Source organism: Lactuca virosa, chromosome 4 (genome assembly GCF_052849685.1).
Source record: "Lactuca virosa cultivar CGN04683 chromosome 4, Lactuca_virosa_CGN04683_v6, whole genome shotgun sequence".
Taxonomy (NCBI): Eukaryota; Viridiplantae; Streptophyta; class Magnoliopsida; order Asterales; family Asteraceae; genus Lactuca; species Lactuca virosa.
This window is the reverse complement of record NC_136429.1, coordinates 416,578,807-416,639,754: the sequence shown is the minus strand read 5'-3', so window position 1 is coordinate 416,639,754 and position 60,948 is coordinate 416,578,807. Positions and strand designations below refer to the sequence as shown.

At 35.3% G+C, this 60,948-nt stretch overlaps 3 protein-coding genes and 1 long non-coding RNA gene across 7 annotated transcripts; 3 read left to right on the top strand and 1 right to left on the bottom strand.

Moving 5' to 3' along the window:
* The first annotated feature begins 4,033 nt into the window (after positions 1-4,033).
* Positions 4,034-8,110, top strand: LOC145108945 (TMV resistance protein N-like). The gene is made up of 5 exons (XM_079046035.1): positions 4,034-4,515; positions 4,779-5,886; positions 5,979-6,275; positions 6,371-7,948; positions 8,071-8,110. Exons 1-4 carry the CDS (start codon positions 4,037-4,039, stop codon positions 7,925-7,927), a joined length of 3,441 nt encoding a protein of 1,146 aa, XP_078902161.1. The 5' UTR covers positions 4,034-4,036; the 3' UTR covers positions 7,928-7,948; positions 8,071-8,110.
* A 12,663-nt stretch (positions 8,111-20,773) lies between these two features.
* Positions 20,774-25,973, top strand: LOC145108940 (TMV resistance protein N-like). 2 transcript variants are annotated; one of them, XM_079046027.1, is made up of 6 exons: positions 20,774-21,362; positions 21,569-22,682; positions 22,777-23,073; positions 23,182-25,025; positions 25,254-25,271; positions 25,363-25,973. In XM_079046027.1, exons 1-4 carry the CDS (start codon positions 20,884-20,886, stop codon positions 24,967-24,969), a joined length of 3,678 nt encoding a protein of 1,225 aa, XP_078902153.1. In that variant the 5' UTR covers positions 20,774-20,883; the 3' UTR covers positions 24,970-25,025; positions 25,254-25,271; positions 25,363-25,973. The 2 variants fall into 2 exon arrangements, with proteins under 2 accessions (XP_078902153.1, XP_078902152.1); XM_079046026.1 differs by lacking the exon at positions 25,254-25,271.
* On the bottom strand, positions 24,671-26,437 carry LOC145108946 (uncharacterized). The gene is made up of 2 exons (XR_013708667.1): positions 26,176-26,437; positions 24,671-24,989 (listed from the first exon to the last, which is right to left on the bottom strand). It is a non-coding gene; the product is annotated as an uncharacterized LOC145108946 (long non-coding RNA).
* Positions 26,438-26,803: 366 nt separating this feature from the next.
* On the top strand, positions 26,804-32,129 carry LOC145108942 (TMV resistance protein N-like). 3 transcript variants are annotated; one of them, XM_079046030.1, is made up of 6 exons: positions 26,804-27,639; positions 28,002-29,112; positions 29,196-29,489; positions 29,579-31,006; positions 31,550-31,622; positions 31,711-32,129. In XM_079046030.1, exons 1-4 carry the CDS (start codon positions 27,158-27,160, stop codon positions 30,947-30,949), a joined length of 3,258 nt encoding a protein of 1,085 aa, XP_078902156.1. In that variant the 5' UTR covers positions 26,804-27,157; the 3' UTR covers positions 30,950-31,006; positions 31,550-31,622; positions 31,711-32,129. The 3 variants fall into 3 exon arrangements, with proteins under 3 accessions (XP_078902156.1, XP_078902155.1, XP_078902157.1); XM_079046029.1 differs by having other exon boundaries at positions 31,707-32,129; XM_079046031.1 differs by lacking the exon at positions 31,550-31,622 and having other exon boundaries at positions 31,707-32,129.
* The last annotated feature ends 28,819 nt before the right edge of the window (positions 32,130-60,948 follow it).

Sequence of the window (60,948 nt, the reverse complement as noted above, 5' to 3'; positions counted from 1 at the left end):
GGCTGCTGGAGAAGCACCATGTGCCACCGTTCATGATACCAATCGGCACTGTTTCCAAATGGTTTCTATTGAATCAACTGACATTCTAATTTAGGTTGCAAATCACTTCAAAACATGATTACATGAGGATTTGTGACTAAATTATGATGATCCAATCATTTGAACAACCAAACATTCAATTAAGTTCCATAAAAACATCTTATCAATGCTCTGTTAAACTTAGATCATCCACATTTGAACATCATTTTGACTTAGTGAATCACTCATGATATTTCAAAGAGTTTTTTAGGATTCAAAGCTAGATTAATCATGAGTGAAGCTTAGTTCACCATGAAAACAATAAGTCAAAATGAGATTCCCAAACAAATCTATAGATGCAATCCCCAAACAATTTATGGATTTCATGACTTAAGAATAACTTAGAATCAGTATAACTTTCAAGAAAACAAGTCACAAATGGAATCCACAATTGTTATAGTTTTGAAGCGCTGCAAAAACCACATCACATTTTTCAAGTATGACAGGTTTTGGGACAGGGAAATCACATCACATTTTTCATTGTCGAGACCAATTCCTATTTCCTAATTTCTTATTTCCAAACAATATAAATAGATTCCAAACAATTTAGATTTAATTATTTCAAATTTTCTATTTCTATAACATTTAAAATATAGCATATTCCAAACAATAATTCAAAAGAAAAAAAAATCCTACTTCCATGAAAATATCACTCATTTAGGATGAAGTTATACTTAATAGACTGAAGATTGAAGACAAATTACAATGAACTTGGGAATCTATTAATTAAAAATTAGTGATGCAAAATAAACAAAAATCACAAAACTGAATTCATACTCATTCCTGATTATGACAGTTATGTGAAAACTTTGATTAGAGATTCAACCTTTTTAATACAGAAGTCATTGATGTCTAACGGTGATGACATAAATCGTAATGGACCGCTGCATCCATAAGTGATAGAGTAGAGTAGACGAACCGATTTCCCCTTTTTGGTCGCTCACGCCCTCTTTTTGTTTTTCATTTTCGAGTTTGTATTCAACAAAATTTGATTCCTGAAACGATGATTCTGCCTATCTCCATGGGCCCCTAATCATACACCATTAACATTTTTGGGCTTCTTTATGGGCCAGAGGTTGCACGCCATGACCTAGGTTAGGCCCTGTCAACTCTTAAGCTCTTGTACCTGGTGGTAAGATGCCCAGAAAAGGCCGCAAACTCATGGAAAAATGCCAGTAATGTCAACATAATCAAGAATATAGAAGAGGGAAATTTGGAGTTGAAAAGGATAGGAAAGTATGGTGATTGGATAATTACCACTTCGTTCCATCATTTAGTAACATTAAACTCAAGCTTGTACAAAATTTTCCAAGCAATAAATTTGACAAATCGACACCCTACTGTACAAAACTTTCAGAAAACAACACTGAACACTATTGGCAACTCACTGTGGTTCATAAAGACAATCAATGTGCAAAGACAAGGTCCGAGACCACAAATAATCCTAATCCATCAATAAAAAGTAGCACAGAATTCATCTAATACAAATCAAAGTCTGTAATCAACGGATGATAATGCCTATTTGATCTGCCTACAACTTTGCACAAAATAATGAAATGCATAGGGGACCATCCTTTTCTTACGGCATGCGCCTCAGATTTAAGGATTCATAGGGAGCCTCAGGATTAATCAGAAATCAATCTATTAAACTAAGGGATAATGTCATAAAAAAAACTTTAAGTTTGGCAGAAAATATCGGTTTTACCCTTCAACAAATTTTTGGTTCGTTTATGCCGCAAACTTGTCATTTTTTTGTCGGTTTTGCCCTTTTTACCTGTAATAGTAGGTTTCCAGGTTACCGTGAATTATTTTTTGCGGAAAAACCCTTAAGTTTCTAAAATTTTGCAAAAAAACCCTTAAAATTATAAACATATAAAATATAAATATATATTCAATATTTGATAAAACTAAATAGTTTTTAAAAATTTAAATGTCAAAAGTTTATATCAAACTAATATAAGTTTTACTGGACTTATATTATAAAATCAAAACTGAAACATATTTTTAGCTTTACATACGATAAATTTTATATTGGTTCAATATAAACTTTTTATATTTAAAATTTAAAAAAGTTATCTAGTTTTATCAAAATTTGAATATATTCCTTAATTAATACTTAAACTTTTCAAAGTAATATTAAAAAACGTCTGTTAGCTAATAATTAACTACGCTAAAATAGTTAAACATATGAATAATGATAATTAAATTCAATTAATTTTTTTAAAGGAAAATAAAAATATTTATATGTTTAAAAGGTTTGTATTGCAGAAATAATAATATATCATATTTTTTGGATTCGTTGTATATATCCATCATTCGTAAAGCAATTTTGGAGGTGATCATAGTCACTATATGGTGACATTATTTCCATGCAATTTTTTTTAAAGAAGAATGAAAATATTTTATATGTTTAAAAGTTTTGTATTTTAGAAATAATAATATTATCATATTTTTTTTAAATAAATATAGTTGTATAAGTTATTATTTCTAAAACACAAACATAAACATTTTAAACATATAAAATATAAATGTATTTGTCTAATTTATTATATAAATATATTAAATTTTATGAAAAATATGATATATTATTATTTCTGAAATACAAACTTTTTAAACATATAAAATATTGTTATTTTCCTTTTAAAAAAATTAATTGAATTTAATTAATTTCATATTATTCATATGTTTACCTATTTTAGCATAGTTAATTATTAGCTAACAGACGTTTTTTAATTTTGTTTTGAAAAGTTTAAGTATTAATTAATGAATATATTCAAATTTTGATAAAACTAAGTAATTTTTTTAAAATTTAAATATAAAAGTTTATATCGAACCAATATAAAATTTACCGTACGTAAAGCTAAAAATATGTTTTAGTTTGGTTTCATAATATAAATACTGTAAAACTTATATTAGTTTGATATAAACTTTTGACAATTAAATTTTTAAAAACCATTTTGTTTGATGAAATTTTGAATATATATTTATATTTTATACTTTTATAATCTTAAGGGTTTTTTTTGCAAAATATTTATAAACTTAAGGAGTTTGCGGTATAAACGAATAAAAAATCTATCGAACGGTAAAACCGACATTTTCTGTCAAATTTAAGGTTTATTTATGACATTATCCTATTAAACTAACTAACAAACGACTATGGGAAATCAGACTTTAGAAATAACAAAAATCAATAAATTACTAAACAATCAATAATTACAAAATAATAGAAAGACATAAATAATAATTTACCTCAGGTCTCAAGAGATTGTTGTTTGTCGACATGTGGTATGTGGAAAGAGTAAAAAACACAGTCAGACAAAGAGTCAAAGTCTCAAAGAATCATAATAATACTAGAGTCTAGATAAGAATCATAACTCATAAGCTAAGAAATTAAGAAATTAGATTAGATCAATAGAAAGATAACAAAGGAGAGTAGAATGGTGTGATTTCTCATATTCCTAATCCTGGTTTATATTGACATTTGAGAATCGAAGGCAAAGACTGAGAAACTGAGACTCTTTGTTACCAAATCTCCAACCGTCTGATTAGGGAGAAGAATGACATGATCATCAGCGCAACGGACGTCCTCCCCCGTTTTCTTAATATCTGAATTCACCGCCTTTTTGGTAGAACAGTAGCAGGTTAGAGACGACTATATTATATGCATCAAAATTTGGGCCTAACTTGGACTATCCATTTTGCTGCCCTAGGCCGTGACCCACTTCTCCTGGGCCGGCCCGGAAACTATTCTCCACTTTTTTTAATCTGTTCAACTAAACCTACCGTCTTTTTTGACCAAACGAGTGCCTATTCTTCTCCATCCATTCCAAAGGTCTTCCAAACAAACCCAACACGTTGACTTTACAAGTAATATACAGAGAGTTACAGTTACTCAATTCATCTCATTCAAGTTTCCCAACAGCCAACAGAGATTTGATCTTTTAGGATCATTCTATAAATGGCGTCTTCTTCAACTACATCCGTTCACAAGAGCTTTAAGTATGATGTATTTTTGAGTTTCAGGGGCGAAGATACTCGTACCAACTTCGTTGATCATCTTTATCATGCTCTACAGAACAAAAACATTCATACTTATAAGGACGATGAGAAAATCAAAAAAGGGAAAAACATCAGTGATGAGCTCATTGGATCCATAGAAAACTCTAAATTCTACATTATTGTTTTCTCCAAGAGCTATGCTTCTTCATCTTGGTGCTTGGATGAACTTCTTAAGATAATGGAGTGTCAAAGGACGAACGATCATACCGCGTACCCAGTCTTCTACGACGTGGAACCTTCGGAAGTCCGCAAACAAAGCGGGGCAGTGGCAGAAGCCTTTGCAGAACATGAAAAGAAAGAGCCTGCTGGGAAATGGAGACAGGCTCTGAAAGAAGTAGCGGATCTGGCTGGATGGGAGTTGAAGAAGACTTCTGATGGGTAATTTTTTCATTATGTCTCTGTAATATTCTTGTATTTTGAATCTTTTTGACCTAGCGTATAACCTGGATGTAAAGGGGTCGTATGTGGCATCTTGTCTAATTTTAACTGGAGTTTTTAGTCTTCTCCAAAGAATAATGAAATATGATTATGCATCTACTTTATTTTTCATATGGGGTTGTAAACTTGTATATCATAGATCTTAAAGTAACCGGTTACGTGGGATTTTAAGTAGGCTAATTGAATCTTGTTTTTAAATACAGGCATGAAGCTAAATTCATCAAAAAAATAGTTGAAGAGCTTTCACTAGAGTTACGTGCCATCAGTTTCAACATTGATGAAAAGTTAGTAGGAATGGAGTCCCGGGTCAAGGATGTAGTATCATGTTTAGGAACGGGTGTTGATGATGTCCGCATGATTGGGATAAAGGGAATGGGAGGTGGTGGGAAGACAACTTTGGCAAGAGCTCTTTTTGATCGCATATCCTTTCAGTTCGAAGGTAAAAGCTTTGTCGAGAATGTAAGGGAAGTTTCAAATGCCTCTTTGTTCGGTTTGAAGTCATTGCAAAAGCAAGTCCTTTCAGACGTCTTAAATGATAAAGGCATCAGCATAAGTAGTGTTCATGATGGGAAACAGATGATGAAGAGGATGATGCCTAGTAGGAAGGTTCTTGTTGTTCTAGATGATGTGGATCATATAGACCAGCTTGAGGCGTTAGCAGGTGAGCCTAATTTGTTTAAGCCTGGAAGTAGAATTATCATTACAACAAGAGATGAGCAGGTTTTGGTAGCACACCGAGTGAAGTTCATTTGTGATATCACTTTGTTATCGGATACAGAAGCAATTTGTCTCTTCAGTAGGTATGCATTTGGGAGAGATAGTCCAATTCAAGGGTACAAAGAGCTATCCATACAAGTTTTACATTATGCCAATGGTCTTCCCTTAACGATCAGAGTTTTGGGTTCGTTTCTTTGTGGTAAAAATGATCTTGAATGGATTGATGCTCTAGAAAGATTAAAGACAATTCCGTTATCGGAAACTCTGAAAAAGTTGGAATTAAGCTATATTGGCCTCGAGGAGGACTATAAGGAAATATTCCTAGATATTGCATGCATGCTAAAAGGCTGGAAGAAAGACATAGCAATCAAAGCGCTTGAAAGTTGTGGATTTCATGCTAGAAATGGCTTAAGAGTTCTTGAGCAAAAATCTCTCATAACTATTTCTGATTCTTATTATAATCGTGTGGGAATGCACGACCATATTGAAGAAATGGGCAGGAATATTGTTCGTCGTTTGCACCCTGATAAGCCTCACAAACATAGCCGGTTGTGGATTAATAACGAAATTGAAGAGATATTGGCTAATGATTTGGTAAGAATGAAGTTACATGCAAGTTTTTTTAAAACTAACACATCTATAGTTATTATGACACAAGTTTCATGGTGACTTCTTTTGGATTGCAGGGTACTAAAGCAACAAGATGTTTACGATTCCATACTGAGAAATTCAATCAGCATGTTTTTATCAAAGGTCTAAGAAAGATGAAGGAACTTAGATTTATTTCTATGGTTCTTGGAGATTGTTTTAGTAATTTGGAATTTAATATAGTCAGTCCAGAATTTCCAAATACTTTACGGTATCTGCATTTGGCCCATTACCCTTTTAGGTATTTACCAATAACATTTCAAGCAAATAATCTTGTTACACTTGAGTTGGTTGGCAGCAGAATCGTACAACTCTGGGAAGGAGGAGAAAGAAAGGTACAATTATGGTTTATTGATCTTTTGCTATACAAACATTACTTTGTTATTACACCAATATTCATCTAATCATCTTGCTCTTTTTATTATGTTAGGTTCTTAACAAGCTCAGATACCTGGACCTCAGTTGTTCAAAGTTGAGTACTTTTGACCTTCAGCATACTCCAAATCTAGAGACATTAAATCTTGGAGGATGTTCTGATTTAGTAGAACTTCACATGCCCATTAGATGTTTAAAGCTCATATCTGTTGATCTCAGACGGTCAAGGTTGAGGACCCTTGACCTTCGATTGGCTCCGAATCTTGAGATGTTGAATCTTGTTGACTCTTGTGATTTGATAGAACTTCGCATGCCTGGTACATGTCTAAACCTACGATCCTTAATACTCAGTAATTCAAAGTTGAGGACCCTTGACCTTGGGCTGACTCCGAATCTCAAGAATTTGGATCTTGAACATTGTTATTGTATGGAAGAACTTCACATGGCTGATGGATGCCCAAGCCTCACAAACCTTTACATTAGTAATTCAAAGTTGAGGAACCTTTACCTTGGGATGACTCCAAATCTCAGGAACTTAGATATCAAAGAGTGTTGTAAATTGGTAGAACTTCGCACTCCCATTGGATGTCTAGAAAACCTTCACCATTTGGACTTGAGTGGTTGTTTGAGGTTTAGATCTTTTTTGTTCAAGGCGTATTATTTTACTAGTGTGGATGAATCACTTCAGGATTTTCCTTTTGACGTGGTACATCTGTTTGTAGAGTCCCTACAAAGATGCCAACTTCACCCTGAAAGTAACCTGCCAAAGTTTCGGTTTGACTGTTTTTATAACAAAGAAGATAAACCCTCAGTGACTAGAAATCTTGAGATGCTTATTTCCCTAGGTACGTGTGCTTGCACTAACCTTGAGATGTTTTCACAAAGCATTTGTGGTCTACGATGTTTAAGAAAGCTTGAACTGGAAGGCAGTGTTCTACAGGCGGTCAGGGATCTTGACCGGTTAGAATGTCTGGAGGAGCTAATTTTGTCGTCTACAGAGATAAACCATTTTCCAGATAGCATTTGTATGTTGAAGCATCTGAAATCTCTTAAACTTATAGATTGTTGGCTTCTTGAGAGGTTACCAGAGGATCTTGGCAGATTAGAATGTTTAGAGAAGCTAACTTTATCATCTACAACAATTAAACATCTTCCAGATAGCATTCGTTTGTTGAAACGTCTGCAATCTCTCGAACTTATATTTTGTTGGCTTCTTGAGAAGTTACCCGAGGGTCTTGGCGAATTAGAAAGTTTAAGGAAGCTCACTTTATCATCTGCAACAATTAAGCATCTACCGGATAGCATTTGTATGTTGAATCTTTTAGCTTCTCTCAAACTTGATCATTGTTTGTTGCTTGAAAAGTTACCCGAGGAAATTGGACGTTTAGAACATCTACAAGAGTTACATGTACGAGGTACAAGCATAAATCATCTTCCACAGAGCATTCTTTTGCTGAAAGGTCTGCGTATTATTGGGTCGAGGGGGCTGCTTGAGTCGTGTGGGTTTACATCTGAGATACAAGCCTTACCATCTGAAGCGTTCTGCTACGTACAGGTGCCTATAATGCAGCCATCCACAGCAGGGGTCTCCTCTACCATGCTCCAGGGATAAATTTTGGAAGCTTTGTAACAGGTACTTTATGTGTTCTTTATTGAAAGAGAGTAAAAGTACTATACATGCAGACTATGTTGGTCTTAATTTGTTCTCTTCTCTTGATTTTTCTCTTAGAAAGCTAAATTCAATAAATTTTGCAGAAAAGAGATGCTGAAAAAATGGATGAAACCCACACTCAGGTAAATTTCTATCTGCCTCTGTTATATACAAGCACATATGTAATATATATGTATGGTGTTAAATGCATGAAAATGCAACATACTTTTGTTGTTTGTTTGTTTATCATAGCATCCTACATCTAATTTCTTCCTATTACAACATTATGCTACAAAACATCTACCCAATAGCAACGACATTAAAATACAAAGCAATTTTACTGCCCTAACTGGGTAGATTTATTGAAGTATATGTTTAATTAAGAAAAAAAATTGAAACTTGAAAGTACAATGCTATAATTGGGTAGACCTTTCAAAGTATAATGTTCTAATATGAAATAGTTGAAAGTACAATGATAGAATCTGAATAATTTAGCAGGCAAATAACACTTGAATTAAAAAAGATAGGGCCCGATTCGAGAGGGGCTTAGTCTCCAATTACAGAACTAAGTCTGAAGATAATCTAAAACAGAATGAATGAAAAACTAATTACGAGGCCTGCTAAGTAACATAACTAAACAAGTTAACTAACTGATCCTAAAAACTTGCTAAAAAACTGCTTATCCACTACTTCTGTTTTCCCGCCGGAGAATGGGTCAAATAAATAAGCTAAGAGTGAACTAAATTGGTTCTTTTCAGCTGAAGCTTTGACGCGGTTCTTCCTTCGTGATTAGACCTGTAACGGGGTTGTATCATTACTTCCCTCCCGGTAAAACGCCTTGTCCTCAAGGCAGAAATCTGGAAATTGGGCAGCAAGAAGATCATAGTTTTCCCAAGTAGCTTCTTCGAAGGGTCGGTGGCACCATAAAATTAAGAGCTCTAAAACCGGTTGACCAACTTCAATGACCCAACGGTGGGCAAGGACCGAACTTGGTTGTAAATCGACCTCCCAATCCTTAGTGATAGGTAAAGGAGGAACTGGAGTAGATGGAAAAGAACCATGAGCTGGTTTAAGCATGGAGACATGAAACACTGGATGGATGCGAGCTTTTGGAGGAAGTTCCAACTGGTAAGCAATGTTGGGTTAATCTTGATGGTTCGGATAGAGTACGGGTCAAGTTGGGTATGGGTCATGTGCATGGGTTATCAATATTCTGCATGTTAATGACTTGGTCTAGAGTTGACCGAATTTGTTGAACTTGAAAGTGAAGGGTGGAGTTTGTTGCTACTTAGAAGGAATACGTGGGATGTTTATGAGAATGTGTTTTTATTGTTTTGTTTATTATAAATAGGTAGCACTAGTATATGTATTAAGCAAAGGGTAATTAGTTTTCTTGAAAGTAATATAAACAATTGCTGTTTTGATCGGTGTTCAAAGAGTGATCGAGGGCCTGATTTCCAACATTTGGTATCAGAGCCTAGGGCTCGTTTAGAAGAAGAGAGAGGCGATTTCATGTGAATCGCAGGAAGAGTGAAGACCGGCTGCTAAAGCAGCAAAGACCGTCGTCGGAAAATCAGAATACCGGCATGAAGAAGGAAGACTGGCGAGAAGTCTGACCGGAACTCGCCTGCAACATAGAAACGGAAAGTGACCGCTGCCAGGAAGATCTCTGACAGAAGACCGACAAAGCAGCAAGGGACCAGCTGCTTGAAATCTAGACCGAAGACCGCAGAGGGGCAAAAGAGATCCGAGATTTGCCTGAGAAATAGAGATCGAGTACCAATTTTGTGACAGAAAGGTACAATTTTTGACCGTATTATTGCACAAAATGTGTGATCAAGAAAGAGAATGCCGATTGCAACCATATGCAATCAGATTGAGAGAAGGAAGAAAGGAGAGACTATCGCTCTCCATATATGTGCGTGGATGTTTTTTTTGGTGCTGGGTCTTTGTGATCAGAAGGAAGAAAGAAAGAAGCAACAACATGTTTGTTGCATGTTAGCAAGCAAGAAAGCAAGTAGCAAGTTTGTCACAAGTACAAAGCATGAAGAAAGGTTGCACAACAGGAAATTAGAAAGAAGAAAGAAAGAAAGAAAGAAAGAAAGAAAGAAAGAATGAATGAATGAAGAAAGAAGAATGAAAGAAAGGAAGAAAAAAGAAAGATGAAAGATGAAAGAATGAAAACAGAAAGAAGAAAAAATGAAAGCAAACCATACTTTTGGTGATCAGAAGAAGGAAGTAGCAAATCCTTGTCATATGCTAGCAGATTAGAAACAAAACATCAAGTAGCAAGAAAAGAAAGCAGGTAGCAAGAAACAAGAAGAAAAGTAGCAAGATCAAGATCAAGATCAAGATCATCAAGATTAAGGGGGTGAATGTTGGGTTAATCTTGATGGTTCGGATAGAGTACGAGTCAAGTTGGGTATGGGTCATGTGCATGGGTTATCAATATTTTGCATGTTAATGACTTGGTCTAGAGTTGACCGAATTTGTTGGACTTGAAAGTGAAGGGTGGAGTTTGTTGCTTACTTAGAAGGAATACGTGGGATGTTTATGAGAATGTGTTTTTATTGTTTTGTTTATTATAAATATGTAGCACTAGTATATGTATTAAGCAGAGGGTAATTAGTTTTCTTGAAAGTAATATAAACAATTGCTGTTTTGATCGGTGTTCAAAGAGTGATTGAGGGCCTGATTTCCAACAAGCGACCGGTCCGACCTTATGAGAGATACGATACAGACCATAGAATCTGGGAGAAAGCTTTTCATAACGTCGTTTTGCTAAACTCTTCTGTCGATACGGCTGGATTTTTAGGAAAACATAATCATCTTCTTGAAACGAAAGTTCACGACGCTTGGTGTTAGCTTGGTTGCGCATCCGGTCTTGGGCCTTGAGTAAATTAGTTCGGAGAAGCTTAAGCATATAATCCTGTCAATAAGTTGGTGCTCCAGATCTGCATTATTAGTCTCTCCAGCTACATAAGGGGGAAGCGGTGGAGGTTCCTGGCCATAAACGACAGAAAAGGGAGTTGTACCCGACGTGTGAAAACCCGTGTTGTAGGAATATTCAGCCCATGGTAAATAAGAGCACCACTTGATCGGTTGTTCATGAATAAAGCATCTCAAATATGCCTCTAGGCATCGATTAAGCACTTCCGTCTGACCGTCCGTTTGAGGATGGTAACTTGTACTCATTTGCAACTTTGTTTGGCATAATCGAAACAGTTCCTGTCAAAAGTTGCTAAGAAAAACGACATCCCGGTCAGAGATAATAGAACGGGGAAAACCATGAAGACAAACAATCTCTCTACAGAAGAGCGATACAACTCCCTTGGCAGTATATGGGTGTGATAAGCCAAGAAAATGAGCATATTTGCTTAACCGATCAACCACAACTAAAATGGTATCAACCCGATTAGAAATAGGCAAACCCACAATAAAATCCATTGAAATGTCTTCCCAAACACGCGTAGGAACAGGTAAGGGTTGGAGCGACCCCGCAAGAGATAAAGTTTCATACTTTTGCTGTTGGCAGGTCAAACATTGCTAAACAAAAAGACGAACATCCTGCTTCATTTTGGGCCAAAAATATTGAGCTGAGAGACGTTTTAAGGTCTTCAAAAACCCACCATGACCACCCATTGCCATTGGAGTTGCATGAGCCTCATGTAATAATTTGTGTCTGAGATCGAAAACATCAGGGATCACCAAGCGCTTTTTGTAAAATAGGAGTTGACCGGTGAAAGAAAATCCAGGAACCGAAGTTGGACCAGATGCCAGTTGGCTGATTATGTTACTGGTGTAATCGTCAGAATGTAAGCCAGTCTTGATACCGACCATTTCAGAACAATAGGGCACTGATAGTGTAAAGAAATCACCTGAGTGGGGTCGACGTGATAAAGCATCGGCTCCTCTGTTCTCCTTTCCAGCACGGTGAGTAATGGAAAAGTCATATGGCATTAGTTTAAGTAACAGTCGTTGTTGCTCGGTTGTTGTAATCCGTTGTTCTAACAAAAACTTTAGAGTGTAATGATCCGTGCGAATGAAGAAATGGCGACCTAGCAAGTAGTCGTTCCATTTCTGAACGACCAACACCAAAGCGAGTAATTCGCGATCGTAAGCGGATTTAAAACGGTTCGCAGGTGAGAAACCCTTACTGAAATATGCTACCGGGTGATCTTCTTGAGAAAGTATAGCCCCCACCCCGTCTGAGGAGGCGTCACATTCCACCATGAAGGCTTTTGAGAAGTCAGGTAAACGGAGAACCAGAGTAGACATGAGAGCTTGTTTTAAATTCTGGAAGGCTGTCAAGGCATCTGGGGACCAAAAAAAACCGTCTTTCTTAGTTAGAGCTGTAAGTGGACGAGCTATCAACCCATAGTTACGAACGAAGCGTCGATAGTATCCTGTGAGCCCCAAAAATCCCCGGACTTCCTTTACAGAAGTTAGGATAGGCCATGATTGAATCGTTGAGATATTTTCTTGTTCCACATGTACACCTGCTGAAGTAATGACATGACCCAGAAACACCACTTGGGATTGACCGAAGCAACATTTGGACAGCTTGGCAAAGAATTTATGGTTATGAAGCAGTGTAAGAGCTTGTTCAAAATGACCAATGTGTTGCTCCATGTCATGACTATAAATTAGTATGTCATAAAAAAAAACCAATATAAAACGCCTCAAATATGGTCTCAAATATAAAGCGCCTCAAATAGATCATTCATTACCGAATAAAAAGTCGAGGGAGCATTTGTAAGCCCAAAGGGCATAACGTTGAACTCATAGTGCCCCGAATGAGTTCTAAATGCTGTCTTTGCCACATCGGGTGGATTTACCCTTATTTGGTAATACCCAGCTCTCAAATCAAGTTTGGAAAAAACTTTTGCCCCATACAATTCATCCAATAATTTGTCAATATTGGGTATCGGGTAATTTTGTTTAGGGCACGGTAATCTACGCACATACGCCATGTATTGTCTTTTTTCTTAACCAACAAAACAGGACTTGAAAATGGGCTTGTGCTAGGTTGTATGAATCCGGATGCTGAGAGTTGTTCAACTTGCTTCTCAATTTCACTTTTTTGAGAATAAGGTTAACGATATGGTCTGATATTAGGTGGGGTGGAATTAGGTAATAATGGAATAGAATGAACATTGGAACGGAATGGAGGAAGGACAGTAGGTTCATGGAAAACCTCTTGATATTTATCGATCAATGGTTTTAATTGATTCGGTATGACAGGAGTGGTGTCTGTATCGATAGCTAAGGGGGTGTTTGACTTAGCTTTTCACAGCCAAAAGTCCTTTTTGGAAAAGAAAAAAAGCAAAAGATGTTTGGCAAAACTAGTTTTAAAAGCTACTTTTGGAGTTTTGATACAAGGAAAATGAACTTTTTGGAAAAGTCAAGGAAAATGAACTTTTTGTAACTTTTCCAAAAATGACTTTTGGGTTGTGAAAAGCTAAGCCAAACACCCCCTAAATGTTGAAAAGAGGCAGATTTTTGAGGACCAGAAGAAATACCTTGTAACTTGTATTGTTTACCATCTACAGTAAAAATCATGAACATCTCATTCCAGTTCGTTTGAACCGTATTGAGAGTTGCTAACCATTGACCCCCCCCCCCCCCCTAGAGAATGGGTAAAAATCTTGAGTAATCTTTAGATCAGGCTTGGTTTAAAAAAGCGCGCATGTTGCGACTGTTGCGAGGTTGCGTTGCGTTGCGATGGCCTAAGCGCAACAGAGGTGTGGGGCGAAGCGACCTACATGATGCGAGGTGATGCGTTCGCATCTAAGCGCATCTAGCGCATTGCGCTTTGTCGCATCCTGTGTTTGGCCCATTTTACTTAAAAATACTTAAAATCTAATAAAGCCCATGCAAATGCAACTGTTTAATTGTTGGCCGGCCCTACTTCTACCCTAGAGACATACGAATAAGAATACTAACCGGCACAACGCCATGATCACATGACAAACTTTTTCTTCTCTCTGTTATTATCGACCAGTAAGTTCTTCATCTTCCCTCCTCTTTCTTGATCCACCCTCTTATTTATTGATCCAACGGTTAACAGTTAGCACTAAGTCACTAACAGTGCTCAACATTATTTTCTTCTCTTAAAATTCTCCTCTTAAATCTTAACAATCATGGCTGCTAACAATGAGTCATTGGACCACAACATAGATCCTGCCAACAATGAGTCATTGTTTTCACTTTGCATATGGCATGGATATTAGATTTTGGTTTCATTTTATATGTTTAATGTTTATGGTGTTTTAGTTAGTTATTGGTAAATATGAATTTTTCTTTCTGCTTTAAGTAAACACATATATATTTAGTAATTACTACTTGTGCGCCACACCTACATGATGCGCTCGCAATCGCATCTCGCAACGTGCATCGGTCTCCGGGACCTAATCGCAACGGAGCGCAACACGCTTTTTTAAACCAAGAGATCAGGTAATTGCACCGTAACATCCTTGCATAGTTGATTACATCTGATGATATCTCCATTCCCAATTTGGACGCCAAAAGGGTTAATGAATTTGGTGGTCATCTTCAATTCACGAACCAGAGTATCGGATATAAAATTATGGGTGGACCCACCATCTATCAAAATCAGTACTTCAGTTGTCCCAATAGTACCATAAAGTTTCATTGTGGATACCTGTGATTTGCCAAAGATGGCGTGTAAGCTTATTTCAGCAAAGCCCTCTTGATCACCTGATTCCTCCTCTGTAGTGGTATTGACTGTGGTATTGACTGGTTCCTCTTGTTCTTCTGAAGCTTCCAATAGTTTCAATGTGTCGGCTTTACAGCGATGACCTGGTTCATATTTTTCCCCACACCGAAAACACTCTCCTTTAAGGAATCGGTTTTGTTTTTCAGTATCAGAGATTCGAAGGGGTGTTTGTTGGGATATAGGATTTTGTGTGTTAGGGTCAACGGTACTTTTGGTATCATTTGAAAAAGGTTTTGGGCTTGGGCTCCATGTAGTTCCTCTAGTGGGTTTGGAAACACCCACTTTAGATTCATACTCTAGGGCTAAACTCGTTGCGTTATATACAGTACGTGGTTTCTGAATGCGCACGTCTGCTTTGAGCTCTTCTTTGAGACCGTTTAGGAGAACTCCCAACAAACAATTTTCTGGCCATTTAGAAACCCTAGCTGATTGTTTAGCAAATTCCTGTCTGTGTTCTTGAACGGATCCCGTTTGTTTGATGCTACAAAGATATTCATCTGGATTTTGGAACTCAGCTGGCCCAAAGTTTTTCTGGAATGCGAGAACTAATTCTTCCCATAGAGTGATGGTTTGATCCGCTGAGAGCCATGAGAAGAGATTTAAAGCATCACCATCCAAATGCATAGAAGCTACATCAACTTTCTCGGCATTTGGAATTTGGTAATAACGAAAATATTTTTCTGCTTTTAAGACCCAACCACGTGGATCTCCCCCATCATAAGTTGGAAAATCAATTTTTGTAAAAGGCCTGTTATATTGAAATCTCCATGAACTATCTCCTTCATCATTTTTCCCAGAACTGTTGTATGATTTCCCTCGTGGTGTGTGGACTTGATTTTTGAGGGCTGCAACGTCTTCTTTGAGTGTCTCTATGGATTCCAACCGAGCAGAGATCTCAGCCAATTGAGCTGCAATTGGGTCGACATCTCCTTGATTTGTCGAACCCTGGGTGTTAGGTGCCATTCGAGTTTCCCGGCAATGGAACCAATGATAGAATTTGAATAATTTAGCAGGCAAATAACACTTGAATTAAACAGATAGGGCCCGATTCGAGAGGGGCTTAGTCTCCAATTACAGAACTAAGTCTGAAGATAATCTAAAACAGAATGAATGAAAAACTAATTACGAGGCCTGCCAAGTAACATAACTAAACAAGTTAATTAACTGATCCTAAAAACTTGCTAAAAAACTGCTTATCCACTACTTCTGTTTTCCTGCCAGAGAATGGGTCAAATAAATAAGCTAAGAGTGAATTAAATTAGTTCTTTTCAGCTGAAGCTTTGATCCGGTTCTTCCTTCGTGAGTAGACCTGTAACGGGGTTGTATCATACAACGCTCTTGTTTTGTAGAATTTCAAAGTATAATGTTCTACTAAAAAATTAAAAGTACAATCCCTTGGTTCAGTAGATTATCTAAGTATAATGTTGTAATATAAAAAAAAATGAAAGTACAATGCTATAATTGGGAAGCTTTTTCAAAGTGTGATGTTTTAATAAGAAAAAAGTACAATGCTATATCTCGGTAGATTTTTCAATGCATGTTTTAATAAGAAAAAAATAGTACAATGCTATATTTGGGTATATCATTCAAAGTATAGTGTTCTTATAAGAAAAGGTTTTGAAAGCACAATGCTAAGTTGAGTAGATTTTTCAAAGTACAATGCGTTAGTAAGAAAAACAAAGGAACATTGTTGTAATCAAATGAAATGAATGAAGGATGCTATCTACATAAATAAATGAAAGTACATTGCTATATCTAAGATTAGTCCGATGTTTATGTATGAATATACATGTGTATAAATCCAACAATGAGAATGAGTTGGAAGTGATCTTCATTAGAACCATGGTTCAAGAGACATTACGTGAATTGGGTGGAACCATATAGCCACTTTGACCTATGTGAACTTGGGGTACACATCCATGATTGCCTATGCTTTAAAATCCAACAAAATTCTTTACCATCTGATCAAGATTCAAAATCACTTTCTGGGATACCTTTGATGACGAGGTCGAGATTTTCCAAAAGTCATTTGAACTGCAAAATTTTAATAATAAATTCATTCCATTCTTCATTTGATGGAACAATCAAAAAGTCATTGTAGGTCTTGTTTGTAATTTCGTTTTTAGACTTAGAGCTTAATGCTTTTGTATTTTGAAATATAATTTTAGCTTACCACTCTGATTTTTCATGATCAACCCAAAGCGTCTCCTGACTGACAATAAGATTGTAGTTTTGAGAGTTAAGAATCATCTCATATGTGTTGTGTGTTAATTGCAACCTTAAATGCTTTAATAAGAAAAAAAAGTACAACGCTATATCTGGAAAGTATAATGTTCTAATAAGAATAACATTGCATGTACAATGTTATAAATTAGGTAGATTTTTCAAAGCATAATGTTTTAATAAGAAAAAACTGAATGCACAATGCTATATTTGGGTAGATCATTCAAAGTATAGTATTCTTATAAGAAAAGGTTTTGAAAGTACAATGCTAAGTTGAGTAGATTTTTCAAAGTACAACGCTTTAACAAGAAAAAGAAAGGAATATTGTTGTAATCAAATGAAAAGAATGTAGGATGCTGTACCACATAAATAAATGGAAGTACAATGCTATATCTAAGAATAATCCGATATTTATGTATGAATGAATAAAACATGTGTATAAATGTATGTATGTATCAACATTATTTTCCTCATTATATTACAATTTAGAAACGGTTTATGTTTTATCATCTAGAATATGATCTATGTGTTCACCTTAAAATGTTCAGATTCTGGGAGATTCTAGGAGAACAGGGGTTAATTCCAAGTTCAGTATCTTCGACTTTATGTTGGGGGAATCCTGTTGATTGAAGCATTGTTAGTAGTTGAAGTCAATGTGGGACTTCTTAAAAAGGACAAAAACATAGTGGACAATGAGAATCAGTTGGGAGTAATCTCCATTAGAACCATGGTTCAAGAGACATTAGGTGAATTGGGTGGAACCATAGCCACTTTGACCTATGTGTTCTTGGGGTACACATCCACGATTGCCTATGCTTCAAAATCTGGCGAAATTATTTACCATCTGATCAAGATTCCTGAATACCTTTGATGAAGAGGCCGAGTCTGCAAAATTTTGATAATAAATTCGTTCCATTCTTCATTTGATGGAACGATAAAAAAGTCATTGTAGGTCTTGTTTGTAACTTTGTTTTTAGACTTAGAGCTTAATGCATTGCATTGTGAAATATAATTTTATCTTACTGCTCTGATTTTTCATGGATCAACGCAAAGCGTATCTCGATTAACAATAAGATTGTAGTTTTCAAAGTTAAGAATCTTCTTATATGTGTTGTGTTTTGATTGCAACCTTAAATGTATTGTGGAAACAATTTTGATAATAGTTACAACTTATAGGTTTCAGGTTAAAAGTTGCCATACAATCTGTAGAAAGTTGTTATTATGGGAAAAACGTTTGGCTATATAAGGTGCACATAATGCAGGCACCCACAACAGGATGATTGTGACAAGATCTAGAGGCCCAGAAAAGTCATTTCACAAATAATTACAGCTTTCTCTGGTTTCTATTGATCATTGTATTCTGGATTGATATGGTGGTCTTTTTGGTGTTGTTGATGGTAATAATCATTTTATTAGCTAAGAAATAAATAATTATGTTTGGTGGTCACATTCTTGACTTTGGCAAAGGTTGATATGATGACTTACATAGCACACATTTTTTTGTGGAATATTTTTCTTTACATCGAATCATGGGCAGTGATGGTAATGTTAACTTTGTATTTTCCTTGATTCCATATGGTTTATGTATATATTTCAAAAAGTGATTTGATCATATAAGTGATTTCTACCAGGCAGCTGCCTAGGTGTTATTGCACTTAACATGGAGGATGTAAAACTACATAGATTTCGTTCTTCAACATTCTTGACAGCTAAGGTGAATAATATTGTTAATTGACCTTCATTTGATGCATACTGTTCCAATAAGAAACAATTAAAAGTGCAATGCTATTATGGGAGGATTTTCAAAGTATAATGTTCTGATAACTAAAACTTAGAAGTACAATGCTATAGTTGGGTATACTATCAAAGTACAATTTTGTAATAAGAAAAAAAATGAAAGTTCGATGTTATAATTGGATATATTTTTCAAAGTATAATGTTCTAATAAGAAAAGTGTTGAAATTACAAAGGTAGATATTTCAAAATGTAGTGTTCTAATAAGGAAAAACTGAAAGTACAATGCTATGATAGAGTAGACCTTCCAAAGTAATGTTCTAATAAGAAAAAAAAACTGAAAGTACAATTCTAGACTTGAGCAGATTTTTTAAACTACAACGCCTTAATAAGAAAATAAAAATAAAAAAGTACATTGTTGTGATCAAAAGAAATGAAATGAGGATACTCTACTACATAAATAAATGAGAGTACATTGGTATTCTTCCTTTTAGTCTAATATAGATGCATGTATTTATATATAGGTATGAAAGTATGTATGTATATCAGTATGAATGCTTGTGCATTATTTTCCAGGTATTATTACAACTTGGAAATGGTTGACCTTCTATCATCCAGAATATAATCTCTGTCTTCATCTTAAAATCTACAGATACCAGAAGAACTGATGATGAGGTCGAGACTTTCCCATTATCAAGAATAATATGAACTGCAAAATTTCAAACAACCCTAAAATCTATGCCAAGATATCTTATTTGTCAGCATTCATGTCTCAAGTATGAGAGGTTTTAGGAAAGAAAAATCACATCACATTTTTCATTTTCACTCTGTTGTGTTGTGAGTGTGAGAGTCAAGACCTATTCATATTTCGTAATTTCTTATTTCCAAAATAATATTGAAGGATGATTCTAGACAGATTCCAAACAATTAAGATTATATTATTAATTTCAGATTTTCTATTTTTATAACATTTGACATACAACATATTCCAAACAATAATTCAAAAGAAAAAAAAAAAAAAAATCCCACATCCATGACAACATCACTCAGATTCCAAATTCGGAATGAAGTATACTTAATAGAATAGACTTGAGGATTGAAGACAAATTACAATGAACTATATAATCTATTAATTAAAAATAGAGATGCAAAATAAACAAAAATCACAAAATTGAATTCATACTCATACCTGATTATGACAGTGATGTGAAAACTTTGAGCGTGATTCAACCTTTGTAGACGAACGATTTCCCCTTTTTGGTCGCTCCTGCCCTCTTTTTGATTTTTAAATCCTAATGGACCACAGCAAAATGTGATTCCTGAAACGATGCCTCCTGCCACTCTTCGTGGGCCCCTGGCTGTAGACGCAGTTGTATCCATTTCTTAAGAAGGAACCAAATAATCATATGCCATGTGGTCATGCAGACCCAGAGGTTGCACCATGACCTAGGCGGGGCCTATCAAGCTCTGGTGCCTGGTGGTAAGGTGCCCAGAAACACCGGAAACTCATGGAACAATGCCATTAATTTCAACATAATCAAGATATTTAAAAAGAAAAAAAGGTAAGTCATCTCTTTAAACTCGCACATCCAAAGTCAAAACACGCCTTATAGTTTAGATCTAGCAAAATAAACAAAATAAAATTCACTCTTTACTATTATTAATGGATTCCAAGAGTTGAAATTTTATCAAAACAATAAAATTCTCTCATCCCTAAAAAAACAATTTAATTTTACCAAGTCAACCTGCATCTTAATTTGTAGTCGATTCTATAGTCCCCAATGGTTTGACACCCACCCTAAGACACCAAGGGGAAATACAGGGAAGTGGAAATGGAAACAATATTCTTGAAACCCATCTTCTTCTGCATTTCCCTTTGTCTTCCTGTCAGAAATGGTAAATATGGTAAATATTTTCACAGCTGTTATGCCTTATATATATCTTGAAATAAAACTATTCAGATAACTAAGTGAAAGACACATGTAATTGTTCAGATAAATAAATTTACAGTTCCTTGACTAAACAAGTGGTTTGGCTTCTCCACAAAATTCCAAAAGTTTTCCAACCACACCCATCACCTTCACCTTCACATTATCCATTATCTTCTTAATATAAACTCTTACCATGATCATCCCCATTCATCTCATCCAAATTTCTTTGCAATCGTTTTCACAAGAGCTTTGCCCAACAAAATATTGATCTTATACGATTCTTCATTTCAATGGCCTCTTCTTCAACTTCATCCATTCATAAGTGCTTTAAGTATGACGTGTTTTTGAGTTTTAGGGGTGAAGACACTCGTACGAATTTCGTTGATCATCTTTATCAGGCTCTTAACCAAAAAAGCATTCATACATACAAGGACGACCAGAGAATCAAAAAAGGTAAAAACATCAATGATGAACTCATCAGATCCATTGAAGACTCAAAACTCTACATCATTGTTTTCTCCAAAAACTATGCCTCGTCATCTTGGTGCTTGGAGGAACTTGTTAAGATAATGGAGTGCCAAAAGAAAAATGAGCATACCGCTTACCCCTTGTTCTATGATGTGGAACCTTCAGAAGTCCGCAAACAAAAAGGGGCAGTGGCAGAAGCCTTTGCAGAACATGAAAAGGAAGAAGCTGCTGGGAAATGGAGAGAGGCTCTGAAAGAAGCAGCGAATCTCTCTGGATGGGAGTTAAAGAAGACTGCTGATGGGTAATTTCTACAATATTCTTGTATATTGAATCTTTCTGATATAGCATATAACGTGGATGTAAAACGGCTTGTACATGGCATCTTAGATTGTCAAAATTTTACTCAAGTTTTGTTATCTTTTCATATAGGGTTGTGTGTTATATATCCGAAAGTAACTGCTCATGTGGGATTTCGAGTGTGCTAACTGAATCTTCTTGAAAATACAGGCATGAAGCTATATTCATCAAACAGATAGTTGAAGAGCTTTCACTAGATTTACGATCCATCAGATTCAATTTTGATGAAAAATTAGTTGGAATGGAGTCCCGGATCAAGGAAGTTGCATCATCTTTAGGAGAGGGATTTGATGATGTTCGGATGATTGGAATCAAGGGGATTGGAGGTGGTGGGAAGACAACTTTGGCCAGAGCTATTTTTGATCAAATAGCTATTCAATTCGAAGGTAAAAGCTTCATTGAGAATGTCAGAGAAGTTTCAAATGCTTCTTTGTTTGGTTTAAAGACATTGCAAAATCAAGTCCTTTCAGATGTCTTAAATGATAAAGATTTTAGAGTTAGTAGTGTTTATGATGGGAAACACATGGTGAAGAGAATGCTGCGTGATAAAAAAGTTCTTGTTGTTCTAGATGATGTTGATCATATAGACCAGCTTGAGGCGCTAGCCAGTGAGCCTAATTGGTTTAAGCCGGGAAGTAGGATTATCATTACAACAAGAGATGAACAAGTGTTGGTAGCACACCGAGTGAAGTTCATTCATGATGTCAATCTTTTATCAGATAAGGAAGCAAGTTTCCTCTTCAATGGGTATGCATTTGGGGGAGAGATTCCAATTCAAGGGTATGAAGATCTATCAAGACAAGTTGTACGTTATGCAGCTGGTCTTCCCTTAACAATCAAAGTTCTGGGTTCGTTTCTTTGTGGTAAAAATGAGCCTGAATGGATAGATGCTTTAGACAGACTAAAAACGATTCCATTAGCAGAAACTCTGAAAAAGTTAGAATTAAGCTATATCGGTCTAGAGGAGGATCACAAGGAAATATTCCTAGATGTTGCATGCATGTTTAAAGGTTGGCAGAAAGACTTAGCAATAGCAACTCTTGAAATATGTGGATTTCATGCTAGAACTGCTTTAAAAGTTCTTGAGCAAAAATCTCTCATAACTACCTATGATAATTCTGATTCTCATAAGTGTCTGGGCATGCACGACCATATTGAAGAAATGGGCAAGAATATTGTTCGTTGTGCACACCCGGATAAGCCACAAAAACATAGTCGATTGTGGGTTCGTGATGAAATTGAAGATATTTTTGCTAATGACTTGGTAAGGATCAAGTTTCTTTGTAAGTTGGGAAAAACTAACATTTTCATTTGCTGCAACATATATAAATTTCATGGTGATTGCTTTTGGATTACAGGGTACTAAAGCAATAAAATGTATACGGTTCTACACCAATAAACTCAATCCGTATACTGTTGTAAAAGGTCTTGGAAAGATGAAGGAACTTAGATTTCTCTCTGTGGTTTTCGGTGGTCATTTCTGTAATACAGAATCTGATATAGTCAGCCCAGATTTTCCAAATGCTTTAAGATATCTGGATTTTAATCAGTACCCTTTTAGGTCTTTACCCAAAACATTTCTGGCAAATAATCTTGTTGCACTTAAGATGGCTCACAGCAAAATTGTACAACTTTGGGAAGGAGGAGAAAGAAAGGTAAAATTATGGTTGATTGATTGTTTTGCATGATTCATTATAGTGTTATACATCCTTGTTTTGTTATTACATCAATATTCATCGTGTTTTTTTTTGGGCTTATATTAGGTTTTTAGGAAACTCAGATTCCTTGACCTCAGTTGTTCGATGCTTAGTATCCTTGACCTCGGGCTTACTCCAAATCTTGAGACCTTGAATCTTCGACGATGTACTGATTTGGTAGAACTTCACATGCACATTGGATGTTTAAAGCTCATATCGGTCGACCTCACTCATTCAAGGTTGAGGACCCTTGACCTTGGTCTGGTAACGAATCTTGAGATTTTAATTCTTGCTGGATGCCATAATTTGGTAGAACTTCACATGCCCCGTAGATGTATAAATCTAATATCCCTACAACTCAGTAATTCAAAGTTGAGGACTCTTAACATTGGGTTGACTCCAAATGTCGAGTCTTTAGATCTTAATAATTGTTACTGTTTAGAAGAATTTTACATGGCCGGTGAATGTCAAAAGCTCACCAAACTCGACATTAGTCATTCAAAGTTGAGGACCCTTGACATCGGGCTGACTCCAAATCTTGAGTATCTAAATCTTGAAAATTGTTACTATTTAGAAGAAATTCACATGGCTGGTGAATGTCCAAAGCTTACCAACCTCAACATAAGCCATTCAAAGTTGAGGACCCTTGACCTTGGTCTGACTCCAAAGCTAGAGACGCTAGATCTTAAAGAATGTTATAATCTGGTAGAAGTTCACACTTCTATTGGATGTCTAAAAAAACTTGTCCACTTAGACTTAAATGGCTGTTTGAGGTTTAAATCTTTTGTGTTTAACATAAAGATTTATACTTCTTGTGCTCTGGATGAATCACTTGAGGTTGGTCCTTTAGCTGACTTACATCTGATTGCAGAGTCCCTAAAAAAATGCCCATTTCACCCCAACAGTAATCTGCCCAAGTTCCGGTTTAGTTGTTTATATAAACAAGACCGACATTCGTTGACTAGGAATGCTGAGATGCTTATTTCTATAGGTATGTGTGTTTGCACAAACCTTGAGACGTTTTCAGATTGTATTTGTGGGTTACAACGTTTAAGGAAGCTTAAAGTGGAAGGCAAATTTCTAGAGGTACCCAAGGACCTTGACCAGTTAGAATGTCTACAGGAACTAACTTTTAGGTCTACAAAGGCTACCCATCTTCTGGATAGTATTTGTATGTTGAAACATCTTAAGTCTCTTGAACTTATGTATTGTTGGTTGCTTGAGAAGTTACCAGAGGATCTTGGGCGATTAGAATGTTTAGAAAAGCTAGAATCATCATATACCAAGATTAAATATCTTCCGGAGAGCATATGTATGTTGAAACGTTTGAAATCTCTCAAACTTAATTCTTGTTGGTGGCTTGAGAAGTTACCTGAGGATCTTGGCCTCTTAGAATGTTTAGAGGAGCTAGATTTGTCATTTACAAAGATTAAACATCTTCCGGATGGCATTTGTATGTTGAAACATCTGAAATATCTTAAACTTTATGATTGTTCACCGCTTGAGAAGTTGCCACATAATTTTGGCCAGTTAGAATGTTTAGAGAACCTAACCCTAAGTAAATGTAAATGTATACAAGATATCCCAAATAGCATCCTTAAGATAAAATGTCTTAAACATATCCATCTCCGGCATTGTATTCGAGTTGAGAAATTGCCTGAGGAACTTGGAAGGTTAGAATGTTTAAAAAGGTTAGATATAGAAGGTACAAGCATAAGTCATCTTCCACAGAGTATTCTTTTGTTGAAAGGTCTCTGTATTATTGGGTCGAGAGAACTTCTTCAGTCATCTGGTTTTAAATCAGAGATCCGGAATCAAAAACAGGACACGTCATGCTATGTGGTGGTGGGATGATTTTGAGAAGCTCGAAAGACCTGTTAAAGCCAGTTCACAAAGAATTATTGTAACAGGTACTTTCTCTGTTTTCTAGTGTTCATCGCACTTTGATTTCAAATTTGACATTGATCTCACAATAAGTAAATCATAAGCTAAAAATAAACAACTTATATTTAAAAGCAATACATGTACTATACATACGAGAAGAATCCTTGATATAGTTCTAAGCATGGTTTCATTGAGTATCTCATTTATCGTTTGTGTTAATATTGGAGCCTTATCCGATTTGAAAAACTGGCCAGATTTCACAGATCCAACAGGTGAAATTTCTTTTTCATGCATTGTCAGTTTTAAAATTATGTGATTAATTTTTTTTTTTCTGGCCAAATTAATCTGGCTTCCTTATAATAGGAACAATGAAGGACCACATGTTTCTTCACTTGAGTCATCTACCACCCAGAGGTTCTCAAGAAGAGACATCCTTGTGTTTCTGGAACTGCTGCCATCTTTGGCTCTTTGCTGGTGTTAATGTTACAAAGGAGCCAATTCCAGTTTTACCTACTGTCCATTACAACATGGGTGGAATCCCAACTAATTCCCATGAGGAGGTATATCTTGATATGCAAAACCGTAAGGGAAGCTAATTAACAAAGTGTGGATCAGGAACGCAGTTGGCTAGTGGGGGTTTTCTTGACACCCCTCATTGTCACATTTTTCTGCATACAGCAAAATTCATGTACATAATATCTTCTTAATTTTGGGAAGCAGCAATTCTCATTTGTCAACATCATCATCGACTGTTGGCTGGTCAACTGAATCTATGTGAAGATATCTTATGTCAGCATTCATGTCTCAAGTATGAGAGGTTTTAGGACAGGGAAATCACATCACATTTTTCATTTTCACTCTGTTGTGTTGTGACAGTGAGAGTCAATTTCATAATTTCTTATTTCCAAACAATATTGAAGAGTGATTCTAGATAGATTCAAAACATTTAAAATCAAATTATTTCAGATTTTCTATTTTTGTAACATTTGACATCTAGCATATATTCCAAACAATAATTCAAAAAAATCTATGACAAATCACACAGATTCCAAATATGGAATGAAGTATACTTAATAGACTGAAGATTACAGACAAATTACAATGAACTAGATAATCTTTAATAGTAATTAGCGATGCAAAATAAACAAAATCCAGAAAATGAATTCATACTCATACCTGATTGTGACTGTGTGATTGTGACTGATGTGAAAAATTTGAGTGTGATTCAACCTTTTTATACATAAGTCGCTGATTTCTAACGGTTGAGACCTTGGATATAACCCAAAACCTAAAGGACTGCTCCAGCCCTTTTTTTTATTTTCATTTTCGACAATTTTTGATTCCTGAAACGATGCTTCCGCCTCTAAGATTTTTGGGCCCCTGGATGATGCTGTAGACGTAGTTGGGTCCATTAACATTTTCGGGTCCCTTTATCGGCCCTGGGTGGTCACCATAATCAAGATATTTATAAAAAAAAAAAAAAAAAAAAAAAAAAAAAACGTAAAATCACTTTGAAATCGCAAGCCCAAACACGCTTGAGGATTCCAAGACTTGAAATTTTATTTAAATAATTAAATTGCCTCGAACCCTAAAACAATTTACTTTTACTAAGTCAACCTTCAACTTATTTTGTACTCGACAGTCCCCACTCACGTTTGACATCCGGCCATCTATGGAAAGGGGAAATACAGGAAAGAAAATACTTTTCAGAACTATTATTCCTTAATATATAATATTCTTGAAACTCATCTTCTTCTTCTGCACTCCCCTTTGTCTTCCTGACAGAAATGGTAAATATGGTAAATATTTTTCACAACCGCTATGCCTTAATTATATATAACTCGAAATAAAACTATTTAGGTAAGTGAAAGACACATGTAAATTGAAATGTTCCTTGATTTTTAAATTGTTCAGATAAGTAAATTTACAGCTCCTTGAGTACACAAGTGGTTTGGCTTTCTCCACCGAATTCCAAAAGTTTTCCAGCCACACCCACACCCATCCCCATCTCACATTATCTTTTAATCTTTTATCTTCTGGTTAATCTACACTCTTATGATGATCATCCAGATTCATCCCATCTGAATTTCTTGGCAATTGTTTCGCATAAACTTAGCCCAACAAAGATTTATTTTTATAGGATCCACCCTTCATTCCAATGGCGTCTTCTTCAACTTCAACCGTTCACAGGAGCTTTAAGTATGATGTGTTTTTGAGTTTCAGGGGTGAAGATACTCGTACTAACTTCGTTGATCATCTTTATCATGCTCTCCAGCAGAAAAGCATTCTTACTTACAAGGACGATGAGAAAATAAAAAAAGGTAAAAAGATCAATGATGAGCTCATCGGATCGATTGAAGATTCAAAATTCTACATCATTGTTTTCTCCAAGAACTATGCCTCTTCATCTTGGTGCTTGGATGAGCTTGTGAAGATAATGGAGTGCCACAGGACGACAACAGAGCACACTGCTTACCCTGTCTTCTATGATGTCGAACCCTCTGAAGTCAGAAAACAAAGTGGAGCAGTTGGAGAAGCATTTGCCAAGTACGAAATGGAAGAGGCTGCTGGGAAATGGAGAGTGGCTCTGAAAGAAGCAGCAGATCTTGCTGGGTGGGAGTTGAAGAAGACTGCTGATGGGTAATTCCTTCATTAGATCTATGCAATGTTCTTTGTATTTTGTTTATTTATGATCTAGCATATAACCTGGATTTATAAGGCTCCCACATGGCATCTTATATTGTCAAATTTTAACTCAAACTGAGTCTTGTCCACACAGCCGGTCCAAAGATATAGTAGGCCCAAGATGAAAAGAAAAAACAGGTACCCCAAAAATCATAAATATAGTAAAAATTAAATTAAAAATAGACACACTGTTATGATATATGATTAACAGTTATGCTTTTTTTTTATGTAGGGTTGTATCATGTATGTCATAGATCTGAAAGTAACCTGTCATGTCGAGTTTTGAGTAGACTAATTGAATCATTTTTAAAATACAGGCATGAAGCTAAATTCATCCAAAAAATAGTTAAAGAGCTTTCATTAGAGTTACGTTCCGTCAGTTTCAACATTGATGAAAAGTTAGTAGGAATGGAGACCCGGATCGAAGATCTTGTACCATCTTTAGGAATTGGTTGTGATGATGTCCGCATGATTGGGATCAAGGGGATGGGAGGTGGTGGAAAGACAACTTTAGCAAGAGCTCTTTTTGATCACATATCCTTTCAGTTTGAAGGTAAAAGCTTTGTTGAAAATGTAAGGGAAAATGCTTCTTCATTTGGTTTAAAGTCTTTGCAAAAGCAGGTCCTTTCAAATGTCTTAAATGACAACATACATGTAAGTAGTATTTATGATGGGAAACAAATGATGAAGAGGATGATGAGTGATAAAAAGGTTCTTATTGTTCTAGATGATGTGGATCATATAGACCAACTTGAGGCGTTATCTGGTGAGCTTAATTGGTTCAAGCTAGGAAGTAGAATTATCATCACAACAAGAGATGCACAAGTCCTGGTAGCATACAGAGTGGAGTTCATTCATGATGTCTATTTGTTATCGGATAAGGAAGCAATTTGCCTCTTCGATCAGTATGCCTTTGGGAGAGAGATTCCAATTCAAGATTATGAAAATCTATCAAGACAAGTTTTACGTTATGCCGCTGGTCTTCCCTTAACAATCAGAGTTTTGGGTTCATTTCTTTGTGGTAAAAATGAACTTGAATGGATAGATGCTCTAGAACGACTAAAAACGATTCCGTTATCAGAGACTCTGAAAAAATTGGAACTAAGCTATATCGCTCTAGAGGAGGATTACAAGGAAATGTTTCTAGATGTTGCATGCATCTTGAAAGGTTGGCAAAAAGATGATGCAATCAAAGCACTTGAAAGCTGCGGATTTCATGCTAGAAATGGTTTAAGAGTTCTTGAGCAAAAGTCTCTCATAACTATTAATTATCATAATTCACATTATTCCCATAATGTGAATTATGTGGGCATGCATGACCATCTTCAAGAAATGGGCAGAAATATTGTTCGCCGCTCGCTCCCACCTCACGAACATAGCCGATTGTGGATTGATGAAGAAATTGGAAATGTATTGGCTAATGATTTGGTAAGGATTTTTTTTAAGTTAGGAAAAACTAAAACATTTTCATTTGTTACAACAGATTCATGGCGACTTATTTTGAATTGCAGGGTACCAAAGCGACAAGGTGCATACTACTCGACACTCAAAATAGCAATCGGGAATTTGATCTCAAAGGTCTTAGAAAGATGAGGGAACTTAGATTTCTCTCCATGGGAATTGCTGGTTATCAGTATTGGGATTCGTATATAGTCAACCCAGAATTTCCAAATGCTTTACGATATTTGCATTTGATGTATTACCCTTTTAGGTCTTTACCCATAACATTTCAAGCAAATAACCTTGTTGCACTTGAGATGTTTGGCGGTGAAATCATACAACTTTGGGAAGGGGGAGAAAGAAAGGTAGACTTATGGTTGATTGATTGTTTTGCATGAATTTGATTGCTTTTTGTTGTTTTACCAACACTGATCTTGCTTTTTTCTAATCTTAGGTTCTTAACAAGCTGAGAATCCTGGACCTCAGTTGTTCAATGTTGACTACCCTTGACCTTGGCATTGCTCCAAATCTTGAGAAGTTGGATCTTGGAATGTGTTCTAATTTGGTAAAACTTCACATGTCTGTTGAATGTTTAAAGCTCGTATACATCCACCTCAGAGATGCATGTTTGATAAGGACCCTTGACCTTAGGCAGGCACCAAATCTCGAAGAGTTGATTCTTGACTTTTGCGACGATTTGGAAAAACTTAAGATGCCCAATAGATGTCTAAATCTCCGATCTCTACAACTCAATAATTCAAAGTTGAGGACCCTTCACATTGGGCAGACACCAAATCTCAAGAATCTAGATCTTAATAGGAATTATTGCCTGGAAGAACTTGACATGGCAGATGAATGTCAAATGCTTGCGAAACTCAACATTAGTCATTCAAAGTTGAGAACCCTTGACCTTGGAACAACTCCAAATCTCGAGAGGTTGGATCTTGAAGAATGTTATAATCTGGTAGAAATTCGCCCTCCCGTTGGTGGTCTGAAAAAGCTTGTCAACTTACACTTAAGTGCGTTGGGGTTTGGATATTTTTCGTTTAAGATGAAGGATTATACTTGTAGTGTTGATGAATCACTTCAGGTTGGTCCTTTAGCTGAGTTACATTTGATGGCGCAGTCCCTAGAAAGTTGCCCGCTTCACCCCGAAAGTAACTTGCCAAAGTTTCGGTTTAGATGTTTTTATAAAGAAGATCGACCCTCATTGACTAGAAATCTTGAGATGCTTTTTTCTGTTGGTATGTGTGCTTGCACAAACCTTGAGACGTTTTCAGGAAGTATGTGTGGGTTACGGCGTTTAAGAAGGCTTAAACTTGAAGGCAATATTATAGAGGTGCTCAAGGATCTTGACAAGTTAGAATGTCTCGAGGAGCTAATTTTATCGTATACGGAGATTACGTATCTTCCGGATAGCATTTGTATGTTAAAAAATCTGATATCTCTCAATCTTAAATGTTGTTTTCTTCTTGAAAAGTTACCCGATGATCTTGGCCAATTAGAATGTTTAGAGAATCTTGATTTGACAGATACATATATTAAACGTCTTCCAGATAGCACTTGTATGTTGAAACATTTGGAATATCTCAAACTTAATGGCTGTTCATTTCTTCGGGATTTACCTGAGGAACTCGGACTATTAGAATGTTTAAAAGAGTTGGATATAAATGGTACAAGCATACGTTATCTTCCACAGAGCATTGATTTATTGAAAGGCTTGCGTATTTTTGGATCAAGAGAGCTTCATAGGCGTTGTGGGTTTAAATCCGAGATACAAACCTCAGAATACTTTGACAACTCCTTTTACGTAGTGGTGGGATGAATTTTGAAAAGTTTGGAAGACCTGCAAAAGCCAATTCACAAAGGACTATTGTAACAGGTACTCTCTGTTTTCGATATATCATCGTACTTTGATTTTAATTATGAAATCGATTTGACAAGGGTTAATTTCAGCCAAAGATTAACAATTATATTAAAAAAAAGCAAGTACTATAATATAACAAGAATCTGTAGAATATCTTATTCATTGTTTTGGGTCTAGTGCAAATTACCGAACAAGTAAAATTTTATGCCCTTTTTCCATTTTCTGCTTTTGAAATTGTATTGGTGTTGCTATTGGTCCTAACATACGATCCATTTCCTGCAATCAAGAGTTCCAGTGACCAGGAAGCAATCAGCACACAAGCTGATTTTCCAACTACTTTTTGAAACCTATTTGGTTTAATCATACCATGTAATTGACTCTTGTCTTTAGTATATTGAGTTTCTTTAACCATCATACATTTTGTTTCATTTGTAAACAAATGTCAAAAAGTGGTCCAAAATGACCCCTAGCAAACGAGCAATTTTTTGATAAGAAAAAGTTTTTTTTTTCTTTTTACTTTTAGTCATAATATGATGTTATTTTATATTGTTTGATCAGGCCATGAAACCTAACACTGTTTCTTGTGGAATATTTGTCTTTGGATCTAATCATAGGTAGTGATGGTATCATGGTATGTTAACTCTGTTTTTCCCTTGAAATAATATTGTTTACATAAGTCAAAAAGTGATTTGATCATATCATTGTTATCTTTCAGGCAGCTACTATGGTGATATTGCACTGAACATGAAGGATGGGATGCTGCATATATTCTGTTCTTCTTCAACAATCTTGGCAACTGGGGTTAATATTTGTTAATTGAAATTAATTTGGTGTTTGTATAGGCAATGTACTTATCATGTGATGCCATTTTATTATGTTGTCAGGGTTATGGTAGATCATATATAAATCTCAGCAACCTCTACTCATAATCTGGTCTCTCTATATATCTAGATATATAGGTCTTCCTCTTGAGGTGTAACTTAACTTTATTTCATCATTCCCATGAATTTCTATTAATAAATAATCGTTTCACACTACTAGAAAACAGGAAATAGAGTACGACTGTTTTGGGGTATAGAATAAGCAAGAACGGTTGTCTTATATTGTTACATATCAATCAATTTAAGTCGTTAGAGTTTGTTTTAGCCTTATGGGCATTTTAGTTTTTTCAATAAAGTTTTTCTGTTACAAGTAGTTATAGACAGTTGGTGTACTTATATATTCCAGTATAGATTTCTGTTGTAATTTAAGCATTCAGATAGCAAGAATCAAATACAATTTTCTCTCTCAATCATAACATCACAACATGGTATCAGATTAGGGTTCTTCTTCGATCTTCATCTGTTCATCTTCAATTTTCATCTGTTCCTCAATTCATCCTGTATTCATCTTTTTCTTATAATCATGTCTTCATCAATTCCTAATTCTTCTACAACCATTGATCATACCGGTCCTTATTTCATTGCTTCTTCCGATAATCCAAATTCTGTTCTTGTTACCTCTGTTTTCAATGGTGTTGGGTTCAATTCATGGAAGAGATCAATGATGATCTCTTTAGCTGCTAAGAACAAAATTAGATTTATCGATGGCTCAATCACGAAACCTTCCGATTCAGATCCTTAATTTTATAATTGGTTTCGAATTAATTCAATGGTGATCAGTTGGATATTAAACTCTCTTACACAAGAACATTGCTGATAGTGTTCTATTTCTTCAAACTGCTAGCGAAATCTGGACTGAACTTAATCATCGCTATGCTTAATCCGATGAGGCTTTACTTTACCAAATTCAACAACAGCTGTATTCAATTTCACAAGGATCTGAAGATTTTTCGACTTATTTCACCAAATTAAGTAAAATCTGGGATGAATTAAGGATCGTTCAAGGAATTCCTCCATGTTCCTGTGCTTCTGCTACTGCAATCAATAAACTCCTTAAAGATCAACGTCTCATTCAACTTTTAATGGGACTTAATGAGTCTTATAAGGTCATCCGTGGTCAAATACTAATGATGAAGCCATTACCAACAATCTCGACTGTGTATTCTTTCATTATCTAGGAAGAAAGACAAAGAGGTATTACTGCAACCTCTCTTATCAATCCAGATGCTATTTCTATGCATGTCTCTACTGATTCTTCCACTTCCAAGAAACAATTTTTTGCAACCATTGTAAGAAATCTCGTCATACGAAATCACAATGTTACAGACTCATTGGATTTCCTACTAGTTTCAAATTTACTAAAGTCAAGAAAGAAGATTCTAAACCTACAGTTCACAATGTTTTGACTGTCACTGCTCCAAACATTTCACAAGAACAATATGAACATTTGCTTCAACTTCTGAGTACTAATTCCATTACTCAAACTTCATCATTCAATCAAGTACATTCATCCATCACAGAAGGTTCTATGAATGATGGAGGTAAATCTTTTTCTTTCAGTTCTTTTGTTGCAAATGTTTCTAAATCTTCTTCTTCATTGACTCCTCATTATTCATGGATTATTCATATTGGAGCAACATATCACATTTGTTCTAATAGTTCTATTTTTCTATCCATGATTAAACTTGTTTAGTCTGAATAGCCCATCCAGACTGGTCTTCCTGATGGTCATTCCACTACTGTAACTTTCATTGGTGATGTAAAACTTCATGACACCATCATTCTCCATGGTGTTTTTTACCTACCTTCCTTCAAATACAACTTACTTTCGATAACAAAACTCACCTCTCAACTACAAACCTTGATTCTTTTTACTGATTCAAGATGTTTAATGCAGGACCCCTTCTTGAAGAGTAGATTTGCATTTGGAATCCTTAGAACAAGAGTGAATGATCTTATGTTTTTTTATCATAATTCTCTTAAGTCTACTTTGTCTTTTAATCTACCTCTTCCTTCTTGTTCTCATACAGTTGTAATAAAATCAGATTGTAATGCTTTGTTATGGCATAGATGATTTGGGCATCTTCCTGTACACAAATTACAAACTGTTTCCCTCATTCCTAATTCATATTCTACTCATAAACTTGGCATGTGTTCTGTTTGTGCTAAAGCCAAACAACATAAATTTCCCTTTCCAAAAAGTGTTACTAATACAACTACATCATTTGAAATTGTTCGTGTGGATGTATGGGGTCCCTACAAGCATACTTCTCATGATGGATACAAATACTTTCTTACTATTGTCGATGATTACAGCAGACATACATGGATTCATTTTTTGACCAATAAGAGTTATGATTTCTCATTGATTAAAAGTTTTGTTTCATTTGTTGATACTCAATTCTCAAAAAGGGTCAAATTATTCGTTCAGATAATGCCTATGAATTAGGCTCAAGCAATGAAGGTCAACTGTTCTATCAGCACAAATGCATTATTCATCAAACTTCCACACCCTATAATCCTCAACAAAATGGTTTAGTGGAGCAAAAGCATCGTTACATTCTTGAAATAGCTTGTGCTTTGTTTTTTCAATCAGGTTTGGGAGTAGCTTATTGGAGTGAATGTATACGAACTGTTGTTCATCTAATGAATCGCATGCCATCCAAAGTTCTCAACAACAAAACTCCATTTAAAATGTTGCATGGTTACAAGCCTGATCTTTCAAATCTAAAAACCTTTGGTTGTTTGTGTTTTGTTCATACTTTGGCAGTTGGCCGTGACAAATTCATGTCTCGTTCTAATTCTTGCATTTTTCTTGGGTATCGAACTGGGACAAAAGCTTACAAAGTGATGAATCTAACAAATGCACAAATATATCTTTCTAGAGATGTTAAGTTTTTTGAAGGTATATTCCCTTTGCATTCACTCATATCACCATCAATTGATTCATCATCACCCTCTTTTTTACCCACAAATTCCAAAGATACCCCTGATCAAGATTTTACGGCCAATGTACCTGTTTCTCACTTTATTCGGAATCCACCTGAACCCAACAGTGTTCCTTTAAGACGTTCAACCCGTGTCATTCAACCACCTTCTCATTTGTGTGATTATGTATGTAATCATACATTTTTAGAATGTAATTCTCATTCTTGTCACCATACTATCACCAATTACTGTCTTCATGATTTTTTTGACCAAAATTCAGTTTCTGTTCCTACAAGTTATACATTCAATGCTATTAGTCATGTTTTTGAACCGGTTTTTTATCATCAAGAAAAGGGACATCCTGAGTGGGAACAAGCTATGGCTAATGAACTAAAAGCTTTAGATGACAATCAAACATGGGATGTGGTGAAATTACCCAAAGGCAAGAAACCAATATCATGTAGGTGGGTATATAAAGTCAAATATAGAGCTGATGGAACTCTTGAAAGGCACAAAGCACGCTTGGTAGCAAAGGGCTTTACCCAAAAATAAGGAATAGACTTTCACGAGACTTTTTCTCATATTGTCAAATTTACTACAATTCGTTGTATTATTGCTCTTGCTGTTAAAAAGAACTGGCCAATTCATCAATTTGATGTCAATAACGCGTTCCTACATGGAGATTTGCACGAAGAAGTATACATGAAACCTCCTCCTGGTTTTAATATTTCATCACCATCATTAGTATGCAAACTCAAGAAATCTTTATATGGCTTAAGACAAGCTTCAAGGCAATGGTATTCTAAGATTTCTACATTATTAAGGTCTAAAGGGTATCCTCTTTCTCAAAATGATCATTCGGTGTTTCTCAAGAAGACAAATACATCTTTAATTGTTGTTGCTGTTTATGTGGATGACATTTTAGTTACAGGAAATGATTCATCAGAAATCAATAGTTTGAAAGCTTTTTTTCATAATCAATTTCAAATCAAAGATCTGGGTTTTCTTCATTTTTTTCTTGGATTAGAATTTCAGTCTACTACTGATGGAATGATTATACATCAGCAAAAGTTCATGAATGAACTATTGAATCTTTATTCAATAGATTCCACCAAATCTGTCAAAACTCCATTGCCTTCCAAATCCCAATTGACACCTCTTATGAAAGATCCTCTAAAAGATCCAACAACTTACAGACAATTGATTGGAAAATTGAATTTTTTATTACACACACGTCCTGATTTGTCTTATGCTATTCAACATCTAAGTCAATTTAATCAAACTCCTTGTCAAGAACATTACGAAGCTACTCTTCATGATCTACACCACCTCAAAAGTAATCTCACACAAGGATTGTTTTTCAACAAAAAGGAGTCTTTTCAAGTTGAAGCTTTTTGCGACTCTGATTGGGCTACTTTCTCAATAACACGAAGATCTGTAAGTGGTTTCTTTATACTCTTTGGAGGTGTTCCAATTTCATGGAAATCAAAAAAGCAAACAACTATCTCTTTATCATCCACCGAGGCTGAATATCGATCCATGAGACGAGTTACTGCTGAGTTGGCTTGGCTCAGTAGATTGCTTGATGAATTACAAGTTCCTAATGTTACTCCTATACCATTGAAGTGTGATAATAAAGTTGTAATCTTCATTGCTCGTAACCCAGTATTCCATGAGCATACCAAACATATCGAAATAGATTGTCACTATGTTCGAGAGAAGTTACAACAAGGTTTAATCAAACTATCTCATATTCCTACTACCCATCAGTTGGCAGATGTTTTCACCAAATCTTTGATTGGTTCTCAACATCAACATGCTACATCCAATCTAGGACTTCATCCATACTCTCCAAATTGAGGGAGGGTGTTACATATCAACCAGTTTAAGTCGTTTGAGTTTGTTTTAGCCTTAAGGGCATTTTAGTCTTTTCTATAAATTTTTTATGTTACAAGTAGTAATAGACAGTTGATGTGCTTATATATTCCAGTATAGATTTCTGTTGTAATTTAAGCATTCAGATAATAAGAATCAGATACAATTTTCTCTCTCAATCATAACATCACAACATCTATTGGGGGGTACTAGATTTGATCACATAATAGAGTACATTTAAAGAACCAAACCAAACAAATTAAATCAAATCACATGCTTATAATATGAATAAGCTACAATACAAATACAATAGTATTTGGTGGAATCATATAAAGAGGCCTTCTCATCACTTGCGTTATAGTCTCTACTGAGTAATTTATCAAACAAAAACAATCCAATTAGTGTCTTTTCTTGTGTATTCCATTACATTCTCAATAATTTGGCTTCCAAAGATACCCCTTCTCCTAGAGAAGCCACCTATAGAATACAAGATTTTCAAATGAATATAATATAACTATTTGGTACCACTATTTTGGAATAACAGTGATTTTATACCTGTTTCTCTAGCTCCAGCTCCCTAACCCTGGCCTCTACTTCCTCACGTTTTTCTTCTACATGACGAAGCTGAAATACAAGTAAACACAATTCTATAGTTGTCTCTATGTTGTTATACTAATATTTTTATATAATTGGGATCAATAAAGGAGCCAAAAGGATGGAATCACCTTATCTATAATGACATCATGCTTTTCTTGTATCATATTCAGACGCAATTAAGCACCAATAAGTAAGATTTTCAAAGGTAGCTAATGTTAAAAGTACAACACCTAGATGCATTAGTACAACACCTAAATGCATGTGCAGGAGTTACTTGGTTAATTTTATGTTTATTTCTTTCTGTTTAATTTTCAGCTTTTAGTAGGTAGTTACTTTATTGGTAGAAGTTACTGTTGGGTTATGAGCATTCTAACACTCCTAAGTGTACATGCAACCCTAAATACCTTGGATCTATGTTTTCTCTATTATACATACAATTATGAACATCCAAGGTATTATCCTAATCTAGCATACAAAATAATAAATATAACAAGATAGAATACATACCTCTTTGATGTAGAATGTCTTCATGAAGCTTGAGTGCCTAGTGCCCCAAGTGTGACACCTCAAATGGTTCACACAACACCAAATACACTTGGAATAACTTGAGAGAAACTTGAACACTCCTTGAAATCGTCTAGCCCTCACACTCACACATTAGTGCACAATTTCTTGAGCCATGGGATTCTTTTATATGGTGGCTATTAGGGTTACACCATGTAACTCATAACTTTACCCATTCCTTATGCTCCATGGATTTTAATCTCCATGGAGTATCCATGGGTCACCCCATGGACTTAGGCCAACATAAGGAATCTTGGATCACAAGCCCACATATATAAGAATGAATGATTTACACAATCAACCCATATATTTAATTAGTCTCCTTTTGATCACTTAATTAATTCCAAATTAATTCTTGATCAATACTAATTAAATAACCTTATTAATATATTAGAACTTATAATATATTAACCAACCTTAAGTGTTATTTCTCTCATTATAGTCTATCCAAATGCATGATGCCATGCAACCCAAATGGACCATGTCGGGTCGGGTCAAGTCTTACCAATTATAGTTATGGACTTAGACATTAATCCAACAGTCTCCCACTTGGATAAGTCTAAAACTATTATTGCGTATGACTTCAGGAACCGATCAGCAATCGTAGCTCTCAAAAGCTTCTGTCGAACTCTGACCTTGTCGATGAACTCTGACCTTTGTCAATGACTTGTCCATTAGATAAGGGATCATATATTCCTCCATTCTAGATATCATATGGACTGAGACATGGATTATCAATCATTCTCTCTGTCCATTTGTTGTTTCCCGATTTCCGATTCATGATGACTGACTGATTGAACAAATCAAATCAGTCCTGGCTTAGCCAAGCACTCACATGTATCATCTTTAAATCATCGAGGGGCCCACATATATCGCTTTTATCCCGGAGGTAAAAGGAATGGATAAACTTCGACTCATATGGCTTGTTCTACTACTTGTTGAATCATACACAAAGGCACGTTTTATAACATCGAGTTACCCATGCGTTTTCGTGCAATCAATGTATAACCAACTCATAGTAACAACTCATATCTCTAGGTTTGAAGAATATAAGATATTATCGTCTCATGATCACTCGTGATAAAATCCATGAAGTGATTCAAATGAGCGCAAGTTGAATCCAATACTCAGAACTTATGAGCACTCATGAGTGTTGTAGCACCACTTTGTCCACCAACTTGGACCTCTACAAACCAACCCATGACAGTCTTGATTCATATCTACTTCCAACATATGACCGACTGTGGATGGTTTGAATAACTTAATCATTCAGGAAGAGCGACTTAGTTATTCTGGAAGTCAAAACATGCAAAGTGAAACACAAGAATAAATGAATCAAATATGGTATCAAACCCTATGAATATAAATAAACACTTTTATTTATCACCATACTGATTACTCATTATTCATTGTTTCGGTTTTATCAACTTTATACTTGAATTTAAAACAATAGTTGTCCCATGCTCCAAGCATGTACACTATGTTTTCTAAACACTAGTCATGCCATACACCAAGTATGCATACTATGTTTTTCTATGATCTTTACTTTGTAAAATAGATCAATTGAACATCACTCCAATGATCCTCTTTTCACAGTCCCAAATCCTTACTGCAAATGCAAGAATTCCAAATTCATGCCATTTACTGAAATCTGTTAGATTCTAAACTTATATGCATTGATCCTCTTAATGATTATGCACAAAGTCAGAAAGACTTGACAACAATCATTACAGAGCATTCCAAAGGAGATCAGCTCCTTGGAAACATCCTTCTTTCATTAAGTTTCCTAATCTTACACAGATTGAATAATTTCTAACTTTGAAACATTTCCATATTCCATTTTGACTATCACTTCTGAACAAGAGTTGCCTCCTTACAGATTATGTCAATATGGTCCTTCCAGAATTAACATTATACTTCCAACTGTCCTTGAGCAACCAATCTTTGGTAAACCTTAGATTGTCCTCGACAATTGCTTAATCATTTTAGTCATATCCAATTCTAGACCTTTTCCCTTCATAATGCCCCAGGCATTTGGAAAATTTTAGAAAGGATGAATATAGCACATGTAATCGATCCTATATCCGAAGCATATGGGATACGATTGATGATGTCTCACATAAAGACTAAACCAGTCTTTTGCTATAATATTTCCATTTCAATTTGCCAAGTTCTCAAAATTCAGATTATGAAAAGGGATGCCGTAATCATAATCGAATTTTAGAACGCAAATAATGGACACATATATAGAATTTCCTTATGTTGAGCCATTCCAACATGAAATTCATATATATATATCCTTGATTAAATAGGATTAAAATCTCAATCTAAGCTTTTAGAATTGAAATGAAGTATAATTTCCTCTCCCTTAATTATAGCAAAACAACTTTTTCAACCCCTGCAACCTCACGAATTGAAACTTTTGTTTTCTATAATTAACATTGCTAACTTGCAACCTTTGTCATAATTATCATGCTCCCACTAACATGATGATTATTAGCATAACACTTATGCTCCCACTAGCTTTGACATGTACTCAGAAATCAGCTGACTTTCTTACCAAAGTTCAGATTTCTGATACTAGATTGTTTTGATAAAACTTTATCAAAATCATACGCCTCTCTTAGATAGCTCACATGTGTGTCTAAACAATTTTAGAACTATGAAAAGGGATGCTGTAATCATAGTCTCAATTGTTTAGACCTTTGCCACTTCCCACAAGTCCATGTTAGTGTGCCGGTAAACCACACACGCTCCACTAACGACTTTGAGAATGCAAATATCACAATTGCTATCTAGCTAAAATCTACTTAGTGAAAGTGTTTCCTCACCATCATTTTCATGAATCGGAGAGAAACCTTATGACACTTAGATTTAATAGTGTATGTGTTCTTATCCATGTGAATTTGTCAAAACCATAATCACAAGACAAGGTTAGTGACAAATCCAAACTCATATTGATTAAACTTGTGCAATCTTAAATTCTTGCCATTTGGCAGCTCAGGTGCCTGCCATTGCTTCCAAGTAGTTGTGCAACCAATTGAGAACTCTCAGAACTCCTATGCAAAGCCAACTTGAATAGGCACAAAAATTTCAACACGATAGGTTATAAACCTCAAGTCGTGTGCTAGTGAAGGACTTTAGGTTTTATTCTTGATTAAGTCTTGAAACTTTCAAGAGCTTTAAGACTCCCACTGTCCTCTTGACATATAAGACTCCCTTGTCAAATATTCAAGAGATAGTGCGGATTCTTTATCAAGACTAACACTTTACACAATTGGCCTAAGTTGGACTCTGTTTTATCCAAAACATCACAACTTACCAATTTCAAATGTACAAGAGTAGATAACCTTTTACTCTTACATTTGACTAGTGTTAACAAACCCTCTTTAAGATATGTCACTCAAGTTACAATCTTGGAGTATGACTCTAAGAATTGTTTTGGAACGAAGTATGACTCATCTTTTTGATTTAACCATTTCAACAATTCATGACTCCTCTTCTTAGTCATAAGAATGCACTAAGATGACTTTAGAGGACCAATTGTGATATGGTATCTTAATCATTAAGATGATCATAAACATGATACTAAAGTACTCTCCCATCTTTTCATATTTGAGAAACTTTTATCTTTCTGCCATACTTTGATTCTTCTTATTCGTTCTGTCTCACATTGAAACTTCTCCAATGCTACAGACTTATACTTAAACTTATAAGTATAACCATATTTACTGAACTTAAGTAAATCATGACGAATAGTCTTCTTGATCTTTTGTGGTGGACTTGACCAGTGCACAAGAATGTGTACTCGATCCCTTAGTCCTTTCTTTATTCACATAAGGAATTAGTCTTAATTTTCCAAGCTGAAAATTCTCATTCATCATACTATACAACTTGCATGATTCCAAGTTTCGGTCCAATTGAACCTTGGGTGATGAGAATCTTTCCTTATTTGGTAATATTAGACACTACCACAACCGAAAGAATCAAATCCATTTTTCCAATATTGCTATCAATGGAATCTTATAAGCAACAACTTTTCACAAATGCCATTGTAAGGATACTTAAAATAAATAAAATCAAAACCTTTTTCTTTTATTTTAAAACTTTGCGGAAAAACTTATCCTTACAATCCATATGAAAACCTTGTTGTTATCTATTCCTAAGCAATATAAATATCATAACTCTTACGTAATAGCCCAAAATTCTGATCACCGAACCATGCGATTGAAATCCATCTTCGCGATCAGAATCAACATGTACTTAATAGAGTTAGACAATGGACTTTACCTGAAGTAGAGCCAAACTTATTGACTTTAACATCCTTAGGTAAATTTGGCAGCTTCGTAACCAATGCCCCTTCCTTTGGCAATAGTTACCTATGGACCCTTGATAATGGGACTATCTCAGACTTCGCCTCTCTCTTTACCATTGGGTCAACCGAGTTGACTATGGCCGATCCCTTTCCATTGGGAAGAGAGAGCTTTACTGGATATCCAATGTCATCATTGTCAATGTCCATAGTGTTTTAGGAAGTTGATCTTAGCAAATATATAAGATCATTAAGGGTCTTGTCTTAGTCTGTTTCATAGGATTCCCAAAAGAACTCACTATGTGACTTAGAAAGTAGTTGAGCCACCAACTTTCTCAAGACTTTGACACCCAACTCTCCCGGCTTGTCAATATGTGACTACATCTCCAAGATGTGATCACACCTAGACCTTGCCTTGCCAATAGGGCTTGAGTGACCTTAAACTTTTTAGGAACTTGTGGGTTAGGGAGAATAATTGGAGGAGGTGAAAGAAGTATGATATCCATGGGACATCATCTTTATTTAGGAAAGCTTGTTTCAAGAGATTTGGGAAGATCATAAATGTCTAGACCAGACATCTTTTTGGGAGATATTGAAGATAGTTGATTTAAAGTCCTTAATATGACACCCAATATGAAATATTAAGGATAGGACCCAACAAACTATTTTATAACTTAGAAGAGGGATGCCGTAATCCAAGCTATAAAATATTTGAAGGTAGGTGAATGACGATTCACCAATTTCCACCATGAAAAACGAAATAATTTATTAGGTTTTAATTGGATTTGAAAGTCCTAGATCTTCGAGATTCATTGAACTGTTCAAAGGCATGTTTCAATCTCGAGTGTGCCCTTCAGGTTTTGTGTCTGGGATGCCGAGGATCACAAAACAAGGTGTGAATAACCATGCAAATATACTTGGTACCCTTAATATTTACCCCTTAATCAGTGTGCCGGTTAACCACACACGCTCCACCGATACTATGATAAATATTAAGTTACCCTTTGCCTACCTTGTTAAGTCCAGGTTAGTGTGTCGGTTAACCACACACGCTCCACTAACGACTTAAGCAAAGTGCAAAGTGTAATTTCATGGGTTAGCACCAAATTCACATTTTCCTAAGTAACTAAGATTGGGTATTAATAAGAGTTTAGTTACTTAGTATTTATCATTAATACTTTTAATGAAAGGAGAATTATAGTCCTTGTCCTACCCGTTCGGCTAACGACCCTCCACCAGTCAAGGAAGCGGTGGGTGAGAGTGGACACCCATTAAACTGCCATTTTATAGGCAGTAACCTTATACCCCCCTTATAGACCGGCTTCGTGAATGAGGCCTACTAACGGTAAGACTGACTTTACTCTTATACATATATATAAATATTATTAACTTAAATATTATAAAGTATAAGGGTTGAATTTTAACTTTTAAAATTCTAAGGGCTAACTTGGAATTAAAGTATTCATAAGTGAAAACTTTTCAAATTCCAAAACTTGAGGGCAAGTTTTGAAACTATTCAAAACTAATTAATTCCATAACTTATGAGTTTAAAGTAGTTTTTAATTAAAAAAAAAAAAAACTCTTCAAGTTCCATAACTTGAGGACAAGTTATGGAAGACTTTAAACTAATTAATAAAAAAAAATAACTTTTTTTTATTGTAACTTATGGAACTAATTAAGGTTACACTTTTTTTTTTTAATTTAATGAAGAGACTCTTGAACCTCCATAACTTGAGGACAAGTTATGGAGTCATAAAACCATTTAATTAGAACTAGACTCTTCATTTTGTAACCTTTGCCAACTTTTATGAGTTTTATGATTCTTAAATGTGACTTTTCATATAACTTGAGGACAAGTTACAAAAACACACTTTGGAATCAACTCTTAGATTAAAATGGATTGAAAACAACTATTTCACACAACTTTTCTATTAATCTAAGAACCTCATAAGAACAAGATAATTCAAATCATCAATCTTCAAGAAATTAGCATGAACATACAAACTAATACAAATCTTGAAATTATGACAATTATCTTAGAAATTGGATTAGCATGAACATTACCACATCAAAAACAAGTTTATAAGTCCAAAAACATCTTAGGGTAATGTTCCTAGTCCAATTCCAGCCAAAACAATCGAATATATGCATCCAACTCGATTTTTCAGCTACTTTTGCAAGTATAACAAGAAAACAAGCCTAGGCTCTGATACCACTGTTGGGTTATGAGCATTCTAACACTCCTAAGTGTACATGCAACCCTAAATACCTTGGATCTATGTTTTCTCTATTATACATACAATTATGAACATCCAAGGTATTATCCTAATCTAGCATACAAAATAATAAATATAACAAGATAGAATACATACCTCTTTGATGTAGAATGTCTTCATGAAGCTTGAGTGCCTAGTGCCCCAAGTGTGACACCTCAAATGGTTCACACAACACCAAATACACTTGGAATAACTTGAGAGAAACTTGAACACTCCTTGAAATCGTCTAGCCCTCACACCCACACATTAGTGCACAATTTCTTGAGCCATGGGATTCTTTTATATGGTGGCTATTAGGGTTACACCATGTAACTCATAACTTTACCCATTCCTTATGCTCCATGGATTTTAATCTCCATGGAGTATCCATGGGTCACCCCATGGACTTAGGCCAACATAAGGAATCTTGGATCACAAGCCCACATATATAAGAATGAATGATTTACACAATCAACCCATATATTTAATTAGTCTCCTTTTGATCACTTAATTAATTCCAAATTAATTCTTGATCAATACTAATTAAATAACCTTATTAATATATTAGAACTTATAATATATTAACCAACCTTAAGTGTTATTTCTCTCATTATAGTCTATCCAAATGCATGATGCCATGCAACCCAAATGGACCATGTCGGGTCGGGTCAAGTCTTACCAATTATAGTTATGGACTTAGACATTAATCCAACAATTACCTTGTAGTTGTCAGTTTCTTTTCTCGTGTAAGCCTCATAAGGCATGCTCTGTTCAGCTGTTCTCACGTTAATGCAGACGTAGTTTTTCCTTCTTCTTGTTTGTGCTTTCCTGTGTAATCTACTGTCTGTAAAAGTGTGTTCTTTTAGCCTTCAAGTTTAACAAACTGGTATCGGAGACTGGTTCAATGGTTGACCTTCAAACTACTGGTGGAGTGAAGAAACTTAACAAGCAGAATTACAACACGTGGTCTACCTGCATCATGTCATACATGCAAGGGCAAGATCTTTGGGAAGTTGTAAATGGGTCAGAGACAAGTCAACCGGAGGCTGAAGACAACAATGGAACCTTACACAAGTGGAAGATTAAAGCAGGCAAGGCCATGTTTGTTTTAAAAACAAAAGTTAAAGAAGATATTATGGAACATATCAGGGATGTAGTGACTCCAAAGGAGGCTTGGGATATGTTGAAAACCCTATTCTCTAAGAAGAATGATGCTAAGTTACAACTTCTTGAGAATGAATTACTATATGTGTCTTAGAGGGATATGACAATTCCCCGATAGTTTCACAAGGTAAAGTCTACATGCAGAGAAATTATAGAGCTTGATCCTCAGTCACAGATAAGTGAAACAAGGATGAAAAGGATTATAATTCACAGTCTAAAACTAGAATTCAGAAGCTTTGTAGCAGCGGTTCAAGGTTGGGCCACCCAACCTTCTCTTGTTGAATTTGAGAATCTCTTAGCCGGACAGGAAGCGTTAGTGAAGCAGATGAGTGGGGCCTTGATTAAGACTGATGAAGAAGCCCTCTATGCAGAAAAGGGTAAAGGAAAGTATCAACCAAAGTCTAGTCAACACTATAAAAAGAGCTCTGATAAAAATAGAAACTATGGGTCGGGAAAGAAGACTCGTAAGATTGAAAAAGGAGAACCATCTTAGGATAAACAAAAGAACCTGTTGGATTAGTGTCTAAGCCTGTAACTATATTTGGTAAATACTTGACCCGGTTGTGCATGGTCCTTTTGGGTTGCCTTCACCAAAGCAACATGATGGAATAATTTATGAATAAAGATGTTATTATGATTTATTAATATGTTATATGAATAATATATTAATGGAGAAATCATATAATTAAATTAATATTAGGCAAGAATTAATTAAGAAATTAATTTTGTGGCTAAAAGAAATTCATTTAATAACAGGGGCTTAAACTGTCAAATGTGTGATAGTTGAGTATTGGGCTGAGGAGCCTCTTGGACTAGGCTTGGACGAAATTAGGATGTGTCCATCCCTAATTTCGGCCCTAAGGCCCTATTCCAGAAGCTTCGTTGGATAGCTTAAGGCCTAAGCTGTCCATTAGGGTTTTTGACTGAAACCCTAACAGCTCTAGTATAAATAGGACCCTTAGGCTACAGAAATCGGCTACCCTATTCCTAAGAGCTATAGAGCCGAATTCAAGAAGCCTCCAAGATCATTCTTTTGCTATTGGTGTTTGTAAGCCATTAGAGGAGTGACACTTGTGACTCTAAGCTTCAAAGACAAGATGATTCAAGCAAGCAACAAGAGGTAATGATCTAGATCTGATTTGTTTCTTATAGTTTCGAATTCTTCTCATTAGATATAGGGTTTGTAAGCCTTGGATGATTGCATGTACAATTAGTGAAACCTAGATCCAAGCATTAGGGTTTGCATGAGCACATAGGATGTTCTTTTGGCTCAAATCCATCAGTGGTATCAGAGCTTTGATTGGTTTCAACTGTATTTGATGCTTATATGTCCGTTCATTGCTTGATATGAAAATCGTTTTCTAAAAATACCCAGCTCACGACGTGACTCTCTGAGTTCACGAAGTGAGCCGAGTCTGTCAGACAGACTCGACGAGTGCAGTTGGCTACTCGACGAGTCTGTGGATCAGATGGCTCAAAACTCGGTTTTTTGACTAATTTTGTGTTTGGATAATTACCAAAATTGTTTTTGAATAATAAAATCTAATTTTTATATATATGTTATGATTATCCTTACCAAATTAAAAGATAATTACCATTTATTTGAATAATAAATTAATTATGTGATAATATTTGATTATTTAATTTATTTGGTGAATTATCTTGTAAATAATCTTGATTATGTCAAATTTAGATAATCATTAAATTAATTGTTTAATTTAAAATTATTTGCTATTTGATCCTTTATGTTTTGAATAGTTCAAAACTTGTCCTCAAGTTTTGAAATTTAAATTTTGTGATTAAAATGTTTAATTTAAACTATTTAAATTTCAAACCCTACAATTTTACAAGTTTAAAATTCAACCTTATACTTTATAATATTATGAGATTAATATATATATATATATATATATATATATATATATATATATATATATATATATATATATAACTTAAAATGCTAGTCTTACCGTTAGTAGACCTCATTCACGAAGCCAATCTCTAAGGGGGGGTTTAAGGTTATGGCCTATAAAATGACCATTTAGTGGGTGTCCACTCTCACCCACCGCTTCCTTGATTGGTGGAGGGTCGTTAGCCGAACGGGTAGGATAGGGCAACCCTTTCTCATTAATAAGTATAATGAATTATAAAGTAACTAAATGGTTTTACAAAAATTCCCAATCTTAGTTACTTTAGGAAAAGTGAATTGATGCAATTCCATGAAATTACACTTTGTACCCTTGCTAAGACGTTAGTGGAGCATGTGTGGTTAACTGGCACAACAATTGGGTTCTAAGAAAAGGTGGCAAAGGGTGACTCATTGTTTGTCATAGTTCGATGGAGCGTGTGTGGTTAACCGGAACATCGAATAGGTGACTGTAACAATGGGGGCACCATGTACATTTGCATGGTTATTCACACCCGCTTTGTGATCCTCGGCATCCCAGTCACAAACTTGAGGGGCATATTGAGATTTAAACATGCCATTGAAAAGTTCAACGAATCTCAAAAAGATCTAGGAGTTTTCAATACATTTAAAACTTAATCTTCTTTTCGTTTTTCATGGTGGAGAATTAGTGAATCGTCATTCACTTACCTTCAAATTATTTGCATGTTAGATTACGGCATCCCTCTTCTAATATGTAAATAATGTTGTTGGATCCTAGCCCTAATTTCTCATTTGGGTGTTTAATTAGGGATTCATTTCTAATCAAACTTTGTTCTTTTCTTTTTCAGATGTCGAACATGAACAATAACAACGCTTCTGGCTCGAGTTCCTCCGGCTCATTCTCACTCATGAACTTGTGTGTAAGGGTGATATTTGACAGAAACAATTTCAATGATTGGATCTGTAACATAAGAATGGTCACCCATTACGAGGACAAAGAGTATGTCCTTGATAAGGAGCTGAAAGAGATCGACATGAACACTGCCACTCCCGAAGAGATCGCTGCCTTTGAGGCCCACGAGCTGAAGGAGATCGACGGAAACAATTACACCCCCAAATCGGAATGGCGGAAACGTTCGGGGGTGGAGGACGTCATGTTTAGTATCACAACACATGTATCATAGCAATCGTAGTAACAAACAATCATTGTATTAATATTAAAGTGTTTACAAAGTAATGATTCACAAAAGATTGAATCCAAAAGTAAATAACAAAACAATACATGAAGCTACTATACTTCATCTTCTGAATCCCAGAGCGCGTACCTGTCTACTAGTTTCCTGAGAATACAAGTTATTTTGAAAGAGAAGATCAGCATTTAAGCTGGTGAGTTCATAAGATTTTAGTGATGTAAAGTAAGGTGTAAGTTCTTTTAGAAAAGTTTGCATGTTCCTCCAGAAGATCCTATATCTTCTGATATGATGAAAGATAAGTAAAAATGACTCTACAATCCTTTCTATGAGTACTAAATGGATACAAGTCATATAAAACCTAGAGTAAACAGACAATCGATTGTGTGTATCTGCCGTAAGCCCACAGCCAAACAAGGAACATGAAATGAGGCGGAAGTCACACATCCCATTGTTTGTTAGATCTTCGTTGTATATAACCCTGGCATATTCATTTGGTACTCACAGAGTTAATTGTAATAGTTCTTTATATTTGATGAAAACATTCCTTAAGAAAACCATTATTTCTTTTAGTAAAAATGGTAACCACAATAGTTCCTTCTATAATCACTTAGTTTATACAAGCTATATATAATCTAATATCGAACGTATAGTTAATTGTGTGAATCTGCCCTAAGCCCATAACCAAACAAGGAACAGGAAGTAAGGCGGAAAGCACACATCCAACTGCCTATCAGATATTAATTATATATAACCCTCATGTATAAACTAAGGTATTATAGAATTAACCACTAAAGGTCCTTTAAGTTATACTGGTTTAATAAAATGGATTAAACCCTTTTACTAGTAAGTTTCTAGTTTAGTCTACTGCATGTTCTATCTGAAGAGTATGTTTTTGTACTAGAAAAACGATGTATTGAATTTGTATACTATGACCTGACCCATACCTGGTAATCCATATGATTACTTGGTGTATACGGAATATATATATATATATATATATATATATATATATATATAACTGAGATCGGATAGATAGTAGACTGGGTGCATCTGCTCTAAGTCCACAACCAAACAAGGAACAGGAAATGAAGCAGAAAGCACACACTCTACTGTCTATTAGACCCGATTATCATATATCCCTGATGTATGCACTAAGGAATCATAAAGTTAGCATTATAGGCCCCTTTCTAAGTGGATGTACTAAGACTCGACTGTACTGTTTGTCTTTTGTAAGTTTTCCCAAGTTTAAGACTATCTTTACTAGAAAATAGTTTGCATTACTTTATATGGGAGAAGATCACCATATTAATGTAATGGGAAAAATGAAAGTATTCATAAATATTGTATAAGTAATTACTGAATCACTAACCACCTTATAACTAGCTTGTTAATTAAGGTTAAAATGTGAGATGATTGTAATCATACTGATACGACACATGTTTAACATGATGACCTAATGGCGCCGAAACTGTTGTGACATTTGTCACCCATAGACTTGCAAGTCCCACTATAGCTAGCAGCAAGGTGTGGGGTGTCAATCCCGTATAGATCTATATACAAATTCATGTTCTCCCTCCATGAGACTCTGATTACAAAACGCAACCTAGCAAGTATATTTCTAAGTCATGAAGTAGTGGTTTCACATTATTGTTATCTTGTTCTTGTTATAGTATATTCCTATATGTTTCTCTTTATAGTATGTGTTGGATTAATGTCTAAGTCCATAACTATATTTGGTATGTACTTGACCCGACCCGGCATGGTCCATTTGGGTTGCACTTCACCGGCACAATTTATATGGATAGTCTTTTGAGAATAGTATATTTATGATTTATATTAATATATTATAAGTTCTAATATATTAATATGGAATCATATTATTTAATTAGTATTGATCAAGAATTAATTTAGAATTAATTAAGTGATCAAAAAGAACTAATTAAATATGAACTCTTATATATATGGAATGGGCCAAGTTCATTTAGGTTGGGCTAAGCTTTCATGGATGGTCCATGGAGCTTTTAACCCATGGATCCTATGTAAATGAAAGGTCATGGGTATTAGGGTTTACATGGATGTAACCCTAATCCTCCATAATATATAAAGGGGTCCTTGGTTCACAAAATTGGCACAAATGTGTGAAAATAAGAGTGGGCCAATTTTAGTGTGCATACATATTCTCTCAAGTTCTTCCAAGGTGTTTTGGTGATTTGTGATTCCATTTGAGGCTTCCACATTATTGGGGCTAAGCTCTTAAAGCTTGAAGACATCAAGCTATATCAAAAGGTATGTCATCTAACTAGAACTTTGTAGTATAGGTGCTTCATAATATGCTAGTTAGGATGAAACCTTGGAATAGTTAATATTTTCATGTATAATAGAGAAAACATAGATCCAAGGTTTATAGGGTTGCATGTACACCATAGGAGTGTTAGAATGCTCAAAACCCAACAGTGGTATTAGAGCCATGGGTTGTTTTCTGTTATATTGATGCAAATGTTTTATTTTCAAGTTGGAAAAAAAAACATGACGTTTGTCAAATTTTAAGAAAATTACTTGTTTTGTGAAAAACGAATTATTTGTAAAATTTGAATCATTTGTTATATGAGTTGAATTAGGTCAAATTTAGTAAAAGATAAAATGATATGATTATTTTATTAGTTTTAAAAGTTTGATCTAAATGTTTTAAGGAGTAACAAATTTTGTCATAAAATTTTGGAGCTCAAAAGTTTTTTTTTTTAAAGTTGTGATCTTAAGGGTTTTTGAAACTTCCATAAGTTATGGATATGAAAGTTTTTTAAAAAAAAAATTGATTCAAAGTTTTTATGGAGTTACAAAATTTGGTGTTAATGTTTTAAAAAATTCCATAACTTGTTCTTAAGTTATGGAACATGGAAAGTTTCATCATAAAACACCATTAATTCCATAAGTTATGGAATCCAAAGGTTTTCAAGAATTACAAAACTTGCCCTCAAGTTTTGGAATTTGAGAAAAGTTTTTTATGGAAAAAGTTTTTTTTTATGATAAAAAAAAATTGAATTCTAAAACTCTTGGGTTCATAACTTAAACAATTAATTAAATGGTTTTAGTTTTGAATTTAATAATTGGAATTATGATGTTTTTATTGAATAATTCAATTAACTCTTATGGACTTTATTAATAGATAATTAAAGTGTTTAATTAAAAGAGAATTAATAATTCCATAATGATATGGTTTAAATTTAATTAAATTAAGAGTATAGTTTAATTAATAGATTAAACCACCATGTATTTTAAATGTCTAAAATACACCCTTATACTATTATAATATTAAAAGTTTAATATATTATATGTATAAGAGCAAGTCGTCTTACCATTAGTAGGCCTCATTCACGAAGCCGGTCTATAAGGGGGGTATAAGGTTACTGCCTATAAAATGGCAGTTTAATGGGTGTCCACTCTCACCCACCGCTTCCTTGACTGGTGGAGGGTCGTTAGCCGAACAGGTAGGACAAGGACTATAATTCTCCCTTCATTAAAAGTATTAATGATAAATACTAAGTAACTAAACCTTTTATAAATTCCCAATCTTAGTTACTTAGAAAATGTGAATAAGGTGCTAATCCATGAAATTACAATTTGCACTTTGTTTAAGCTGTTAGATGAGCGTGTGTGGTTAACCGACACACTAACCTGGACTTAACAAGGTAGGCAAAGGGTAACTTAATGTTTATCATAGTATCGTTGGAGCGTGTGTGGTTAACCGGCACATCGATTGAGGGGTAAATATTAAGGGTACCAAGTATATTTTCATGGTTACTTCACACCTTGTTTTGTGATCCTCGGCATCCCAGTTACAAAACCTGAAGGGCACACTCGAGATTGAAACATGCCATTGAAAAGTTCAATGAATCTCAAAAGAATCTAGGAGTTTCAAAACCAATTAAAACCTAATAATACATTTCGTTTATCTTGGTGGAAATTGGTGAATCGTCATTCACCTACCTTCAAATATTTTATAGCTTGGATTACGGCATCCCTCTTCCAAGTTATAAAATAGTTTGTTGGGTCCTAACCTTAATATATCATATTGGGTGTTATATTAAGGACTTAAATCAACTTTACGTGAATTTCTCCCATTGTTGATGTCTGGTTTAGACAACAATGATCTTCCCAAACCAAGCTTTTCTAATAAATATGACTTCCCGAGTTTGGCTCATGGAAGTCATACTTCTCTTCCTCCACCTCCTCCAATTATTCTCCCTAACCCACAAGTTCAAGGTCACTCAAGCCCTAATGACAAGCAAGGTCTATGTGTGATCACATCTTAGAGATGAAGTGACATATTGACAAGCTGGGAGAGTTGGGTGTCAAAGTCTTGAGAAAGTTGGATGTTCAATCACTTTCTAAGTCACATAGTGAGTTCCTTTGGGACTACTATGAAACAGACTATGACATGAACCTTAATGATCATATCTATTTGCTTGGTGCTGCTGAATCAGCAATGATTTGGAACGATAGTAAAGCAAATTTGATTAGAAGATCAATTTCCCAAAAACTTTATGGACAGTGACAATGGTGACACTGGAAATCCAGAAAAAGCATTCTCTTCCTAATGGAAAGGGATTGACCATAGTCAACCCGGTTGACCAAATGGTAAAGAGAAAGGCTAAGTCTGAGATAGTCCCATTACCAAAGGGTCCATATGTTTATTTTTCCAAAGGAAGGGGCGTTGATTGCAAAGCTGCCAAATTTACCTAAGGATGTTAAAGTCAATAAGTTTGACTCTACATCAGGTAGAGCCCATTATCTAACTCTGTTAAGTTCTATTCTGAGATCCTCATTACATGATGTGACTGGGTCACATGTTGATGTTTTAAGAATCAAAGAATAGAGAGAAATCTTAAAGGAAGTATATGTTGATTCTGATCGCGAAGGTGGATTTCGATCGCATCAGAATTTTGAGCAGTTGCTTAAGAAGTTATGATATATTGCTAAGGAATAGATAACAACAATTTTCCATGTGGATTGTAAGGATAAGTTTTTCCGCAAAGTTTTAAAATAAAAGAAAATTGTTTAATTTTATTTATTTGAAGTATCCTTACAATGGTATTTGTGGAAAATTGTTGCTTATATGATTCCACTGACAACAATATTGGAAAATGGATTTGATTCTTTCATTTGTGGTAGTGTCTAAATTTACCAAATCAGGAAAGTTCCTCATCACCCAAGTTTCATATGGACCGAAACTTGGAATCATGCAAGTTGAATAGTATGATGAATGAGAACTTTCAAGCATTGGAAAATCAAGACTAATTACTTGTTCACATGGATGTGTGAGTCAAGTGAAGGACTAAAGGGATCGAGTACACATTCTTGTGCACTGGTCATGTCCACCACAAAGCTCGTTAAGACTATTTGATTTACTAAAGTTTAGTAAATGTGGTTATACTTACAAGTTTAAGTATAATTCTGAAACATTGGAAAAGTCCCAATGTATGGCAGAATGAATGGGAAGAATCAAATTAGGCAGAAAGATAAAAGTTTCTCAAATCTGAAAAGATGGGATAGTACTTTAGTATCATGTTTGTGATCATCTTAATGATTTAGAAATCATATCACAATTAGTCCTCTAAAGGTCATCTTAGTGCATTCTTATGACTAAGAAGAGGAGTCATGAATTGTTGAAATGGTTAGATCAGGAAGATGAGTCATACTTCGTTCCAAAACAATTCTTAGAGTCATACTCCAAGATTGTAACTTGAGTGACATATCTTAAAGAAAGGTTTAAAACACTTGTCAAATGTAAGAGTAAAAGTGTCCTACTCTTGTACATTTGAAATTGGTAAGTTGTGATGTTTTGGATAAAACAAAGACCAACTAAGGCCAATTGTGTGAAGTGTTTGTCTTGATAACGAATCCGCACTATCTCTTGAATATTTGTCAAGATAGTCTTATATGTCAAGAGGATAGTGGGAGTCTTAAAGATCCTAAAAAGAATTTCAAGAACTAATCAAGAATAAAACCTGAGTTTCTTCACTAGCACACGACTTGAGGTTTATAACCTATCGTGTTGACATATTATGTGCCCATTCCAGTTAAAGTTGGCTTTGCATAGGAGTTCTGAAAGTTCTCAATTGGTTACATAACAACTTGGAAGAAATGAAAGGCCCTGTACTGCCAGGTGGCAAGAAGTTAAGATTGCATAAGTTCAGTCCATATGAGTTTGGATTTGTCATTATCCTTGTCTTATGACTATGGTTTTGACGATTCACATGGATAAGAACACATACACCATAAAATCTAAGGGTCATAAGGTTTCTCTCTGATTCATGAAAATGATGGTGAGGAAACACTTCCACCAAGTAGATTTGAAGCAGATGGCAAAAGGTCTAAACAATTGAGACTATGATTACGACATCCCTTTTCATAGTTCTGAAATTGTTTAGACACACATGCATGCTATTTAAGGAAAGGTGTATGATTTTGATAAAGTTTTATCAAAGCATCTCGTATCAGAAATCTGAACTTTGGTAAGAAAGTCAATAAAGTATTGATTTCTAGAAGTCCAGCTGATTTCTGAGTACATGTCAAAGCTAGTGGGAGCATAAGTGTTATGCTAATAATCATCATGTTAGTGGGAGCATGATAATTATTGTTAGTGTTGCAAGTTAGCAATGTTAATTAAGAAGGGAAAAGGTATAGAATTGGATATACTAAAATGATTAAGCAATTGTCGAGGACAATCTGAGGTTTACCAAAGATTGGTTGCTCAGGGACAGTTGGAAGTATAGTGCTAATTTTGGAAGGACCATATTGACATATTCTGAAAAGAGGCATCTCTTATTCAAAAGTGATAGTCAAAATGAGAATATGGAGTTGTCTCCATAGGTGGAAGTTATCTGTGTAAGATTAGAAAACTTAATTCAAGAAGCATGTCCAAAGCAATGTACTTTGAATATGACACTTAGTTTCCATGTAGTTGATCTCCATTGGAATACCTTATAATGACTGTTGACAAGTCTTTGTGACTTTGTACATATCTATTACAGGAGGGTCAGTGCATATAAGTTTAAAATCTAAACAGATTTCGATAAATGATAGGAATTTGAAATTCTCACATTTTTCGATAAGGATTTGGGAGTGTGAAATTAGAATCATTGAAATTATGTTCAATTGGTTTATTTCATAAAGTAAGGATCATAGACAAACATAGAGTGCATACTTGGTGTATGGCAAAGCTATTGTTTAAGAAAAACATAGTGTACATGCTTGGAGCATGGGACAACTAGTGTTTTTAATTCAAGTATAAAGTTGATAAAACCGAAACAATGAATAATGAGTAATCAGTATGGTGATAAATAAAAGTGTTTATTTATATTCATAGGGTTTGATACCATATTTGATTCATTTATTCTTGTGTTTCACTTTGCATGTTTTGACTTCCAGCATAACTAAGTCGCTATTCCTGAATGATTAAGTTATTCAAACCATCCACAGTCGGTCATATGTTGGAAGTAGATATGAATCAAGACTGTCATGGGTTGGTTTGTAGAGGTCCAAGTTGGTGGACAAAGTGGTGCTACAACACTCATGAGTGCTCATAAGTTCTGAGTATTGGATTCAACCCACGCTCATTTGAATCACTTCATGGATTTTATCACGAGTGATCATGAGACGATAATATCTTATATTCTTAAAACCTAGAGATATGAGTTGTTACTATGAGTTGGTTATACATTAATTGCACGAAAACGCATTGGTAACTCGATGTTATAAAACGTGCCTTTGTGTATGATTCAACAAGTAGTAGGACAAGCCATATGAGTCGAAGTTTATCCATTTCCTTTACCTTCGGGATAAAAGCGATATCTGTGGGCCCCTCGATGATTTAGCGATGACACATGTGAGTGCTTGGCCAAGCCAGGACTGATTTGATTTGTTCAATCAGTCAGTCATCATAAATCGAAAATCGGGAAACAACAAATGGACAGAGAGAATGATTATAATCCATGTCTCAGTCCATATGATATCTAGAATGGAGGAATATATGAACCCTTTATCTAATGGAAAAGTCATTGACAAGGTCAGAGTTCGACATCGGCTTTAAGAGCTACGATTGCCAGTTAGGTTTTGAAGTCATACTCAATAATAGTTTTAAACTTATCCAAGTAGGAGACTGTTGGATGAATGTCTAAGTCCATAACTATATTTGGTATGTACTTGACCCGACCCGGCATGGTCCATTGGGTTGCACTTCACCGGCATAATTTATATGGATAGTGTTTTGGGAATAGTATATTTATGATTTATATTAATATATTATAAGTTCTAATATATTAATATGGAATCATATTATTTAATTAGTATTGATCAAGAATTAATTTAGAATTAATTAAGTGATCAAAAAGAACTAATTAAATATGGACTCTTATATATATGGAATGGGCCAAGTTCATTTAGGTTGGGCTAAGCTTTCATGGATGGTCCATGGAGCTTTTAACCCATGGATCCTATGTAAATGAAAGGTCATGGGTATTAGGGTTTACATGGATGTAACCCTAATCCTCCATAATATATAAAGGGGTCCTTGGCTCACAAAATTGGCACAAGTGTGTGAAAATAAGAGTGGGCCGATTTTAGTGTGCATACATATTCTCTAAAGTTCTTCCAAGGTGTTTTGGTGATTTGTGATTCCATTTGAGGCTTCCACACTATTGGGGCTAAGCTCTTAAAGCTTGAAGACATCAAGCTATATCAAAAGGTATGTCATCTAACTAGAACTTTGTAGTATAGGTGCTTCATAATATGCTAGTTAGGATGAAACCTTGGAATAGTTAATATTTGCATGTATAATAGAGAAAACATAGATCCAAGGTTTATAGGGTTACATGTACACCATAGGAGTGTTAGAATGCTCAAAACCCAACAGTATGTTCATTTTGTTTCTCGTTATAGCATGTACTGAACCCCTAAACTATACCTATTATAGTTTACTTGTATATTTACACTAACTGATACTGACTTGAATAAAAGACTCATTTATCTACTGAGTTATGATTGTACTTTAAAAACGGTGTTTTATAAACAATAAAGTAACATAACTTCAAAAGAGCTTTTGAAATGATTTGATCACTTTATAAAGATAAGCAATCCTTTGAAATGATGTTTATCACAAAACATTTGCACAATTATCATTGTGTTCAACTTGTATCCCCCCCCCCTTAAAAGCATTTAAAACATTTAAATGATTGATTATAGGGGTATGAACTCACCTTATGTGGGTGATTCAACTGTAGATTCGTGTAAGGATGAGAAGTTCCACGAATGAATTCCCGAGACACAAACGAGTCCTAAATGACATATAATGGCATATATAGGTATGGAATTAGTGTTTTAAATAACTAACCTTCAAGGAAACACCCTTCGGGACTAGGAAACACTTGGACTAAGTATTACAATCACATGTGATTGATCAAAGGGGGTTTAAGGCCACAACATTGAGTGTACGGCCAAGGGGTGTACGGTCATGGAGTGTACGGCCGTACACTCATGGAAAACATGCAACAAGAAGGGTGTTTGGTCCATGGGGAAGCTAGTGTGACAAATGTACAACCAAAGGATGAACAAGGCTTTGATTTTGGAGGGTTTTGAGGTGTGTACGGTCACACCAAGTGTGTACGGCCGTACACTCTCCAAGATGGATGCATTTTTGGGTCTTGAATCAAAGGGGTTCAAGGGTTCAATAGTTCTAAGGGGTAACAAGTGACTAGCAAGTGTTTAAGGCCTTAGGTTATGGACTTAACAAGGGTGTACGGCCATAGATAGAGTGTATGGCCGTACACTCTTGATGTTCTTGAGTTTTAAAGATGTTTCATGGATGAAATCATGGATCCTTGCTAGATATAGCAATGTATCAACTAAACAAAGGAAGGAATACTTACTTAAATGAAGATCCAGATGAAAAAGCTTGATGATAGTTGAGAGAGAACTCGAGTTCTTGACTTGGAAGTTGAAGAAATGAATAAAAATGAAGGGATGGCTTATATATAGGAGGTGGTGTACGGTCACATTGAGTGGACGGCCGTACACCCATGTGTACGGCCGTACACTCCTTTAGAAGGAGTGTATGGCTTGAATAAAACTCGATGAACTGAAGATAACATGCCCCGACACCCAAACCTTAAGTGTACTAGGCTTAGAACTCATAAAACGATCCTTAACAATGCTAAAAGATAGCAGAAACGAGTCCGACTCTCGATTGATTGGCAGGTCTTATAAGACAAAAATTTTTGGGTTGTCACATCATCCCCCCGTTAGATGGAATTTCGTCCCGAAATTAGCTTTCTTAGCAGTACTACTGGGATTGTGCTCCTCTGATTGGCAGAATACCCACTCGTAGACCTGGCAACTGTTACACCCCCAAACCGTCAGAACGGACGTCGGAAACGTCCGGGGGCGGGTGACGTCATGCGTAGTATCACAATAGTCGTATCATAGCAATCAAAGTAAACACAACCATTACATTACAATATGAATATTTACATCCGTTTGAAAACATAGTTTGTACATGTCAGCATATAACAAAAGTAAAAGATAAAGACGAGACTCCAAGATGCTCCGTCTTCTCCAAAAGCTAGCAAGGGTACCTGTCTATTGTTGTCCTAAGAATACAAGCGGTCTTGAAAACGTATCAGCATAAAGCTGGTGAGTTCATAAGCATGTTTTTGTATTGAAAACTAGTCACTGAATTTATACAAATGATTTTTTTTCATTATAAGTAAAGTATCGTTTGTATCGAAATCCTGATCAATCACCAGTAAGTAAAGTATGTTCCGTTTGAAAACTCTGGCTATCACCAGTAAGTAAGGTAGTTTTATTACTTAAAATAAAACTAAAGGTTGTGTCCCTGGAATACCCTCCAGTAAGTAGATAGGTAGTTTCATTAATTAAAATAAAACTATTGAAGAAAGAAATCCCGTACATAAAGGTTAGTTTATACTTATTGTGAGTCATATAACCATGCTAATATGACCGGTGACCTCCTTGACGTTTCTTCAGGCGTAGTACGATTATAAAATTTGTCACCCCAGGCGTGCCCGCCTAACTGTAGCTAGTAGTTCAGGTGTGGCATTGTCGGTCCCGAATAGATCTATTCATAAATTTCACGCTCTCCCTCCAGGAGACTCTGGTTATACTAACGGTGAGGATTTATTGGTACCCCGAAGGGCATAACGAAGATAGGTCTCACAATCCTGTATTAACTAGTTAACATGTAGTTCGGTTATTCTCGAGTTCGAAATCGTTGTAAACGGTGTAGAGTATAAATAATTATACACAAAATAATTATTTAGCAAAATACTCTAGTTATCTGTATGGATAAACTAAACCTGTCATAGTTTATGTGTTTGAATATGTAAAACCGGTAAAGAATTCCCCAAACTATACCTATTATAGTTTGACTGGTAAGTTGTGTTCATGTACTGTTCTGAAAAACTATGCAATTATGTTTAAAAAACGTCCCTTATGCTCTACATATTACAAAAGGGATAAAGTATCTAGATGTTTGGTAAAACCGTTGTAATTGCATCAGTTTTTAAGTTATGAAAACCTTTATGTTTAGCTTGTATTCCCCCCTGAAAACGTTTTAAAAACTATAAAAGCGTAGGGGTATGAACTCGCAGTTGGTCGGATGTGAAGGATTGAACTGGACGATCCTTGAGTTGGTGTACGTTGCACTTAACGGAATCCTAATATCAAATAAATACATATATGTATCTAAATTAGCGATTTCGTTAGATAAAGTGTTAGATAAACACTTGTTTTTGGTTAAGGAATGTTACCGGGACTTGGTTGAAGTGAGAAAACAGGCTTTTCCCCACGAAAGAGCTGTTTACGGTTGACAGACAGTTTACGGTTCCATGGGTTCACGGTCCCATGGGTTTACAGTCTAAGGAGATCTGTTGAGTTTACGGTCTATGAAGATTGATGAGTTTACGGTCGCAACAGGTTTACGGTCTATGAAGATTGACCGTAAACTCAAGAACAAGGGTGCTTGTTTTCGACGAAAAAGTGTTCTAGAGGCTCCCAAACGTCCCCAATTGATGATTTCAGGTGTTTTGCGGGTGAAAGGAGGGCTTTATGGTGTTTACGGTCAAGAGATTTAGAGAGAGAGAGTGGGTGTTTCCGGTCAAGAAGGTTCAAATGAGGGTGGGGGTCCAATATTTATAGGCTAGGGGTTTGGTCGGTGGTGGGGTCCACCTGGCACCGACCGTAAACGGTTTTACGGTCTACACGAGTTTACAGTCGTAAACTCATCCT

Excerpts from the sequence above, each read along its gene's own strand:
- LOC145108945 (XM_079046035.1), top strand. The coding sequence starts at position 4,037 with ATGGCGTCTTCTTCAACTACATCCGTTCACAAGAGCTTTAAGTATGAT. Across the intron at positions 4,516-4,778 it reads TTGAAGAAGACTTCTGATGG|GCATGAAGCTAAATTCATCA; the intron begins GTAATTTTTTCA and ends TTTTAAATACAG. Across the intron at positions 5,887-5,978 it reads AGATATTGGCTAATGATTTG|GGTACTAAAGCAACAAGATG; the intron begins GTAAGAATGAAG and ends TTTGGATTGCAG.
- LOC145108940 (XM_079046026.1), top strand. The coding sequence starts at position 20,884 with ATGGCCTCTTCTTCAACTTCATCCATTCATAAGTGCTTTAAGTATGAC. Across the intron at positions 21,363-21,568 it reads TTAAAGAAGACTGCTGATGG|GCATGAAGCTATATTCATCA; the intron begins GTAATTTCTACA and ends TTGAAAATACAG. Across the intron at positions 22,683-22,776 it reads ATATTTTTGCTAATGACTTG|GGTACTAAAGCAATAAAATG; the intron begins GTAAGGATCAAG and ends TTTGGATTACAG.
- LOC145108942 (XM_079046031.1), top strand. The coding sequence starts at position 27,158 with ATGGCGTCTTCTTCAACTTCAACCGTTCACAGGAGCTTTAAGTATGAT. Across the intron at positions 29,113-29,195 it reads ATGTATTGGCTAATGATTTG|GGTACCAAAGCGACAAGGTG; the intron begins GTAAGGATTTTT and ends TTTGAATTGCAG. Across the intron at positions 29,490-29,578 it reads GGGAAGGGGGAGAAAGAAAG|GTTCTTAACAAGCTGAGAAT; the intron begins GTAGACTTATGG and ends TTCTAATCTTAG.